The 72,089-nt window shown below is 37.2% G+C and overlaps 4 protein-coding genes across 4 annotated transcripts; 1 reads left to right on the forward strand and 3 right to left on the reverse strand.

The window, feature by feature from the left end:
• Positions 1-6,168: 6,168 nt before the first annotated feature.
• LOC139741245 (uncharacterized) lies at positions 6,169-7,248 on the reverse strand. Its single transcript, XM_071651842.1, has one exon. It carries the CDS (start codon positions 7,246-7,248, stop codon positions 6,169-6,171), a length of 1,080 nt encoding a protein of 359 aa, XP_071507943.1.
• Positions 7,249-24,769: 17,521 nt separating this feature from the next.
• On the reverse strand, positions 24,770-40,632 carry LOC139741246 (retinol dehydrogenase 8-like). Its single transcript, XM_071651843.1, has 4 exons — positions 40,368-40,632; positions 38,886-39,065; positions 37,929-38,022; positions 24,770-25,097 (listed from the first exon to the last, which is right to left on the reverse strand). The coding sequence occupies exons 1-4, from the start codon at positions 40,630-40,632 to the stop codon at positions 24,770-24,772; spliced, it is 867 nt and encodes a 288-aa protein (XP_071507944.1).
• Positions 40,633-57,665: 17,033 nt separating this feature from the next.
• On the reverse strand, positions 57,666-58,760 carry LOC139741247 (uncharacterized). Its single transcript, XM_071651844.1, has one exon. The coding sequence runs from the start codon at positions 58,758-58,760 to the stop codon at positions 57,666-57,668; it is 1,095 nt and encodes a 364-aa protein (XP_071507945.1).
• An 11,452-nt stretch (positions 58,761-70,212) lies between these two features.
• LOC139741248 (cholecystokinin receptor-like) lies at positions 70,213-71,310 on the forward strand. The gene has a single exon (XM_071651846.1). It carries the CDS (start codon positions 70,213-70,215, stop codon positions 71,308-71,310), a length of 1,098 nt encoding a protein of 365 aa, XP_071507947.1.
• Positions 71,311-72,089: the final 779 nt, after the last annotated feature.

Below are 72,089 nucleotides of genomic sequence, written 5' to 3' on the forward strand. Positions count from 1 at the left end.
ATAAGTTGCATGTTAAAGCTTATGGAAAAAATAAATGAAGTTCATTGCTTCAGGACTGATTACAACATTTGACAAAGGATCACTGTAAACAAACCAATTGCACAGTAAAAAAAAAACAACTTACAAAAACCTACCGTACTAAACTTACAAATTACCAAGCAGTATTTGGAACACCTAAGTGGTAAGTATGTGACCCGTGGACACACACACAAAAAAAAAACTTGTCAGATGAACAAGCACCATTGTCTGATTACGTTTCATTATCATCATCGTCATCATCATCATTTTCCTTTTTTTTTCAAATTCAATTTCTTTTCCTTGTTTTTATTTTCCACCAAACAAATCTGTATTTCTTTATAGTTGTTTAATGCGGTCAAGTATACTTCTGATGTGTCTAACATTCAATGGCGTAGCCAGGATTTGATCTTCGGGGGGGGGGGGGGGGGCGGTTAGTCTGCGAGGGAGCGAAGCGAGCGAGGGGGGGGGGGGGGGGGTGTGGTAGGGGGTGTCCCCCTCCCACGGTAAGAACTTTTTGCATTTTGATGTTGTAAATGGTGCAATTTGATGCATGTTTTTGCGCGTTTTATTGACGTGAAACAGTCCCACTTGTTTAAGATAGCAGTATACAGTATACTTTGATGTAGATTATTATTGAACAATTTGCCTTTAAAATGGTATCATTTAGATAATCTTCTTGGATTAATTCTTATTCTAAATATCATTGACGTGACTGAGCCAAGAGCGAGCGGAGCGAGCGAGGGGAAAGGGGAGGGGGGTGTCCCCCCTCCCACGGTGAGGACTTTTGTTTGTATTTTGATGTTGCAAATGGTACAATTTGATGCATGTTTTGGCGCGTTTTAATGAGTTGAGACAGTCCCACTTGTTTAAGGAGTATATTTTAGTGTAGATCATTAGTAACATTATACTGTACCTAGTCGCTAAAGTGAGGCGAAAAGTTGCAAAGTTTAAAAAAAAACCCAAGATAGCTAAAGCTGCTTAGATATATGCATTCATGTTAATATTTCTGTAATATAGGTTTTCCAATCCATTTTCGCACTTTTGTCATTCAATTTCAAAGATTTATTGTTCAATTTCGTCCCGAGAAGCAGGTGGAACGCAAATCCTAACTTCAATTTCGTCAATTGTCATTAGGCGTTTTCACATCAGCCCGATAAAAATCCAAGCTCGAGATATTTTTGCGATTGCGAATTAGCGCGCTATTTCATTTTTTATTCACATCAGCCCGAAGAGAATTAGCCCGGAATTTTTTCGAGCTAATTCGACAGCTGAGCATGTGCAAACAGCATCAGTAATGTGTGCCCTTTCAAAACTTTCTCATGCTTTGTGTGCAATTTGCCTCGATCGATCGGGTCACACACGCTAGGCATGATGGGATGCATCGCGCTAATTTCTTGAGGCGTTTTCACATTAGGCGTTTTCACATCAGCCCGATAAAAATCCAATCTCGAGATATTTTCCAATTTCCCAAGTCAGAAAATAGCGCGCTATTTCGAAACATCGGGCTGATGTGAAAACGCCTATTATCAAATAGCGCGCTAGTTCGCCAATTATCCCGCTATTTCAGAAATTTCCCTAGTTGGACTCGAAAAATGTTCTCGACCTAAGCGATACAATTAGCGCCCTAATTTGTGTTCACATTATCAAAAAGCGCGCTATTTCGTGATCGGGTTAATTTCCCAAGTCAGAAAATAGCGCGCTATTTCGAAACATCGTGCTGATGTGAAAACGCCTATTGCTAATCGTTTTTCGTCAAACATTTTCGAAGACATAGCATTCAGAATCGTGAATTGTCATTCATATTCGTCCCTCCCGCTGACGGATCGCAGACTGTGAAGATCAAATTCGTCTTTGTTCACACAATTTCATGAATTTTTCATTCAAATTAGTCAGATATTGTCGATTCTTTATTTTGATGGTGAACCAACTTTAAGCCGACATATTTTTAGTTTCTTTCGTAAACTGTATCGTTACACATTATTCCCTAAGCATTTGCTTTAACAATACACGAAAAACCAAGACTGCCAACTAAAATGATTGAAAGATAAACGACAGTCAAAAGTCATATTCCAGGACAGTATGTCAGGTCACATTTTGAACTTTAACTCGTAATGTTCAGGTTTTCACATCATAATGCATGTAGCAAAGTTTAAATTTTTGTACCCTGGAAAGCAGCAAACATAATTATGTTATCAATTTTTTGACATTAAACAGGCGACAATTCTACGCTTAAATTTTGTCATAAATCATGTTTGCCTAGAAATCGTTTGTCAGTGTTTTCGTTTACGAGACGGTATACGTCTGTTTGTATCAGTGTGTACTCGGATTGCTTGTGTGTGTGTATGTGTGTGGGAGGGGGGCACTTGTGTGTATGTTAACTCCTGAATGTAAAAATAATGTGAACGGTTACAGAAAAAAAAACAATACATGAATGACTGGAAAATCACACCGGGTAGAGATATGAGACGATATGAATGAAAATTTAACGAAAATGATTGACAAAAGACGAAATCGATCCTGCTGTTTTGAGTGCTGCGAGTGAGACTGACGAATTTGATCTGTAAATGACGAAAATGTATGCCAAATGACTAAATTGAATGGACTTTATTTAAAAATGAACGGCGAAAGACGAATTTGAAAGTAAGATTGGCCTACTCCCGACATTCCGAGACGAAATTGAAGTAAAAATTTGTGAAATTGAATGAAAAAAGTTTGAAAATGAATGGGAAAACCAATAATAATGATTATAAAATGAATACATTTATTAACTTTTACTTTCTTGTTAATCTGAGTTAACTTGTTGAAAAATGTCTGGATTGTTTTTGACGATACCGTCAGGACGCATTTTTTTTTTCAAAACTGAATGCATTATCTTGCATTCCAAGTTTAGGTCATATTTCTGAATTCGAAAGATGTTCATGTAGAAAAAAAAATGTATTCCAAAGCGCGCGATGAAATTCACACTGGAGCTGGTAAAAACGTCATTAATAAACAGACCTCAATATTCATTCAGATTATAATCAAAGTCATGTCATTTAGTATTTATCTGTTATAGATCTAGGTTTTTCCCAAGGGTACTTATTGTGAGCACTTACACGGTAATTAGATGTATTTCTATCATTCGTTCAATACCATACCTGCATGGAGAAAGCTAAAAAAAACTTCAGGTTTAGTGATAGGTTTTCGTGCGTGAGTATTCACCAACCTTACTGTCCAACTTTACTTTTTTACTATTACATGAATCTTCAATCTATAATCTATTAATCGCAATATATTTCAACATGTTGACTTCTGTGATTGTGGCGACAGCCAATTCAGCATTTTATTTGTTATTCATTGCTGCCATCTTCGTCCTAATTGAAGTCATGACCAAAATTAAACACCAGCAAGTATATTTCGTTTGGCCAGTTTGTTTCTATTTTTCCCCATATCAAGCAGAATGTAAATAATTATCAAGAACAAAATCAATTAACACCATCACTTCAGTCACCATGCCAAGCACTATGCAATCACTAGACAACAGGTAAGCCCTAGCATGAGCCTCATTTCAAATGCGTGAAAGGTTTAGTTAAAGGGGCCCTGAAATCCAAATGCATGTTGATTTGTGTTGATTTATGATACAGTCAACATCACTTTTGCGGTGAAACAAACATCTAGAAACATTCCATATATTTTTAACGATTCTTTTCTTCTATTTTCCTTCAGATTACTTGGGAACGCCCACAAAAAATCCTTCCAAACCAATATTCTTGAAATGTCTTTTGTTAGTCACATTGATATCACAGAAACATGTAAGTTATGCTGAGTCGAGAGGAAGGTGCATTCCAATGTCTTTTGTGAAACATTTTAGTACTTTAGCAATGATTGAAAGACGAGGTCATCTCAAGAATATTGGTTTGGAAGGATTTTTTTTTTGTGTGTGTGTGGGCGTTCCCAAGTAATCTGAAGAAAAATAGAAGAAAAAAAAACGTTTAAGATGTATGGAATGTTTCTAGATATTCGTTTCACCGCAAAAGTTATGTTGAGGGTATCATAAATCAATACAAATCAACATGTATTTGGATTTCAGGGCCCTTTTAAACCGTTTCATTTTCTTCCTGACTTAAAAGTTTAGTGGCCCGTTTTGACAAAGAAGTTAGTGTCGATCCCTGAACTAGGTATTCATTCCCATTTCCGATCCTATCAAAGCATATTAAAGGAAAATAACTATGCATGGCATAAGACTAAGTCCGCCTTCATACTATAGGTTTTCCCGGCCAATTTCGCACTTTTGTCAGTCCATTTGATAAAAGGTTCATTCAATTTAGCGAAAATCCTCGTCACTGCACATTCTGTCATTCAAAATTGCAACTTGTTCGTTCAATTTAGCATTTCGATCAATGAAATTCGCACATGTGCCTTTCGAATTCGTAAAACGGGCATTCAAATTGGCACGTGCTCTTCAGTCATTCAAATTCGCCAGCACTGGCGGAAAATGGTATTTCAGTCATTCAATTTCGCGTATGGGCAGTCAAATTCCAAACATGTTCATTCAAATTGGCGTGATGTTATTTCTATTTTGGAGAGGTGAGAACCGTGATTTATACGTACTTAAATGTGAATTTTAGTTTCATCCACACACTGATACAGTAAAGGTATCTTTGACGCTAAATAACTCAAGTTTGTTGTTCAGTAACGCCCCTCTTCTTTCATACATGTTATCAGAACTATACATGCACCAGTACCATAGATTCTCTTCACTATATCCCTGGAATCATGACAGCACGAGTTAGATACAGGCGTATCTCTCAAGAAGACAGGAAAAGAATCATAGAAGCATTTGAGGGTAATAACCTTGACAAATTGATAGCTAGAGCTGATCTAAGAACTTTAATCCTAAAAATGATTAACTCAATATAGCACCCACCAAATGAAAATAATGAAACATGCAGATGAAAGAAATAATCACGATGTAAATAATTGAAACCTCCTTCTCCCAACTAATGTCAAAACAAACTTAAGATTAATGTTTCTGTGAATGACATGATGCTATCGAACATTATAAACACATACACATATTTTGAAAGTACTGTTGCAAAGGTGATATAAGAATAAAGAATGAAGACGAAAATATGAAATGTTATGATGCTTGCAAACAATACCTATGATGAATGAAAATGAAAAAAAAGAAGAAATAAAAGCATAAACGTGTCTACTAAATTGACTGCAGTAAATGCGAAATTGGATGCCCAAGAATGAATTCGAATGAACGAACGCAGCGTATTCGTGATTACGTGACTATATCATGCTAAATTGAATGAACGATTTGCGAAATGGTGCTTGTCTTACGAATTTGAACTGAAAAAGTACTGATTCGAATGTTAAAGGTAATTTGAATGCTCCAAAATAGATTTGAATGAAAAGATCATAAAATTGAAATATCGAACATGCCATGTAGGCTAAATTGTGCTAAATTGAGTGCAGCAATTAGGAATTGGACTGAAAAAGGTGCGAAATTGGCCGGGAAAACCTATATTATGTTCGTGCCTGTACCTCACAAGATTGTGCACTCTATTTACCGGGCATTCCGGGACTTTACAACGCACATTTCAACTACGTCTAGATCTAATGGCGCAATGTGAAATATTGTATGTAATGAAACAGTAAAGATTCTTATTCAAAAATCCGAGTTATTTTCATCGAGAGTCATTGAGAATCACTATTTCAATTGACAATCGCCATTATTAACATTTACAAACAAAGCAAATTCAACTAGATAAAACGGTAGTAGTTTAATTGGAACGGAATCATATCACTTCAAAGTTATATATGTGAGTCATTTTACAATTTACTTTTAAAACTGGTCACGATCGCGTGTTACATAAACGATATCATTTTCTAATGCCATCGCTCTTGTGGCTTTCAGTGAAATGCACATACATGTTTGAAATGAATTAAAGAATAACTGGTGTTATTCTTTGCATATAAAGTTTTCCTAAATCTTTGAAGGAGAGAGTTTTTATTTTGCTACAAAGTTAACCAAATCTTGATTTTCTAAATAGATTTACGGATGAGCTGCATGAGAGGCGACATTAGCCTATCATCGTCTCACGCACTCATGCGTTTCGTTTTCGTCTGACGCTGATTAGGAGCAGTAAGAGGGAAAGTTAACTACTTTGGGCATATCAAGAGTTTCTTGCAATTATCTCTGAAACGTCTATTAACCGCTATGTAAACGAAAAGGTTAGTGATGTGGCTGACATATTTTGCTTGATAGAGAAAGTAGAGCAGCGCGCTTGGAACTATGGTAGCGATATGGCTGATTTGCGCGAAGGAGAGCTGATCGAGCACGACGCTGGGCAGCCAGAGGAGAAAGAATACGGCCGTGATGATTATCAGCATCTGTGTTGTCTTGTGATCCGATCTAGGAACGTTTCTTAGTCCACTCCGTGCTTTGTCGACGTTCTGCCGGCTTGGCAGTCCTCCTTTCCCCAGTCCTTTCCCCGACGGTTGAGTTGGAATCGGCTCGACGTTTGAGAAATCATCCGATGAAACTAGGCTTGATGAGGTAGCGACACTCTTGCTTATTGAGTAAACAGATCCCACCGCTTTCGATTTGCTTACAGGCTCAGAAACGGTTTTATCACCCAGAACTTCACGACGGATTTCTTGGTAATATCGGATGTGCTTTAAAATCAAGGCATAGAGCACAGTGACAGGTAAGGCGGAGGCGCAGAAGAGAACCGCCTGTGATCTGGAGTAGACATTTACCGCCCATGCAATGTTTCCGTACATATTACAGGCATACTCGCGGCCTGCTTTATGAGATGTCGTGATGAAAAAGAACGGTATATGTACAGCAAAGGCGAGAATCGTGCACGTGAGAGACACCCAGGCAGCAGCCCTTCGACCGACACGTCTTCCGAACGGATTACACACTGCCTGGTGGCGATATGCTGCGATAGACGTTGTTAGAAACAGACTTGCGAAAAGCGCAGATCTGGAGGCAATGACTTCGATGAAGCAAGCCCATGGATGCTCGTCGTGGAAAAACACGGCGGCGATTTGCACACCGCTGATCACACTCCCAACGAGGTCGACTACGGCAAGGGCGATGAAGGCGACATCAGTGGCATTGTTGACTGACTGCCGGGAAAATACGGCGATGATGATAATATTGCCAGGAATCCCGAAACTGACAGCTAAACTCCCGAGTGTCAACCGCATGATCGCAAACTCACTTAAAAACATGACAAGAAAATTTCGATAGACGTTGACACTTCCAGTGAGAAAAAGAAAACAAATTTACTGGATTAGGTGTTGTCAACCTTGTCGAGTGCAGTTAGTGAATGTTCGATGACGTTGATGGTTCGAGCCAAGAGAATTAGTTGTCAGCATGCAAGTGTTCAGAATAGGCCTAAATTGGTAAATTCGTCGGTATACGCTGGGTGTCCCGAAATCAACTGGAATCAATGAGTAAGATCAGTGTACCACAAGGGCCTGAAATTAAGGAATTATACAGTGTTGATATCACGCTCAGTCCAACATAACGGTGAGACGAGTCGATTATGATTGCCGATCAATGATGATATTATTGTAAACACTGCGATAGCCCAGATTCATCACGGTAATTGTCAAAAACAAATTTTCCCTAAATTTCCAAACCCTACCCTTATTGTATCTCCCACTTGTGAACAGAACAAGGGGTATCTCAAGCAATTATCGAAAAGCTATTTATAGTGCAATTCGACGTGATTAATAACTCATGTATCGCTGGAAACGATGCGTTGTACACTTTTCATTGATTTAAGCAGCTGGAAAATATACTATCAATCGTTCATATTATTAATCACGTGTCAAGAACAATTCTCAAAACGTCGACAACGCTGCTCTACAAGACTTTGACAGCTTTTATATACCTCAGCTTTTCAGAATCTGAAGTGTGTCGAATACGCGGGCTGTCAGGAATGACGAAAAAAGAAAGATAAAAATAGACACGGCACTTGAAATATTACCTTGCTTTATGCGAAGGTTTCACCTTTTTCCCCCACCAAAACCATCAATACCCTCCCTGTTTTTTTTTTCTTGGAGAGGGAAAACATGAAATACTGCAGCTGATGATATACCAGTACGATATCTTGCAGTAATGAGTTTAGTACGTCACGCGCACGCGCACGGGCATGCTCACGAGCACGTTGGTGGCGGCTGTTTAAAAAAAAAAAAGGAGGGGGGGGGGAAGGGTATGATAATACGTATAGTCAATAATGAGCTGGTTTCTAGTGGTGGCACCCTGACAGAAGACTTCCTTTTTTTCTTTCTCAATAGATTGCCAAAAGAAAAAAAAAATCATAAAGAGAGGAAAGAGAGAGAGAGAAAGAGAGAGAGCGATAGAGAGAGAGAGAGAGAGGGAGAGAGAGAGAAGGAGAGAGAGAGAGAGAGAGAGACAGACAGACAGAAAGCCGAGACAGAGAATGTACGAATCATAGATGAATACAAACTTAGGATTTTTTTTTCCGGTGCAACAATGTGGTTTAGGAGTGTTTTCGCATCTTTTCAGGGTGTGTCAACGCGTGCGTATTTGAACGGAAATACGTAAGTACTGGGAGAAAAAAAAAATCTGAATTGTGTTTGGTATGAACAATGGTAAACTGGACGTTTTTTTTATCAAGCGCGTTTTTACCTTCCATCACTGAAATATCAAAAATTGAACATTTCTTCGTAAGGTATTCTGATGATGAGTGTTCTTTATTTCCAGCGTTATGACAGACTTTTTAGGTTCTCTTTGTTAATTAAGATGCTTTGAAAACAAATCACACTGTTCCCAATGACCAAATAAATTCTCTCTGCGATATCATGATGACTTGTCAAACCTATGGTAAAGATGTTGCTCGTAAATTACATAAGCATTACAAAATAATGCACAGTATCTACTACCAGTGACTACTGCGAAGAGTTTTCTCTGCTTTGCAGGAGTCACAACATATATTCTGTTACCTATGTATAACTGAAAAAAAATGTTTCGAACAGAGAAAAGCCACTGTCATCTTTTTTTAATTGCGTAAGGAGAAGTCTGCCTTGATGTGTTACTTTCTCTCTTTTTAATGTTTATCTGCTTCGTCTACGTTAGAATTTTCCAGACAGATGAAAGACTATCTTCGGGATAAATGTCCACTTGAGTTTACCTTTACCAGTAGGGGCCTACTGAATGGAACGCACGCAGGGGCACGTGTCAAAAATGTCCGCCAAGAAAAACAACAACACTAACAAACAAACACAAAGACGCAGCCAAAGAGGTTCTATCCCTAATAGAGTGCGCGCTCTCATATACAAGATGGGCCAATTGAACGACCCGCCGCCATTAGCAAAGAGGTCGAGAAGTCGAGCATTCGCGAAGGTACCACACGTATACCTATCACTCTCACTTGTGCTGACATGATTGACTTTGTTTAGGAGCCCAAAATGCCTCAAAGATGTGCCGCATTTGGGTGTTGCAACACCAAAGGGAACAAGATTTCATTGCACAAGTAATAATAAATAAACCGGTGCCACAAACAGCAACATTTAAGACAGAATCGCACATAATTAGCTGTCCATATATCATGTGTACGATGCACTAATTATATAATATTTGATGCACTTGAGTGGTAAATATATTACAGATATATTGCATTCATCAACATGAATATATCTGATATACCACGAAAGAAATCCAATATCATTATTATCATACATACAAACCACTTTCCACGACAACACGACATTCAATGAAAAAAAAAAATGAAAAAGGTTTTCACTCACATTCGACATGAAAGTGATCAAAACGTCCACGGCAATTTCTTCTCTGTTAAAATATGCTCTTTAAACATCTAGAGCACTTTTTGTTGCCTTTCGTGTGTTCAACGCGTCTTTTTCTTGCAGAATGTTTTCGAATTCGTCAGAGTCTAGAGTCGCGAACCGTGTCGCCAGTCGCCATTACCGTGTCTAGAGTCGCCATTGTATTGTTGTTTACAAAATCTAACTTTCAACTTGTATATGGAGGTACAGTACAGTACAGTACAATACAGTACACCATATCAGCGAGCGACTGCCGCAGACCGGGCCGCACACAGACGAGTTACGTGTACTCCTATGGCATTTCTCAACCTCATCGCACATCTCAACCTCATGAGCTCATAGCGCAATGCCGCTGCACTTTGCTTTCTTTGCAAGCGATACTGCGCATGCGTATAAAGAAACATTTAAGTGCGTTACTGACAGCAGAGTACAATTATATTGGAAACAATATTGTACTCTTTTTCTCCATTGATACGGGTAATGTAAAATGCATAGGACAGGTATTATGCTGACAATATTGCATGTCATTAAGCAAACCCCTTGCAGGAATATTGATACATGGTTTTATTGTATCGAAAAAGTGGCTTGTATGTATAACAACAGTAAATATAGGTTTTCCCGGCCAATTTCGCACTTTTGTCAGTCCATTTGATAAAAGGTTCATTCAATTTAGCGAAAATCCTCGTCACTGCACATTCTGTCATTCAAAATTGCAAGTTGGTCGTTCAAATTAGCATTTCGATCAATGAAATTTGCACATGTGCCATTCGAATTCGTAAAACGAGCATTCAAATTGGCACGTGCTCTTCAGTCATTCAAATTCGCCAACACTGGCCGAAAGGGGTATTTCAGTCATTCAATTTCGCGTATGGGCAGTCAAATTCCTAACATGTTCATTCAAATTAACGTCATGTTATTTCTCTTTAGAAAAGGTGATAACATTTAAACGCGTATTTCTATGTGACTTTTTGTTTCATCCACGCACTGTTAAGCAGTAAAAGTATCATATTTTTTACCATACATAACTCGGGTTTGTTGTTCTGTAACGCCCCTTTTCTTTCATACATGTCATTTTAGGCCTACATGTACCAATACTAACTTCATCTTCTTACAGTCATGACAGCACAAATTAGATACAGACGTATTTCTCAAGAAGACAGAAAAAGAATTATAGAAACATTTGATGATCATAACCTTGACTTCCTAGAACTGGCCGACACACTCGGAATAAAGCACTCAACGGCCAGATAAGTTGTGGCCACATGATGCACTAAATCTTCGGACTGGAAGAATCACTAAGCACATTGAGAAAAAAAAAACCGTTGCCAAAATCTTTCAAATAAGTACGAAAATATGAAATGTAATGACGCTTGCAAAACAGTAACTGTGTTGACAAAAAAAAAATAAAGAAAGAACCAAAGCATAAACATGCGTGCTAAATTGACTGCAAAAGATGTTAAATTGGATGCCCAAAAATGAATTTGAATGAACGAGTGCGGCATGTCCGTGATCACGTGACTATATCATTCTAAATTGAATGAACGAATAACGAAATGGTGCTAGTTTTACGAATTTCAATTGAAAAAGTGTTAATTAGAATGACGCTAAAGGTAATTTGAATGCTCCAAAATGAATTTGAATGAAGAGATCATAAAATTGAACTACCGAACATGTCATCTACGCTAAATTTTGCTAAATTGAATGCAGCAATTAGGAATTGGACTGACACAAGTGCGAAATTGGCCGGGAAAACCTATATCATATGCAATAAACTTTAAGCCTTCAAGTAGTGTACTGTATCCAATAGTGTTTTTTGCAGTCCTTCAGGCTGCTGTCTGTGCCTTACGGTTAGGCATGGTCTGGACTCAAGACATGCATTGTGTGTGTGTGTGTGTGTGTGTGTGTGCGTGTTGAAATTGAAAAACACAAAAAAGTGTGTGTGTGTTTGTGTGTGTGTGTGTGAGTGTGTGTCTTGGAATTTGAAAAAAATAATGTGGTTTGGTGTGTACGTATGTGTGCGTATGTGTGTGTGTGTATGTGTGTGTGTGGGAGTGTGTGTTGTATGTGTGTCTGATGTTGCTAAGTGAAATATATATAATATGAAATCAGTACTCCATCATACCAAAGAGTATACACTGTACCTTTCTGCAATCTTTATTGAAGTATGAACGCATGTTTTGGCTTCATGTTTAGGCACAAATTTGACACATTAGAGCGATTCCTTTTTTTTCAGCAAGTGTTGAGAATGTATTTCTCTTATAGAATCCGGAGGCATATGGACAAATATTGATTTTCCTTAAAATTAGAAATGATTTTTCCAACCCAACCCCATCTTCGAAGCTGAACTTTACGTGTATTACTTACTATAGGCACTTCCGGGTTCACGCTTCTGGTAGTCGACCTCTTTCAGTTCTTTCCAGTTGCCCCGTTTTCATTTGTACGCACTGAATGGTGAGTGCTTACTCTATTACATATTATAAGAACCTCTTTGGATGCAGCTTTAATGAAGTGACAGGAAATAATTTATCTGACGGGTCTGTAACATTCCGTGCAGTGAAATACTGCATTGTGTGTGTGTGTGTGTGTGTGTGTGTGTGTGTGTTGTACAGTGGTATGCGTAAGAGATAAAAACCGTTACAGTCCACGGTCTCCATTAACAATAGTGACATTTTATTCAATTATTTGTTTTCATCTATTTATTCAGTATTCTTCACCCAGGGTAACCCAATCGCTGTTATTCTTGGGTGCCCTACAACAGAATAACACAAAACAACAGTTAATTCAACATACACAAAGTAACAAACAGAGGACATCCCTGTATACGTCACAATATCAAAGCAATATCAATGTTGTATATGTTTAAGATGCAAATTGATAAATCTTTGATTATATCAATATGAAAATTCACATTATATGAAATGGGATGATTATACTTACTTAATATTGGGATATAAAAATGACCTACTCCAAGTGAGATGTGTATGCCCTATACGAACGCTTGAAGGAAAGTGGCGTTTCAGACTTCAGCAAGGAGTTGATTTATGCAATCTTACTATGTGGTTGAAGTTTCTCCCTTAACTGCCCGATTTTTTGTATATTGTAACAAATTATGCGGTCGTAATCAAACGGATAATTGTCTTTTGATTATCTACATTTAGAGGTGCTCATGCCTGAAATGTTACACAGAGAATTTTCAACGACGGCAGAGGCCGCATAGGGGAACGTGGGGCAGGATGGGCCACATTTCACTAAATGTGCTTTATTTCAAATACTACGTCACAAACTTCCACTTGAAACAGGATTTACAAAGATTGTGTGAGGCAACACTATCACACGTAATATCATCTTAATTGCCTACTTTTATTTTACGTAATAGCCATCTCAAAATAGCCAAACTAATCTGTCCCATCCTGCCTCACATACGTGGGGCAGGATGGGACAAACAATGAAGACGCATATTTCCGTGTTCCACTTGAAACGGTCGCTCTTTCGTTTGTAATTCCGGACCATTCTGAAACTGCAAAAAGAATAAAACATATACATTAACCTTATCAAATATGATGGGGCAAGATGGGACACCTGTCCAATCTGCCCCGAGGTGGATGTCCCATCCTGCCCCATGCACACACACACTACACTTCTAAACTCTACGCAAGCATGCAATGACATACAGTCTGCCTACATTTTGTGAAATAAACTAGATGTATATACTATAAAAACCACACAATATCAACGTTCTACCTTTCTTCATATTATGCCAGGGATACTATACAGTTCTTAACTGCAGAAATTCTGCCGTCATCGATATCAATTTTTGCGTTTGTCCTCCAAAGCTCAAGAGAATCTCAGCTTCACAGAGCGTAAAGATGGCATCCTGACAGCGTGCTTTTTATCAGTGCAGATTATAGTGCCCTCTGATGCTTACTTAGATAGTTATCGCATTGTCCCATCCTGCCCCGTGTCCCATCTTGCCCCACCTTCCCCTACATTCTTCATGATTATTAACGAGGAAGCAATAAGTGTCTGGGAATAAAAACATTCATGCCCGTATGATCAAGGAGGTTTAAGAGATGGAGTTCCAACTGGCTGTAATTATTTAGACAGCTGTCAGTTTTCTATTGATGCACAAAAGAATTCCACGGATGCGTTAGTGCCTTTAATGATCGGGGTTCGATGCCGCCGTCCTTCTGAGCAATATGAAGATTCATTTTGAACGCAAACACAGCGTCGGCTATATTTCATTCGTTTGATTATTGAATGAAATGAAACTTAAACAAAAAACAAATCCCGTCCAGAAATATGTGCAAATGTGTAAATCTGAGCTGTATGAGGTAAAAATATTCAAAGCTGTCCCTCACTGGAAAGCCGATTTATCATCTTTCTGATCACTTCCGACAAATGAAAGTGATATGGTATGATCTTCAAATATAGTTCTTTATTCAGTTATATGTTAGATTAGTGTAAAGTTATGTAAAGTCGAGTAATTTCGATCTTTATTTCATCAATGTTTGCGCAATTTTTATTCGCACGTCCCGTGTCTGTGCCTGTACGTACCGCTCATGTTTTATAAGAAGGGACGGCGAAAAGTAATTACCAGATTATAAAGACATATCTTCCTCAGAGAGTGACTAATCATGATGCAGTGCCACATGAATCAATTGTCCTCCTATCTGTGGAGGATATTTGCTTGTCAGATGACTTTCGGCGGAAAATCAGACCTTAAAAGTATGAAGACATTTTTTGTTTTTGAAATATCTGTGGGAGGGTGTGTAGGTGGGGGGGGGGTATCCCTCTCCTATACACGAGGAAGATTTTGCATTTCAGACCTGAAATTCAGCGATCTGGTGCACATTTTTGGAAAAATTTTTGTTTGTTTTTCTTTAAAAAATAAGAAAATTAAATATTCACAATATATTATTGAATGACTAAATCGTGGTATTTTAGCTCTTGCTCCGCTGTTCACATCACTGTGAAGGCCTACTAAATAGTGGGGCCTGTCACCGGCGTAGACAGGATTTGATCTCAGGGGGAGCGGTTATGACCAGTGAGGGAGCGAAGCAAGCGGGGGGGGGGGGGGGAGGGTATGGTAGGGGGTTTCCCCCGCCCACGGTGAAATCTTTTTGCATTGAAAATTCTGACGTTTTACAGTCCAAAAACTGCCGTTTGTAGCTATATTCTTCGCTTTGGAAATTAAGGGGGGCACAGCAGGCGCAACTGCTGTCAATCACTGGCAGCAACATCAGGAGAATGTCATAGTGATTAAATGCGAGAGAGCGGAGCGAGCGAGCTTCAAAATTTTGACATTTTACAGTCCTAAAAACTGCCGTTTTGGGCTGTATTTTTTCGTTTTGGAAATTGAGGGGGGGGGGCTGCACCGGGCGCAACTGCTGTCAATCACTGGCAGCAACATAAGGAGAATGGCATAGTGATTATATGCGAGCGAGCGGAGCGAGCGAGCTTGAAAATTTTGATATTTTACAGTCCACAAACTGCCGTTTGTGGCTGTATTTTTTCGCTTTAGAAAATGAGGGGGCGCACCGGTTGCATCTGGAGAATGGCATAACAATTAAATGCGAGCGAGCGTAGCGAGCGAGCTTCACAATTTTGACATTTTACAGTCCCAAAAACTACCGTTTTTGGCTGTATTTTTTCGCCCTGGAAATCAAGGGGGGCGCACCGGGCGCAACTGCTGGCAGTTACTGGCAGCAACATCAGGAGAATTGGATAACGATTAAATGCGAGCGAGCTTCAAAATTTTGACATTTTAAAGTCCAAAAACTGCCGTTTTTAGCTATATTTTTCGCTTTGGAAATTAAGGGGAGCACACCGGGCGAAAACTGCTGGCATTTACTGGCTGCAACATCAGGAGAATGGCATAATGATTAAATGCGAGCGAGCGAGCTTCACAATTTTGACATCTTACAGTCCAAAATCTGCCGTTTGTAGCTATATTTTTTGCTTTGGAAATTAAGGGGGGCGCACCGGGAACAACTGCTGTCAGTCACTGGCAGCAACATCAGGAGAATGGCATAGCGATTAAGTGCGAGCGAGCTTTAAATTTCGACATTTTACACTACAAAAACTGCCGTTTGTAGCTATATTTTTCGCTTTTGTTTGTCCCACTTTTATGGGGAAACCACCCCCCCCCCCCCCATCGACGTCTTTGCATATGAGGGTGCTTTTGTTAAGTGAAAGATCTGCTGCACACTCTTTGATAAATTAAAATATACGTCAATCTCAAAAGTGTACAAAGTCTATCGAAAGGGATCCTGTATAGCAGAGCTTTTGCATGTTTATGATTGCAATACAACGATCTGGTGCATAGTTCTGATTTGTCTGCCTAAACACTTCCGTAGGGGCGGGGCAAATGCCCCTTTGCCCCCCCCCCCCCCCCCCCCCGAGATAGATTCGACGCCCCTGATCTTCCCTGGGTATCCCCATCACATGCCCATAGATGTATCCTGACTGAGTCATCAGTCACTGTCGTTTCTCAGGAATGATTCAGGAAATGGAGGGCGTTCAATTATGGCGATATAGTTTTTGTTATTGTTTATTTGTTTTCGTACACATTTTGCAGATGGTCCCCAGTTACTCGAGTCATAGCATGTTTATATGTAGGCCTATACTATTTGCCATACCTTACAGCGTATGTCGATGTTACTTTCTTCGCGAGCGAGCGAAGCGAGCGAGCGCGTGTGAAAATTAAGTATACATTTTCCTACAAGATAGAATACCCGGTACTGTTCAGCTCTGTTAACTGTCTGAAGGCCGGCGTACAAACGTCATGCAATATGCCAAAATTGATACAATCACATTTCTGCTTCCTCCATTTTTTTTTCAAAGTTCAGGGGAGGGGGAGGGGATGATTGTACAGGCCATCCCCCCCCCCCCCTCCTCCATTTCGGGGGGGGGGGGGGAGGGGATATATCCCCCATCCCCCGGGATTTACGCCCATGCAATCTACACAGCCCCAATTATCTTCCTGGGAGTGCGGCGATAGATTGTCCCCCGTCAGGTCGGCAACGGCTTCTCCCAGTGCCTCCTTGGTTTCATGGAGAGGTGTCTGAAAACTGGATAGTCGACCTCAACGCAATTCATCACCAAGACATCGACGACGTCGTCCACTGAAACAATGTTAAACTCAGCCGTTACCTCAAGAAGATAACATCGTCGATGTGGATCAATGTCGTGAATGGTTACATAATTGAACTGGTTGTACATGTCTGACGAAACTCCAGTCACCAGTCCTGTCTTATAGATAATTGAGTATACATTCCAGCATGCAAACCGTTTCGGGTTAAAAAAAAAATCACAGCTGCAGACAGTGACACCAAAATAACTGCCAAAAGTGTCTTTGGACAAATGCACATACACACACACACACACAAACGCACGCACAAAATTTATTTCAAGAAACAAGAAGAAAATTGAATGTCTTTCCTTTCAAGCTGGAAGTCTGATAAAGTCTAATAAAGTTTTGAAATTCGAAACTTCTAGGATTTAATGCATGAAACATTTATACGATGAAGCATCTCTATACGGTGGTTTTGACTGGCCTACACGGCATTTTATTCTTTCTCCCGTGCACGCGTGGCTGAAAGTGAAGGAATGTTTCCTGTATCAAAAATTAAAGTTGCACATAAACCTTAAGGGACTTGAAACCAAGGGGGAGGGGGGATTGCGCGATCCTCGCGAAAATTTCCACTAAGGTAGAGGCCAATGTAACCTACAAGACTGTATAGTTGGATTTTTTCAAATTTTGATTTATGTATCTTATATTAATTGATTTATCCTAATTTATGTACTTTTTTTGTTTATAAATAAAAAATAAAGCTCCAAGACTTCTCGTTTTTGGTGGACATATTCTTTTCAATATCATCAACAATTATTGAAGCAAAAATTCGGCTTCACAATTATTTCTTATGTATTTTATATTGTTTATTGAATTTCTTATGTATTTCTTTGTTTCTTACTTTTTGTTTTTTGTTTTTTTTTCGTCAAAATTTGTCTCAGAAACTTTTTAAAGCATAATCAGGCTAAGATAAATCATTATCAGCCATTGAAAGTATAAAGATTTATTTTTATTTATATGAATTAATTGCAAAAACAAAATTTACATTGGATTTGCACACAAAAGCATGTTTTTGAGCAATTTTTGGGTCAGTGATTTTTTTTTTCTCGAAGGGACTGGCTTCAAGACGGCATGCCCGTGAGCAACAAATTTGGTCCAAAAGTTGCGCGATACTTCAAAGAAAAAAAATCATAAAATGTCGCGGTGAGAGCATCACGCGTTGCGAAATAACCACACGAAACGTGGGGAGGGGGTGGGATATGACCAAAATGGCAAAAAAAAAAAAAAAGTGTGGGAATAGGGTTAAGAATCTCAGGAATTAGAGCATAATGAATACAAAAATATATCAGTTTTTTTGACAAATTTTCCTGTTGACGGGTACATTTTGATATTCTACAATCAGATCAACATTTACACTTAAAACTTTTTTGTTAAATTCCTTAAATTATGTTTATTTTTCAGGACGAATGTCGGCTGCACAAAAATTGGGAGTAATCACATTAATTCCGAAAGCAAATCAACCCTGACAGTTTTTAAAGAATTGGCGTCCAATTTTTTCACTGAATGTAATATATAAACTGGCATCTGGTTGTATAGCAAACAGATTTAAGAAATTTTTATCATATTTGATACATGGAAATCAAACCGGATTTTTGGAAGGTCGATACATTTGTGAAAATATTCGTTTACTGTATGATATTATACAAATGATGCACAGGATAGAGTGCGTTAGTGAAGGTGCGCCTCGTGCATGTTGCACCATTGTCAATACTCTCGAGTGCGCCGCACCTCCCGAAGTTCACTAACGCCACGAAATAATCCTGTGCATCATTTGTTTTATAAAATGGGTCGAAAACTAACTGCATTTTTCACGTACCTTTGTGGGTCAATACCAGTCAGCTACATGTAGCACTCGCTCAAAAGTCAAGATGTCCGAAGATGTTCGTCCCAAACATTTACGCACGTCGCACTCGGAAATCCTGCACATAAGTAATGTACGTATAAGGGTATACGTACGCCACATGTTAGGCTGCGTTCACATAGAAGTATACTAATCGGGTATTCGGGGCTCGTTTTCGAGGGCACGCGAATAGCTTGAATCGAACGATAGGATTTCCTCACACCGGTTCACATAAGAGGGCACTATTCAAAAGTACCGAATAGCTGCGAATAGTATAGCAAAGTGGGAATCGAGCTTGTTCGATTTTCTTGCAGCGTATACCGTCTCTCGTTTATGAAATAATGACAATTTTGGTCTGGATTTGCCCCTTAGCAAAAATAAAGCATGTAGACTGACATTCTGATGCAGTTTAGAAATTGTTAATAAGATTTGCTGGGATGTAGGAGGAAGAAATCCTCACTGCATGGGATGGTGAGTTGACGGTGCGGGTGATGGTGTACTCGGTGCCCGAATAGCGAATAGCGAATAGCGAATACTTCTATGTGAACGCAGAGTTATGCACAAGAAAGGCCGGCTGGCAGCCCGAACTAGAAGTTGTTTACAGGATTGACAGCGTATAGTAGCGCGTGACGCACTTGTAACAACTGATTGAGTGCGCACTGCTAGTGTAAACATTATGACGTCAGGCCGTGCATGTTAGTAAGAAAATAATGAACGCACACGTGACTCATTCCAGCGCTTCCAATTGGCTACATTCTTGAACCCATTTTATAAACTTTTATATACAAAGTTACATGATATACCAGGTTTGTTATTTTTGATCGACTTCGAAAAGGTTTTCGATTCTGTGTCTCATAAGTTTCTTTTTAAAGTTGTAGATTTTTTCAATTTCGGCCAATCTATGAAAAAATGGGTTCAATTGTTTTATAACAATGCTACTTCCAGTGTTTTAGTAAACGGTTATTTTACAGATAGATTCAAAATAGAACAGGGCTGTCGGCAAAGGGGATCCCTTATCACCCTATCTTTTTCTGTTGGTCAGTGAAATTCTTGGAATTATGATAAGGCACACGAATTCTGTAGTTGGGTTACAAATTAATGAAAAAAATTTAAAGTATTACAATATGCAGATGACACACTTTTGACACTCAACGGATCAGATCAAGATCTAAAAGATGCTCTTGAGATTTTTGATAATTTTGCTAATATATCGAATTTACGAATTAACCCCAGAAAGACTAAAACAATATGGATAGGAAAGAATCGGAATTGTAGAACTAGATCATTGGAAGATTGTAATTTTGACTGGATTTTTCAGGATAGGTACTTTAGGTACCTGGGAATAGAATTTTCAGTTAAATTACATGAAATGGTTGAAAAAAATTACCGTTTAAAAATGAAAGATATTACAAATACAATGGTCTAAACGATCACTTACTGTTTTAGGAAGAGTTACTGTTGTTAAATCATTATTGATGTCAAAATTAAATTATTTGCTGTTATCACTTCCTAAACCAAATTTTAAAACATTGACAGATATAAATCGTTATTTTTATTCGTTTATATGGGAAAATAAACCCGATAAAATGAATAGAAATCAAATGTGCCAGTTACATTGTAATGGTGGTATTAAAATGATTGATATTTTCATGCATGCTAAATCTCTTAGAATATCCTGGATCAGAAGGTTTGTTTGTGATCCGCAGACTGAAAATTACACGTTCCACATGTTCCGTTCTTTCTTGCCCCAACCAGTATCGTTTCATTTATTTATAGGGTCATTATACTACAAAAAAAAAAAAAACTTGCCAATGTAATGCTCAATGATTTTTGGAAAGAGGTACTTCTGGCTTTTTCAGAATTGTTACAAATTAATACACATGATAATTTGGCAAGCCAACCTCTTTGGAATAATCCTTCAATTAGAATGATTAACAACACTGTATACTTTAAGTCTTGGTGTGAAAAAGGTATACGTTTTATAAATGACTTGTCAGATAATGATGGAAAATTTCTTTCATATTTTGAATTTCAGAAGAAGTTTGGTATACAAACTATCTTTCTTCAGCACGGTGGATTGTGCACTTCTATTCAATCATTTACAAAAAAAAAAACTGAATGTCGAAGATGACAAAACCTTTTATTCATCATGGTTTAAATGTAATATTGAAACATAAGAAAGGCTGTTCTGATATTTATCAAACGTTGTTAAGACACATGTCAAAATGTTGTAACAGTTTTGTAAAGTGGAGTAGTATGTTGGATCTGGATGATGAAGCATGGTCTTTATACTGTTTAATCCCTCTTCAATCAACTATTGATATTAATATGAGGTGGTTTCAATTTAAGATTCTCAATAGAATATTCTATATGAAAGACGTTCTTTTAAAATTTGGTTTTGTAACAGATAAAAAGTGTACATTTTGTAATGATAGTGAGGAAACCATAATGCATATAATTCTGTTCATGTCCTTATTCAAATACAGTGTAATATATGGAATAAGTTTGAGCGATGGTTACTCCTGAAGATAGATAAACAAATTGTATTTACAAACCAATATAAGTTATTCGGATTTTATGGTCTTAATAACAGTGCATTAAACTGTATGATGATTGTTATAAGAAGAGACATTTCTTCAGCGAAATGGAAAAAAAAAACCGTTCCGTCATTCGAACACATAACATCTGAGATAAAATGTCATTTTGAGATGGAAAAGTGTATAAGTCAAATGAAGTGTAGAGAAAAGAATTTTGTGTAAAAATGGGCTTTATTCGTTAAGTGTTTTTGAATATTTAATGAAAATTATATTATATTCAAAGTGTTTTCAGAGTTGTTTCTGACAATAGAAAAAGAATAATATAAATCATATGTTGTAAAAAAGTTAAAGAAATTTTGCTATATGTACAAGTGCAGTAGGCCACTGTTTGTCGATAACTTAATTATTATTGTTTTGTATTCAAAAATCATTTGTAAATGTCACTTTCTGAATATGTGTATGAATAAAACACCCTGTGGAAGGGGAAAAAACATTTACACTTATCTTACATTCTTTTGAAAGACTTTTTTATGCAGCAGAAATGTTCGTATTGTGAGTCATAAAAATATTGTGCTGTTTGTAATTTTTGCGATCGAGTGTGCGGAAGAGTTTGCCAAATACAAACTGTATCATTGCTCATCAAAGTTAGGATAAAAGTTTTTTTTTTGTGCTAAATTTGTTTGTTTTCAGTCTATGGGATACTTCAGTGTTAATAATGATGTTAATGATTCGGAATAAAAAATAAAGTCTATTGATATGAAATGTGGTGTTTGAAAATGAATTGCATTTGGCAATGTTTGCATAATATTTTCAAGTTTGGGATCAAAAGTTTATTTCTGATTTATGCGAAGATAATCCTTCAGAAAAAAAATCTTATTCATAATCACGCTCAGACTTGAAATACATACTAAACAAACCAACCAATTAATAAATAGAATGTTATTCATGAGCAAAAATCCAGTGTTCATTCCCAGTCATCCAAATCAAATTTTTTATGTTTTTTTTTCTCAGATCTAGGTTTTGCGGAGGTTACATTGGAGGCGGTTGCACAGTTGCCCGTATTATTGTTCCTTTTTAGATACTTTATATCATCTATACGAAACACCAGTTCTAGTGATAAGTACTGTCACTTCACTTTTCGTTACATCATGAATCTATACAAGGTGTAGTATTCGGAATTTCTTTTTCGTGAAATGTGTAACAAAAATACAATTAGTTTAGAATGATATGAGACGCATCACATCAATATACAAATGATGCACAGGATAGAGTGCGTTAGTGTAGGCGTATAGTGCACTCGAGGGTATTTACAATTGTGAAACATGCACGAGGCGAAGCCGAGTGCATGTTGCACTATATTGTAAATACCTGAGAGTGAGCTACGCCTCCACTAACGCCACGAAATAATCCTGTGCATCATTTGTTTTATAAAATGGGTCGAAAATTCGAAAACTAACAGCATTTGTCAGCGTTTTTCACGTACCTTTGTGGGTCAAGACGTCCGAGAATGTTCGTCCCAAACATTTACGCACGTCGCACTCGGAAATCCCGCACATGTAAGTACTGTACGTATAAGCGTATACTTACGCCACGTCATGATTGTTGTGCACAAGAAAGGCCGGCTGGCAGCCCGAACGAGAAGTTGTTTACAGGATTGACAGCGCGTATGGTAGCGCGCGACGCACTTGTAACAACTGATTAAGTGCGCACTGCTAGTGTGAACATCGTGACGTCAGTGACTTTACGCTTTTTTGCAAGGCCGTGCATGATAGTAAAAATTAATGCACGCACACGTGACTCATTTCAGCGTTTCCAATTGTCTACATTCTTGAACCCATTTTATAAACTTGTTTACTGGTACATTACCTCACAGAGAATATTTCTGGATTTTTTTTTCTGGATTTGTTCATTCAAGAATGCCCTGGTCTGCGTGAGGTGAAGGCGGGCACAATACTGTTTAGTGGGTTCCAAAGAAGGATAATTTAGTTGAAATATGCTGTAAACCAATTAAACAATTGAAAATGGTATAAAAAGTACATTATATGGCAATATTGACGATCATGGTATTTCCAGAGAAAAAGAAAATCCTGCAGATTCCGTTGAGAAAGCAACCAATACAACCATAGAGGCCTACATTACATAATTTTACAATAATAATATGCTGGAGTTCACCGATTCGGTCAAAAAGAATTGTGGCTGCTTTACTGCATTTCATTAACATTGAAAGCAAAAATCCACGCTGATTACGATATTACAAGACTTCTGATATCGAAAACAATATTCTTCCGACTTTCTTTACTAATGTCCACCGTTCTTTACTTTTCTTATCATTGGTGACCGAAGTCTCGACTGGTAACGACAGGAACCCTTACAGTTCTCTTTGCAGGGCGAGACATTAGCGGTAGCCAAGGACCAGGGGCCAGGGGCCCCTGGTCCAAGATTGACGTCGGTCCACCAAATTTCCGAAAAGATTTTTTTTCCCTTTTTCGTCGGCCCAATCTGGCAGCGCAAATTCAAATTAAAGTCTTATGTTTCATTTTATTTTGGGCCATTACATTTCTTTCATCTTGATGACATATTTGCTTCCATTTCCTGATCATGTCAAAGCACAAGGAATGCATACATGGTATTACGCTATGTGTGCAGGCATGTGTGTGTGTGTGTACCTCACAAAATGCTGCCATGACCGTGACTAATGCAATTCGCATATTATCCTAAGAGATCTCATGATTCACTGTACAATACATACTTAAGTCCCAATACAAAAACCACTAACAACTAATGAACTCATACAGGTTCTTATTCTATAATCTTAGTATCTTAGTTGTCTTAGTTATCTTAGTACATAAACTAAGTACCTTACAAAACAGTAGTAAATTCATTGGAATTTAATTATAGTGCTTTAAAGACGTGGAATCGCGACGTTTTGTAATAAAAAAACTGTTGACGTAATATGTGAAAGTAGTTTGTACTGTCATTACTTACCAAACATTGGAATGTGCAAATTACTGACCACATCATTATTTTCAGAGTAAGTTTATGGAAGAGGTGTGGGAAGACATTTAAATCTCCTCACACATTGACGAGTCTTGTTCTCGGTCTGATCCATAGATTGTAAGTGGTAAACATGAGAGCAGATTAGCTGCTTTAGGCTGAGCAAGAATTTTTGGCAATTATCTCTGAAACATCTATTAACATCTGAAACATCTATTGCTTTGTGAACGAACGGCTTAGTAACGTGGCTAACATAAATTATTAAATTGACTTGATACAGAAAGCAGAGCATAAATGTCCCGAGTGGGATGATGACACTGATATGACTGATTTGCGTGAAGGAGAGCTGATCGTTTGGCTGTCAGAAGAGAAAGAATAGAAGCAAAATGTGTGATGGATTTGAAACACTCCTGCCCGTATGATCGAACACACAATCTACTCAGCCCCAAACATCTTCCGCAGCAGGGCAATAGTTTTTTCCCCTGTAAGGTCGGTACTGGGCCCTTCCAGCGACCCCTTGATCAAGGGGTGAGCAACCAGGTGTCTGAAAACCGGGTAATCGTCCTGAACGCATTTCGTCATAATGGCGTCGACCACGTCGTCTACTGGACTGACTGGAGCCCATTTCATTCCGTTAAGAACGCAGCGCAGTTGACGTCGATCGATGTCGTGAATGGTTTCGTCACTGATCTGGGTCTCGATGTCAGACCAAACTCCTGTCGCCATTCTTGTCTTTATTTGAGCAGGCTCTACCATGCAAACCCTAGGGTACAATCAATAATTTTTGAAATTGAACATAGTGCCACAGACCACATTAGAACTGACAATCCCCCAAAAAACAACAACAACAACAACAAACAAACAAAAACAAAACAAACAAAAACCCACTAGCAACAACAAAAACAACTACTACCACAAAAAGTACCCACACTGGTCAGATAGACGTACTGTAGTTACAATGTACTGAAAAAAAAAAACGACAGTTGCCCCAATTTTAAAACTTATCTCAGTAAAATTCGAAACAATAACTGAGCGTGATGACCTGAGGACCTGGCTGAAAATGTATGCGTTTGTGTCTGTGCAACGGTAAAACATATCTCCTGCTGACATAATTATATTAACAAAAACTAACGCGTTATTTTTTGATATAATCTGTCATCATAAGATGGACAATGTTTAGCGTTTAAATAAAGATATACAAAGACATTGATGTCATATTGTAGATCTTGATATTGCAGCATGTTATCTAAGGAAAAAATAATTTCATAGAGACTGGAATCCAGGAATAAGGTCGATACCTTCTTGATTTTTTTTTTCAAAAATGATACTCGATTTGAGTTTTCAAAACAACAGAAACAAATAAATATGACTCAAACGGTAGAGGGATCTATACACTGTACATTTGACATCCGGATTAAGAGATGTATCCAGCAGTGGCGTATCTAGGGAAAACGGCGCCCGGGGCAAGCGCGAAAATTGCGCCCCTAATTTCTGAAAAAGTGTTCAACCCCAACCCGATCCCGGTATATTAGGGACTTTAAAAAAAGGTCCGCATGATATGCTTTTTCAAGCACCTAAGAGGGGTCTTTTGAGGGTGATTTAAATGAAATAAATTTTGATACATTTTGGCGAGCGAGCCGAAAATTTTTGTATTTCAGCTTACAAAACATGGAATTCATGTAATTTTTTCTTATTAAATCTTAAAATTCTAATCTAGATATAGTGACGGCCTTATAGATAACGATTTATACCAACAAACTAAGGACTTGAAGAAATACTCTAAATTAGTATGCGCGAGTCAGCCGAAATTTGTATACTTCTGCGTCATCATTACGTTTTGTTCTTATCTTCTTCTTTTTTTTGATAAATTTAGGCGAGCGAGCACAGCGAGCGAGCCGAAATTCTTTTGTATTTCAGCTTACAAAACATGGAATTCATGTCATTTTTTTCTTATTAAATCTTACAATTCTAATCTAGATATAGTGACGGCCTTATAGATAACGATTTATACCAACAAACTAAGGACTTGAAAAAATACTCTAAATTAGTATATATCCGCGAGTCAGCCGAAATTTGTATATTTCCGCGTCATCATTACGTTTTGTTCTTATCTTTTTTTTTTTGATACATTTTGGCGAGCGAGCCGAAAACTTGTGTATTTCAGCTTACAAAACATGGAATTCTTGTTGTTTTTTTGCTTATTAAATCTTACAATTCTAATCAAGATATGGTGACGGCTTTAGAGATAACGATTTATACAACAAACTAAGGACTTGAAAAAAAATACTCTAAATTAGTATGCGCGAGTATTACAAAGTCGAAATTTGTTTATTTCCGCGTCATCATTACGTTTTGTTCTTATCGTCTTCTTTTTTTGATAAATTTAGGCGAGTGAGCACAGCGAGCGAGCCGAAAATTTTTGTATTTCAGCTTACAAAACATGGAATTCATGTCATTTTTTCTTATTAAATCTTAAAATTCTAATCTAGATATGGTGACGGCCTTATAGATAACGATTTATACCAACGAACTAAGGACTTGAAAAAATACTCTAAATTAGTATATATGCGCGAGTCAGCCGAAATTTGTATACTTCTGCGTCATCATTACGTTTTGTTCTTATCTTTTTTTTTTTTTAATTTTGGCGAGCGAGCGCAGCGAGCGAGCCGAAAACTTGTGTATTTCAGCTTACAAAACATGGAATTCTTGTTGTTTTTTGCTTATTAAATCTTACAATTCTAATCAAGATATAGTGACGGCTTTAGAGATAACGATTTATACAACAAACTAAGGACTTGAAAAATTACTCTAAATTAGTATGCGCGAGTAAGTCGAAATTTGTTTATTTCCGCGTCATCATCACGTTTTGTTCTTATCTTCTTCTTTTTTTGATAAATTTTGGCGAGCGAGCCGAAAATTTTTGTATTTCAGCTTACAAAACATGGAATTCTTGTCTTTTTTGCTTATTAAATCTTACAATTCTAATCAAGATACAGTGACGGCCTTATAGATAACGATTCATACCAACAGACTGAGGACTTGAAAAATACTCTTAATTTGTATGCGCGAGTAATGAGTCGACATTTGTATATTTCTGCGTCATCATCACGTTTTGTTCTTTTTTGTTGTTGTTGTTAATTTTTGGCGGGCGAGCGCAGCGAGCGAGCCGAAAACTTGTGCATTTCAGCTTACAAAACATGGAATTCATGTAATTTTTTCTTATTAAATCTTAAAATTCTAATCTAGATAATAGTGACGGCCTTATAGATAACGATTTATACCAACAAACTAAGGACTTGAAGAAATACTCTAAATTAGTATGCGCGAGTCAGCCGAAATTTGTATACTTCTGCGTCATCATTACGTTTTGTTCTTATCTTCTTCTTTTTTTTTGATAAATTTAGGCGAGCGAGCACAGCGAGCGAGCCGAAATTCTTTTGTATTTCAGCTTACAAAACATGGAATTCATGTCATTTTTTTCTTATTAAATCTTACAATTCTAATCTAGATATAGTGACGGCCTTATAGATAACGATTTATACCAACAAACTAAGGACTTGAAAAAATACTCTAAATTAGTATATATCCGCGAGTCAGCCGAAATTTGTATATTTCCGCGTCATCATTAGGTGATCCGAGTATCCTCTCGGATCACCTTCTGTTTTTGTACGGATTCTTTCTTCTTCTTCTTTTTCTTCTTATTTCTCCCCAAAAGTTGTGTATCGATTAGCTCAGAAAGTCCTCTTCCTATCAATTTCAAACTTAAACCATATATGTATCGTCTCCCAAAGACGGCAATCGAACTAAAATCAAAGTGATCAGTCGACCGTGACGTCACTATGACGTCATTATATGAAAACACATTCTCAATCATATCTCATTAATGGAATGGAATTTTTCAATGAAATTTACGTCACATATATTTCAAGTCAAGCGCATTCTACTCATATTATCAAAATTTAAATCTATTATTAAAAAGTGCGCGTACGCGCGCGTTGAAATATTTGTATGCTCAAATCGAGCTCAAATTTTTTTTGCACACGTTTCAGACCATTTGGAGCATTTTTTGAAAAATTGAAAAAATTGGACGGACGCGTACGCGCGCGCGCATATACGCACGCACAGCTCATATGCAATAGAAATTTCCCGTTTTTTCACTTTGATCCGATACCTGAAAGATCAAGGAATATTTCTACCAAGTTTCAAGTCAATCGGACTCAATATGACGTCATACGGGCCCGTCAAAGTTGAAATTCCGCGCGCGCGTCAATGGCGATATACAGTGCAACAATGCCAAAAAACTACCAATTTTAAATCCAATTTTACTCGTCAGGATGGACGGTGACCCCCCATTTTCTTTACATATTCTGAAAGCTGATGAGTTGTACATGTTATTTCATGGGGTGGCAATGCTGAAAAAATGATTAAAAGGTATCAAATTTCTTAATAAAGTAAAAAAAGTAAATTTTCAAAATGACGTCATCAAATTTCAAGTTCATTCAAGCATATCTCACTTATTCTTTAGTTGATTTTCGTTGAAATTTCAATATGTTGTAGCTTATTAAATGGTCTTTCAGATATATAATAACAACAATTTGATTAGATGACGGCATCACCTCGTAAAAAGGGATTAAATGTAACATTGTTAAATTTGACCAGTTTACGTGTTATCTCTATGGGAGTGCAGTTTTTCTGGAAATGAAAACTGACATGACTATCTTTATCGAGCACTAGCTCACTTATGCTTCGGTGAATTTCTCCCATATTTTAGTATGTTGTAGCTGAGACTTTGGGCTATCGTAAGTGTGCCCTTCGTTTTTTCATACGGAGTCGGCATCATGCCCAAAAACTTGGTTGAAATTAAAGCTTATCTTCCATGTATTTTCATATTCCTTTCTTTCTGCAACTTTCTTTGCAATAACTCAAGAAAAACAAGCTCTATCAGCCCAATATTTTGCACATGTTTAGTTTATGTCACGTACATTATTTCATAAAATAACAACTACTTGATCGGGCACCTTCTTGGGTATGTAAATTAGGGTCAAAGGTCAAAAATGTTTCATCCTGTATCTTGGTGAATACATGTCTCATCTTTCCCATATTTTGCACACGTAAAGACCATGTTACAAGGATCATTTCACAAAATAACTACTTTTTGCTCAGACGCCATCTTGTCTGTGCAAAGTAGGGTCAAAGGTCATATGTACTTCTTTCTTTATCTTCATTATGACGTGTTATCTCTATGGGAGGGAATTTTTCTAGATGTGAAAATTGACATGATTGTCTTTATCAACGACTAGCTCAATTACCCTTCGGTGAATTTCTTCCAGATTTTAGTATGTTGTAGCCAATGTAATACTCTTTAAGTTTGGTTCAATCAAAGTTTTAATCGGATGATGTCTTCACCTCGTGAAAATAGATATAATGTAACCTTGTCAAATTTAACCAGTTTACGTGTTATCTCTATGGGAGGGAATTTTTCTGGAAATGAAAATTGACATGACGGTCTTTATTGAGCACTAGTTCACTTACTCTTCGGTGAATTTCTCCCAGATTTTAATATGTTGTAGCTGAGACTTTGGGCTATCGTTAATATTTCTACAATTTTTCATAAGATGCCGAGATCACATCAAAAAACTTGGTTGAAATCAAACTTATCTTCGATGTATTGAGATATTTCTTTCTTTCTGCAACTTTCTTTGCAATAAGTCAAGAAAATCAGCCCCTATCACGCCCATATTTTGCACATGTTTAGTTCATGTCACGTACATTATTTCATAAAATAACAACTACTTGATCAGACACCATCTTGGGTATGTAAATTAGGGTCAAAGGTCATAAATGTTTCAACCTGTATCTTGGTGAATACATGTCCTATCTTTCCCATATTTTCCACACGCAAAGACCATGTTACAAGAATCATTTCACAAAATAACCACTTTTTGCTCAGATGCCATCTTGGCTGTGCAAAGTTGGGTCAATGGTCAAATATACTTCATTCTGTATCTTCGTTATAGTGTATACCGAATTTGGTACCAAAGATGGCAGACCTGACTCTCTTTTCTAATTGGGAATCCAAACATTACACGGCCAATGTCTCTAAACACAGATGAAACCTATATGGTCATGCCTATTGCGATCAGGACTCGAATCATCGATTAAAACAAATCGGATCACCTAATTTGTCAGTCTTGACAAATTCCAAGTCTAGTTAGGTGATCCGAGAATCCTCTCGGATCACCTTCTGTATCTGTACTGATTCTTTGTTCTTCTTCTTCTTCTTCTTTATTTCTCCGCAAAAGTTGTGTAGAGATAAGCTCAGAAAGTGCATTGCCTATGAATGTCAAACTTATACCATATGTGTATCATGTCCCAAAGACGACATGTCAAGTAAAATCGTAGTGATCAGTCGACCGTGACGTCACTATGACGTCATTATATGAAAACACATTTTCAATCATATCTCATTAATGGAGTGGAATTTCTCAATGAAATTTACGTCACATAAATTTCAATTCAAGGGAATTCTACCCATATTTTCAGAATTCCTCGCATCGTAAAGACGTGCGCGTACGCGCGCGTTGAAATATTTGTATGCTCCAATCAAGCTCAAATTTTTTTTGCATACGTTTCAGACCATTTGGAGCATTTTTTGAAAAATTGAAAAAATTGGACGGACGCGTACGCGCGCGCACATATACGCACGTACAGCTCATATGCAACAGAAATTTCCCGATTTTTTACATTTATCGGATGTCTGAAAAGTCAAGGAATATTTCTAGCAAGTTTCAAGTCAATCCGACTCAATATGACGTCATACGGGACTGTCAAAGTTGAAATTCCGCGCGCGCGTCAATGGCGATATACAGTACAACAATGCCCCAAAACCGCCAATTTTAAATCCGATTTTACTCGTCAGGATGGACGGTGACCCCCCATTTTCTTTACATATTCTGAAAGCTGATGAGTTGTACATGTCAGTTTATGGGTTGGCGATACTGAAAAAGTCATTCAAAGATATCAAATTTCTTAATAAAGTTAAAAAAGTAAATTTTCAAAATGACGTCATCAAATTTCAAGTTCATTCAAGCATATCTCACTTTTTCTTTAATTGATTTACGTCCAAATTTCAATATGTTGTAGCTTATTAAATGGTCTTTCAGATATATAATAACAACAATTTGATTGGATGACGGCATCACCTCGTAAAAATGGATTTAAAGTAATCTTGTCAAATTTGACCAGTTTACGTGTTATCTCTATGGGAGTGCAGTTTTTCTGGAAATGAAAACTGACATGACTATCTTTATCGAGCACTAGCTCACTTATGCTTCGGTGAATTTCTCCCATATTTTAGTATGTTGTAGCTGAGACTTTGGGCTATCGTTAATGTGCCCTTCGTTTTTTCATACGGAGTCGGCATCATGCCCAAAAACTTGGTTGAAATTAAAGCTTATCTTCCATGTATTTTCATATTCCTTTCTTTCTGCAACTTTCTTTGCAATAACTCAAGAAAAACAAGCTCTATCAGCCCAATATTTTGCACATGTTTAGTTTATGTCACGTACATTATTTCATAAAATAACAACTACTTGATCGGGCACCTTCTTGGGTATGTAAATTAGGGTCAAAGGTCAAAAATGTTTCATCCTGTATCTTGGTTAATACATGTCTTATCTTTCCCATATTTTGCATACGTAAAGACCATGTTACAAGAATCATTTCACAAAATAACCACTTTTTGCTCAGACGCCATCTTGTCTGTGCAAAGTAGGGTCAAAGGTCATATGTACTTCTTTCTTTATCTTTATTATGACGTGTTATCTCTATGGGAGGGAATTTTTCTAGATGTGAAAATTGACATGATTGTCTTTATCGACGACTAGCTCAATTACCCTTCGGTGAATTTCTTCCAGATGTTAGTATGTTGTAGCCAATGTAATACTCTTTAAGTTTTGTTAATCAAAGTTTTAATCGGATGATGTCTTCACCACGTGAAAATGGATATAATGTAACCTTGTCAAATTTAACCAGTTTACGTGTTATCTCTATGGGAGGGAATTTTTCTGGAAATGAAAATTGACATGACTTTCTTTATCGAGCACTACCTCACTTACTCTTCTGTAAATTTCTCCCAGATTTTAATATGATGTAGCTGAGACTTTGGGCTATCATCAGTGATTCTTCATTTTTTCATACGATGCCGAGATCACGTAAAAACTTGGTTGACATCAAACTTATATTCGATGTATTGAGATATTTCTTTCTCTCTGCAACTTTCTTTGCAATAACTCAAGAAAAACAGCCCCTATCATCCCCATATTTGGCACATGTTTAGTTTATGTCACGTACATTATTTCATAAAATAACAACTACTTGATCAGACACCATCTTGGGTATGTAAATTAGGGTCAAAGGTCATAAATGTTTTAACCTGTATCTTGGTGAATACATGTCCTATCTTTCCCATATTTTACACACGCAAAGGCCATGTTACAAGAATCATTTCACAAAATAACCACTTTTTGGTCAGATGCCATCTTGGCTGTGCAAAGTTGGGTCAATGGTCAAATATACTTCATTCTGTATCTTCTTTATAGTGTATACCGAATTTGGTAACAGAGATAGCAGACCTAACTCTCTTTTCTAAATGAGAATCCAAATATCACACGTCCAATGTCTCTAAACACAGATGAAACCTATATGGTCATGCCTATTGCGATCAGGACTCGAATCATTGATTAAAAAAAATCGGATCACCTAATTTGTCAGTCTTGACAAATTCCAAGTCTAGTGTTAAACTTCCCGTTGTCACAAAAAATTCTTTTTGCTCAAATGTTGTGTAGAGGTTAGCTCAGAAAGTCCTGATCCTATCAATGTCAAAATTATACCATATATGTATCATGTCCAAAAGACGACAGATCTAATAAAATCATAGTGATCAGTCGACCGTGACGTCACTATGACGTCATTATATGAAAACACATTCTCATTCATATCTCATTAATGGAATGGAATTTTTCCATGAAATTTACCTCACATATAGTTCGAATCAAGGTGATTCTACTCATGTTCTCAAAATTCATTTGTACTCTTAAAACGTGCGCGTACGCGCGCGTTGAAATATTTGTATGCTCCAATCTAGCTCAAAAGTTTTTTGCACACGTTTCAGACCATTTGGAGCATTTTTTGAAAAATTGAAAAAATCGGACGGACGCGTACGCGCGCGCACATATACGCACGCACAGCTTATATGCAATAGAAATTTCCCGTTTTCTCACCCCGATCGGATGCCTGAAATGTCAAGGAATATTTCGACCAAGTTTCAAATCAATCCAACTCAATATGACGTCATGCGGGCCCGTCAAAGTTGAAATTCCGCGCGCGCGTCAATGGCGATATACAGTGCAACTATGCCAAAAAACCGCCAATTTTAAACCCGATTTTACTCGTCAGGATGGACGGTGACCCCCCATTTTCTTTACATATTTTGAAAGCTGATGAAATGTACATGTCATTTCATGGGGTGGCAATGCTGAAAAAATGATTAAAAGATATAAAATTTCTTAATGAAATAAAAAGAGTAAATTTTCAAAATGACGTCATCAAATTTCAAGGTCACTCGAGCGTATCTCACTTATCCTTTGCTGATTTTGGCCCAGATTTCGGTATGTTGTAGCTTATTAAATAGTCTTTCATAAATAAAATAACACAGTTTTGCTTGGATGACGGCATCACCTCGTAAAAATGGATTGAACGTAACCTTTCAAATTTGGCCAGTTTACGTGTTATCTCTATGGGAGTGCAGTTTTTCTGGAAATGAAAATTGACATGACTATCTTTATCAAGCACTAGCTCACTTATGCTTCGGTGAATATCTCCTAGATTTTAGTATGTTGTAGCTGAGACTTTGGGCTATCGTAAGTGTACCTTCGTTTTTTTCTTACGATGTTGGGATTACGTCAGAAAACTTGGTTGAAATTAAAGCTAATCTTCGATGTATTAAAATATTTCTTTGTTTCTGCAACTTTCTTTGCAAGAACTCAAGAAAAACATACCCTATCACCACCATATTTTGTACATATTTAGTTCATGTCACGTACATTATTTCATGAAATAACAACTACTTGATCAAACGCCATCTTGGGTATGTAAATCAGGGTCAAAGGTCATAAATGTTTCATCCTGTATCTTGGTGAATACATGTCCTTTTTTTCCCATATTTTGTACACGTAAAGACCATGTTACAAGAATCATTTCACAAGATAACCACTTTTTGCTCAGATGCCATCTTGTCTGTGCAAAGTGAGGTCAAAGGTCATATGTACTTTTTTCTCTGTCTTCGTTATGACGTGTTAACTCTATGGGAGGGAATTTGTCTAGATGTGAAAATTGACATGATTTTAGATCTCACTTACCTTTCGGTGAATTTCTCCCAGATTTTAATATGTTGTAGCTGAGACTTTGCGCTATCGTTACTTTGCCCATTCCTTTTCATATGACATCGAAATCACGTCGAAAAACTTCGCTAAAATTCAAGCTTAGCTTCGATGTATTTTCATATTTCTTTCTTTCTGCAACTTTCTTTGCAATAACTCAAGAAAGACATTCCCTATCACCCCCGTATTTTGCACATGTTTAGTTCATGTCACGTACATTATATTGTTATGAACACCATCTTGGGTATGTAAAGTAGGGTCAAAGGTCATAAATGTTTTATTCTGTATCTTCGTTATAGTGTATACCGAATTTGGTACCTAAGATGGCAGACCTGACTCTCTTTTCTAAATGAGAATCCAAACATCACACGGCCAATGTCATTAAACACAGATGAAACCTGTATGGTCATGCCTATTGCGATCAGGACTCGAATCATCGATTAAAAAAAAAAATCGGATCACCTAATTTGTCAGTGTTGACAAATTCCGAGTCTAGTTACGTTTTGTTCTTATCTTTTTTTTTTGATACATTTTGGCGAGCGAGCCGAAAACTTGTGTATTTCAGCTTACAAAACATGGAATTCTTGTTGTTTTTTTGCTTATTAAATCTTACAATTCTAATCAAGATATGGTGACGGCTTTAGAGATAACGATTTATACAACAAACTAAGGACTTGAAAAAAAATACTCTAAATTAGTATGCGCGAGTATTACAAAGTCGAAATTTGTTTATTTCCGCGTCATCATTACGTTTTGTTCTTATCGTCTTCTTTTTTTGATAAATTTAGGCGAGTGAGCACAGCGAGCGAGCCGAAAATTTTTGTATTTCAGCTTACAAAACATGGAATTCATGTCATTTTTTCTTATTAAATCTTAAAATTCTAATCTAGATATGGTGACGGCCTTATAGATAACGATTTATACCAACAAACTAAGGACTTGAAAAAATACTCTAAATTAGTATATATGCGCGAGTCAGCCGAAATTTGTATACTTCTGCGTCATCATTACGTTTTGTTCTTATCTTTTTTTTTTATAAATTTTGGCGAGCGAGCGCAGCGAGCGAGCCGAAAACTTGTGTATTTCAGCTTACAAAACATGGAATTCTTGTTGTTTTTTGCTTATTAAATCTTACAATTCTAATCAAGATATAGTGACGGCTTTAGAGATAACGATTTATACAACAAACTAAGGACTTGAAAAATTACTCTAAATTAGTATGCGCGAGTAAGTCGAAATTTGTTTATTTCCGCGTCATCATCACGTTTTGTTCTTATCTTCTTCTTTTTTTGATAAATTTTGGCGAGCGAGCCGAAAATTTTTGTATTTCAGCTTACAAAACATGGAATTCTTGTCTTTTTTGCTTATTAAATCTTACAATTCTAATCAAGATACAGTGACGGCCTTATAGATAACGATTCATACCAACAGACTGAGGACTTGAAAAATACTCTTAATTTGTATGCGCGAGTAATGAGTCGACATTTGTATATTTCTGCGTCATCATCACGTTTTGTTCTTTTTTGTTGTTGTTGTTAATTTTTGGCGGGCGAGCGCAGCGAGCGAGCCGAAAACTTGTGCATTTCAGCTTACAAAATATGGAATTCTTGTTGTATTTTGTTTACTAAATCTTACAATTCTAATCAAGATATAGTGACGGCTTTAGAGATAACGATTTATACAACAAACTAAGGACTTGAAAAAATACTCTAAATTAGTATGCGCGAGTAAGTCGAAATTTATTTATTTCCGCGTCATCATCACGTTTTGTTCTTATCTTCTTTTTTTGATAAATTTTGGCGAGCGAGCGCAGCGAGCGAGACGAAAATTTTTGTATTTCAGCTTACAAAACATGGAATTCTTGTCTTTTTTGCTTATTAAATCTTACAATTCTAATCAAGATACAGTGACGGCCTTATAGATAACGATTCATACCAACAGACTGAGGACTTGAAAAATACTATAAATTTGTATGCGCGAGTAATGAGTCGACATTTGTATATTTCTGCGTCATCATCACGTTTTGTTCTTTCTTTTTGTTGTTGTTGTTAATTTTTGGCGGGCGAGCGCAGCGAGCGAGCCGAAAATTTTTGTATTTCAGCTTACAAAACATGGAATTCGGAATTCTTGTGTGAACACAATAACACAATAAACATTGTTATTTGTCCGTGTCATCATCATGTTTTGTTTTTATCTTGTTTGATTTGGTTTTCTGCCCCCTTCTCCCTCCCCCCCCCCCCCCTCCTCCTCCCCCGTCCGGGCAAGTTTTTTTTTTCCCTTCTTCTTCTTCTTCTTCTTTCTTTTTTTTTCTTCTTTTTTTTTTCGTTTTCTCGTTTTTTTGCGCCCCCAAGGAGTGGCGCCCGGGGCACGTGCCCCCCTTGCCCCCCCTAGATACGCCACTGGTATCCGGTACATTTTGATATCATATCTTGGTCATTTCCAAACAGCTATAGAGTTAGATAAAAATACTCCAGTCTTCTCTTAAAACCATACGTTTCGAACTTGAGATCTGGGTTTAAATCACAAACACATATAAACAACGACAACAACAACAGCTTACAAATCTACGTGAAGTTATCACCATGTATATTGTTGTGTTTCGCACATTGTTTACAAGGTGAAAGAACTTGTTTGATTTTTGTTATAATGTCCACAAATGAGAAGTATGGAAATAAAATGAATTGAATTGAATTGAATTGAAGCAAGTGTTATCTAAGTGAAATTCAATGAAATGTCATTTTGAGTGCTATTCTGACATTCACAAGACGATGCGCTAACATACTAAGCAATGGGAATGATAATGCACTTGTCGTTATAATAATACTAATTTATTAATAATAGTGAGACTCTTATAAAGCGCTCATTTCTACCTAAAAAGATACTCAAGGCGCAATAGAACAGAGTACATATTGTGTCACGTTACAACAGTATCACAGAATAGTAAGACAATAAACCAACGAACACTATATACGTACACATACTGTACATACAGGTATAATACAATATTGTCAATTTAAATTGAAAATATTGGTCTTGAGATTCTTTTTGAAACCATCAATGGAAGATGCTTCTCTAAGAGATTTTGGTAGGAAATAATTAGTCTCTTTTCGTCTTTACAAACTTGAGTTGTACCAGAAATTCCGTTTTGCTGTCACCTGATATTGAATGACTTGACAGCGGGGAGCAGCGATTCAAAGAACCCTTCCACGGCAAACTTGGAGGCGCTGTACACCTCACCGTAAGGCACGCCTGCACATCAATATTAGAAGATACATGTATAGGTGTATTTATACATCTGGCGACGAGTTGCTGGTTTTCCTGGGCAGGGTCACACAAACACACGCACACACACACACACACACACACACTCAAACACACACACACACACACACGCACACACACACACACACAAACAAACACACAATACCATCAATGACAGAACAGAACTCAAGAAATGTCGTTGAAGAACACGCAAATTTTGGGCACCCTGACATTTTGTCAAGTGATTTTTTTTTCCATTTTACAGAGGTACTTGTGGGTGCTTTGCAATATATATGAAGATAATTCAAGAGATCGGAATCAAGAAACCAAAAGGCGCTAAATCCATTGAAAAATGACGGATTTAGCGCCTTTTGGTAACAAGCTAGAGGAATGTATGTATGAATGTAATGTACGCATCACATACCTCCAAAATGCCACCAGACTTTAATTTGTAATAATAAAGGACAGATGCAAGTAGAAGAGGCTCTAAGCAGTGCTTTAAAATGACATCAACTCAATAAAAAATACTTTCTTAACCCATCTACACTGTAGGTAATGAAAAGGGAGTAAACCATTGTGACTTTCTGTAATTTACAGTCTACTCATGCGGTTATTGGTTTGGGTTGCTTTTATTTCTGTTTTTTTTTTGCAAATCACATAACAAAAGTATACATATATTTAGAAATTAACATTACACTTACACATTAAATGGCAAGAATAACTGATAGAATGGAGTTGTAAATCTATTGCACAATGACATGTTCATTGCATTTGTGTAGAGACGACATGTTCGGAATGACGTACTTTGGCAATAAATATTTACGCAGGAGACTTTTATATTTTTACCTTACCTCTCACTCCCCCAACGCTGGTGACACTGATGATTTTTCCCGCCTTTTTATGTTTCATGTTAGGGAGTACGGCCAGGGTGAGTCGGATCGTGCCGATAGTGTTTACGTTGAATATACTCTCTATCCTGGCACGTGACATGCGCTCTGGAAGCCCCATAGTAGCAACTCCGGCTACGTTGACTTAAAAAAAAAAGAATGGGAAAAAAAATCACGAGCAGTTTGTTAATGACAAAATAGATTTACCTGAACTACCTGAACTACTATCTATGATGACCCCCAGCCTCTTTGCGGACGATTAATATAATTATGAGCTTCGGGCTACCTCGACAGCGCTCCTGCTGGACCCTCCACGTCGCCTTCTCCTACTTTGGGGTAGGAGCGCCATATATTTTGAGCAAACAATTCGCGCGGTAAACTTGGTATCAATACTGCGCTTCGCGCTTTTCTTTTCGTAACCTAGAGATATTATCTCATGAATATTATCATTACACAGGCTAGGAAAGCCACTGATTCGCTCTTGAATGTGCATAATTCGGTTGCCATCAAGGAGAAATCTCTTTGGTTGCCATGCACTTAGAATGCGCTCGAGAAACAATACTCTGAAATAACCTTAAACAAATTACACTGAACAATGTTGATGACACAGGAGCCTCACATATTTTAGAAATGTGGCAGTGCAATTCCATTACAATACCGCTTGCTTGCAAGTTCACCCGTGTATAATCTATGCATGCCTTCTTCTTTTGTTCTGCTTCCTTGAGCCACAACTCATGAATTCTTAGTATGAGGCAGCCATGTCCTCATCCTTGTTCATTTGTTTTAAATTTCAAAAACATTCTTATTTATCATCCCAATCATCACAAATTCTGAAACTCTGCGATTCAGTTTAACTTCTTTAAAGTTATTCATAATGTAAAAATCAGAAAAAAAATCATTCGGAAGTCTCCTTTAACATGTTAGCGAAGATGTAAAAATTACAGTACGCAGTGTAATTCGGTTTAATTGATGTAATTGATTTTAGATGGTGTCTCTAGTGGTCTTATACAACACGAAAACAAGCAAAATCAACAAAGTCAAACACAAATTTATTAACTTTTTTTTTTACTTCTCTGCACTCTCTTTTTGGGAGAGACGTACCAGGGATTGGTCGAATGCCTTAATCTGTCCAAAATCAATAAAAATGTAGGCCTAAAAGTTTTTAGAAAATCTCGTGAACTCACCTGGTCTCTAGAATTTGCTGTTAAGAATTAGTGAAGAAACGATTAAAGGTTTGTGAAAATTGAAAAAATACCATTTGAAACTATACATTAGCAAACTGTTTATCGTCTGTTTATTGTACATTTCATAAGGACGGTGAGACACTGCAAAGCAGTAATAGCAATAAAGAAATGGCGGAGCAATGACGATGCAAAATGTCAACTACAAAATTATTGCGCACATCGTTTCAAGAGTAATCTGGTCATGCCGTTATAATATACTCACTGAGAATATCAATGCGTTCGTATGTTTTAATGGCATCATCAACTACTCGTGTGATGTCTTCATCCTTGGTGATGTCCATCTCCTTGATGAAGATTGTCTTATCAATAGTGTCCCCAACGGCGGCAACCAACTCGGCCTTTCCTGCCATGTCTTTGTCGGTTGCAATGACAAGGTAGCGTTGATCGGGGTCTTGTGCGAGACGTCGAGCCATAGAGAATCCGAGACCCGACGAACATCCAGTCAGAAGTACTACTTGAGGAGCCATGGTAACCTCACGAAATTCACTCCGCGCTTTTGAGCAAAACAGAATAAGATAAGAGGTTTGGTTTTAGGAAAGTCATTTGCTATCGTATAATAAGTAACAATAAGATAAGTAATAACACAGTTCTCAGAAGAATAGCATGTTACTTTGACAGTTATGAATAAAATCTTTGATACTCTCGATCATAAAACTCTATAGACAATTCTGGTAGGAGGCTCAGATTATTCATGACGTACTATTACATGTAAAGTTAGTATGATGAGTAAACATGATCAGAAAAACACTTATTCCTACTATTCACATTAAATAATTCTACTAATTTTATGCCATCACAGTAATAATTACCTGAATTATTTTGCCTACATAACCGAAGCCTACAGCTCAGGCTTTGCTTCAGAACTGTGATCAACTAGTCAGCTATTGTTACCATGTATTCTATCTTTCCCCAGAGTGACCCGATGAGTGGAAAAAGATACCTTCCTTTCAGTTCTTGTGAGACAGGCGTTCCTAAACCCCCCCCCTTTTTTTTTGTAATGCAGGCACTTTCCTAAGCTCTACTTCGAAAGAATGTATTCTAAGAACTTCTAGAAAACACCCCTTTTTGCAGCTAGGTCGGTTCTGCTTTTTTATTATATTCCTTCATTCAGTGATAGTGTATTTCACATGGTAGAATAAGAAAAGGAATGTATTTGGTCATACAATGTTATGCCTTCATTTATTTTTATCACAAAAATCATTCTAAAACCTTTGTTATAGTCTGAGGTACAATACTATCAAAATCTAAAACATATTTGACATTATTACACACACTATTTTTATCTATTAAAATTGCCCCTTCAACCGCATTTTTTCTGGCTTTATGCATAATACACGCATTCAGTGGATTCCATCTAATCATTTCCTAATGTGAGATAGACAATGAAATAAAAAGGTTCCAATTAAATGATGATTTTTGCTGCCACATTTTTGTAAGACTTGGTGAGTGAAAGGAGATTTAGATTCATTCTTCACGGATTAAAAGGATAGACTATTCTAAAGCCACAAAATCAGTTGGCCCGATCTGATAATTTCAGGGGGGGGGGGGATATGATATTCCAGTGAGTGGCCAATGCCTGTGAAAGGGCTGATTTCACGGCGCACATACGCATGTCGACAGTTGCAGAGTCCAACATTCGTATTTTAGTTAAGTGTACAAAAGATCGCTATACTGTTTGAAGGTGCCGTTACAGGCGGTAACTGTAAAAGACTGAGAAAGAAAGAAAAATTTCTCGCGAGCATTTTCCCCAAATGTCTTGGAAGCCTCATCATACGCGCAGACCTTCGCAACACGATGATGCACGATGGTGGCTTGCAAAATCTTCTCAACATTCTGTAAAAAAAAGATCCTGAAATTCTGGAGACGGTCTCGCATAACCATGCTTTGACGAAATACGCCAAGTTTTTCCAATTATTTTACGACATTATTCGCAAAGGAACATTTGGTGCATGTTCGGGGGCAAATAAGAACAAAGACAAGTGCAAGGTATTGACAATTTCCAGGAAAGGGAAAAAAGAATCAAAACGTGTATCTGAACAATGACCCTCCTGAATTTGATGAATGCGTGAAATACTTAGGTGTGGACCCAACACCATACTCTCAACAAAGCCAATAAGGTCCTTGCATTTCTAAGACGAAATCTTTGCATGGAATCCCCTAATGTCAGCGCTGCAGCTTACAAAACCAGTTTTGTTCGACCAGCTGTAGAGTAGGGCCTATGCCTCCTATATGTTTGGGACCCAGCTACTTGAGCTACCACAAGAACGTCATCCACAAAGTAAAACAAAAAATTATAGATACTCACTCTAAATCGATACCATAATACCTCATATTATGTCATCAAAGTCCTGCGAAAACTTGATTGGACTACTATGTACATTGTACACTGTAAAAACATCGGTGTTAGATTGAACACCAAGGGTGTTAAATTTAACACCGATCAAGTGTTAGAGGACCACACCCACAGGTGTAGAATATGCACTGTGATGGTGTTGAAAAGTGTTCACCTGACACTTCGTGGTGTTAATTTGACACTGTACCTGGTGATATTTTGACACTGTACTGGTGTTAATTCAAAAATGACACCACATGGTGTTGATTTGATATTTGTTGGTGTTAATATCAATGGTTCAACACGCGTCCAGCTTCAATAAGAGACCACACCAGCTGGTGTTACTGTGGTGTGAATTTATTTTCACATTTTTTCAAAAATCTAGTATTTTAATGTAAAATTCTTGATCGTCTTGTTTAAAGTAAAAATCAACAAGAAGTGCAGTTACTAAGAAACTCTTCAAAAACCAGTTTTATATTTGGAAATGACACCTGGAGGTGTTAATTTAACACCATAAATGAGCACCGAAAATTTAACACCAGCTCGGTGTTCACTATTTAACACAGGACTTTTTGCAGTGTACCTTGCAGGGAAGTTGAAAGGGTAACCATGATGTACAAAATGGATCTAGGGCAATTACCCCATGGGCAATTAACCCGGACCCCTTTCCCTTCTCCTACTCCTACTCCTGAACCTAATCCTAACCTTAACCGAGACTCTAACCCTAAACCTAACCCTAATCTTTACTCTAACTTTACCACTAATCAGTATTAATAATATTTTAGCCGGGGGATAATTGCCCTCTGGTGGTTATTCCCCGGATGCATTCAGGGGTAATTGCCATGATACGGTATAAAATACGTAGTAATCTTGCTCATCTTTTGACACATCAGTAATCACTTTTTAACAGGCTACCCAGCCGACGACAGCCGCCCAACCACATTCATATCGGATACCAAATTGTTACAGCGCCATCTGTGGGGGGCTTCCATTCGAATATACGACTGACGGTTGACAACAGTGGCAAGTCTTTATTTATCGTATTGTAAATACTTGTAAATAGACTGTATGGATGTAAATAGGCTAATATGGCGTAAATTATTGTGAACACACAGGCCCATATTCTGCTATAAACATAATAAACCTATAGGCATTATTTACCATTTGCGTATGAACCAAAAACCCAGCTTCAGTGCGTCAAATAGTTCTTGAATGTGAGTTAGGAATAGAAAGAGCCAATGTAAAAATAACAATCATTATAATCAATGGTAAGTATTATTAAATATACAGAATGTAAACAATAGTTATAATGAAATTGTTTCTAGAATAAACCGTCTGCAGTTATGGTTTATTGAGGGAAAATAGATGAAATTATTATTATCTCCTTTGTTTTAAGCTTAATCACAATATGTTTATTGAGTTGATTTGATTTGCTCCTGTAGTATCATAGTACATGTCATGTCCATGACTGTGTAATGAATGCATTGTTGGTGCCACACATATACATAAAACATCAGACGTACACAACATATTTTTTTCTTCATTGCCTTTACACAAAGTACAGCAGAAACCTAACCTTGCTAACAGCACTACAATGGACATAGTAGGGCTCTACAGCTTAAGCGTGGCTTGATTTGCGTGCAGCTCTCGTATGGGAGGGATGACTTGCGTATACAGTAGTAGAAAGGAGAAAGGGATAGGAGAGGTCAGTCTGCTTTCACTAAAGGCTTTCACAAATTTAGTAGACATGGATCACTGATCAGTAAGGCAAGAAAAAATGTTTTCTCATCGAGGTACCGGTGAACAGTTACAGTTCATGGTTGGTTGCATGATTGCGTAATAGATGAAATGCGGCGATATTTTCTACGAAGAATTTCATAGCACTGCAGTTTACGTATAAGGATAGTGTGGTCAAGAATGTCGAGTGCCTTGCTAACATCCATGAAAACACCAATGACATGTATTTGTTCAGCTAAGGCAGTCGACACTCTATCGTACAATTGGGCTAGTGCCAAATCTGTAGGACGAAATTTCCTGAAACCATACTGGACTTTCTTAACTTTATCATAATTATTGTGTCAAAAAAAATCATACAGTCTGTTATAAACAAGCCTTTCTATTACCTTAAAGAGGCTAGGAAGAATAGAGAGAGGACGGACGGAAATTGGATACAAGAAAGAAGTCATCTTGTGTGTGTGTGTGTGTGTGTGTATGTTGGAAAACTTTTGCAATTGTATATTCATTTGGAAATACACTAGCTGAGAGTGGCAAGGTACAGCATTACGTATAGTAAAGGTGTCATTTCACTACCTACAATTTGCTGTAAAAAGACGTGCTCATTTCATCATGATCAATTGTATAACTTGATTTTAATGAATGTACAAATGTCAAGGACCTCACTCTAATCTGTTGGTTTGAAAAATAATGAATTATTATTTGACGTACCTAAGTACTGCGATAAATCTATTTGCATGGGTTTCTATTTTTGAAGTTTGACTAGGACCTATGTTAACAAAGTACTCATTAAAATCTCATTAATAATTTTAAAAGTGGTTGACATATTTCCAGTAGTATATTTATAGGCTTCCGAATAACACATTGTGCGGGGAAGTCTTATAAATTGTTTCAGTTTATTTCTATATAATCTATTTCGATTAACATTCTCATTATTAGCATACCGTATAACACATGCGCACACACATGCACATATAGATACAAATATGCTCGCACATATACAATTGCATATCTCCACACACATGTGAAGACAGGCAACCATATAAACCATAACGGCAATTAATAAAAATCATAATAGTAATTGAACATGTGTATAATGGTGTGTTTGACAACAATCACAAATACAGGAAAAGCGAAAGGAAAAACAAATATATACATAATCTATAGATACGTACGATGTGATGTACAATTCACATTTGGGCTGGTTGAAAGCCGGCAATCAGTTGGCAGTCGATTGCGGGAAACATTCCGGTTGTGTTGAAAAAAACAAAAACAGGGGTGGGCTATCGGACATCTAAACACAGTGGCAGCAATGATTGAATCGGAACATTAATAATTGGTAAAAATATAAAAAAGTACTAGTTGTTACTTACTAGTGATGATGGGTGGAGGTAGGCGTGCTGAAGTTAGGTGTGTATGTGCTTAGACAGCAGCTCAGTAAGGTTGTGAGGCTGACGGTGGAGTTATTGGAGCATGAGGCGGGGTACGGTAAGGCTATTGAGTGTGTCTGCATGTGCGTGTGCGCGTGTGTATGTGTGTGTACGCGCTTGTGTGACCCTGCACCACAGACATAAGTCGCCAGGCATGCAAATTCTGAAAGAGCAGACTCTAAGCTTTAAAATGATGTACAACTCAATTCAAATGGATTCTCCTAACCTATATAAATGTTGGAAAGAAAGCACACTCTGGAAAGTGTAAACTGAGAAAAGAGGCTCTGAAGTATAGGGTCTATTCAAGCGCTTAATCTTTACTAAGCCGTGCTACCTGTGCCATGAATGGGACAAAAACATGATGTGAACCACTGTAGCACCAACAATCGAGGGATTATCAGATTACGCTGAAATTGACCATTGTCTATTACCACTTTCTAACCATGATAAATATCATTTTTCAGAGAAGTAGCATCATCCTTTCAAAAGTTATTAGAGTTCAAAGTGAACAGGGTGCAAAGGATTTTCAAGAAATAAAAGGGGCCTCTAAGAAAAAACTGATCACAATACTCTACCAGAAAAGGAGTTGTAGAAAAACTGGTGAAAATCCAATTTCCCATTCAATCTATGATCCCAAACTCAAGAATAATCTAGAAGAAGAATAGCTCTTTCAGAAAAATGGAAATACAATACAATTGCAATGACATTATAAGATCACTGATATCCAGAGAGCAGCATTGTCTTTACAGTTTTCTTGAAAGAATACATAGACTTTAAAGTTCGAATTTCTGAAGGAAGAGAGTTCCAAATATCAGGTCCTGTGTGTCTGATAGATTTCAGAGCCATCACCGTTTTAGGATTTTGTATGAAATAGATGAAATTTATCAGACTGTCTTGTGGGATAAGAATGTATATCCTTGTTTAAATGAAATAATGAGAAAAAAAAGAAGATGGCAACTGGCCGTTATACAAACGAAACATAAAAAGTGAATTTTGCAAAAAATTAATATCATTTACCTCTAGTGTTTTTAATTCTACGAAAAAAGGATCTGAATGGTCCCGATGACCTGAATTGGTACATATGCGTATAGCTTTCTTTTGTAGAAGCAATATACTGTCAATGTGACTTTTTGCAGTTGCCCAGACAATGTTACAATATGAGATGTTCGATAATATGAACGAATTATAAAGCGTAAATAGAATATTCTTTGGGACATAATACTTAAGCTTACAGAGTATACCAACGTTACGAGACACTTTATCTGAGATGAATTGCACACGAGCATTCCATTTCATATTTTCATTGATATATATTCCAAGGAATTTGACACTTTCTTTTTGTTCCAGTAATATACCATCCACCATGATATTCAGATGGTGCATTTCATTTTTATGCTTCTTATTATGAAAATTAATAAGCTTTGTCTTTTTTAAGTTGAGTGACAATCTATTGCTCTTAAACCATGTAGATAATTTCGGCAATTCAGTACGAGTTCTTAAAAGAGACTGAAAATCAGTATTGGAACAAAATACATTGGTATAATCGGCGAACAGAATATGTTGGAATTTGTAATATCATTTATATACACTAGAAATAGTAGTGGTCCCAATATGGATCCTTGTGGGACGCCACAATGTATGGGTAAAACTTCAGAGTTTACCGATTCATAGTATACGTATTGCTGTCTATTTGATAAATAATCTTCAAACCATTCCAGTGGAATGCCACGAACTCCATAACAATGTAATTTACGTAAAACGATAGTGTGGTCAAGAGTGTCGAATGCCTTGCTTAGGTCCATGAACACACCAATGACATGTTTTTGTTCAGCTAAAGCAGTCGACACTCTGTCATAGAACAGGGCTAGTGCCATATCAGTAGAATGAAATTTCTTGAAACCATATTGGTCTTGGTTCAGTATATCATTTTGTAACAAAAAAATCGTACAGTCTGTTATAAACAAGTCTTTCTATGACTTTAGAAAGACAAGGAAGAATAGAGATAGGTCGGTAATTCGAAACAAAAGAAGAGTCATCTTTTTTTGTATATTGGAATAACTTTTGCAATTTTACATGCGTTCGGAAATACACCAGTTGATAAACGACAAATCACAAATATGTACTAAAAGGTGTCAACATACTCCCAAAAATTTGTTTTAAAAGAGACGTGCTCATTTCATCATGACCACATGTATGACTTGATTTTAGAGCATGCACAATACCAAGGATCTCACTAAAATCTGTTGGTTCGAAAAATAATGAATTATCATTTGACGTGCCCAAGTACTGCGAGTACTGTATGATCAAACAACAGCATGGTACAGAATTATTAGGGAATTTTGAGGTGCAAAGTTTCGATGTCGGTGTGAAATTGTAGTTATAAATTATTAAGAATATATTCATTATAAAGCTGAATTGGAGACAAATAAAATTCCAGGAATTTGATGGATCACAGTTCAGCAAGAGGCATTTCACCAAAACATACTATGTCAAAAGCCATATGTTATTATTGGCTTGCGTACAAAAAAAAATCTACGACGTACAAAATTTATTTAACAAACGTGAACTATTGCACTTAACCGTAGACAAACCTGTCTATTTTCATATTTTAAGAATTAATAAGTGTGTTTCAAGGTTTCCGTGGGAGTAAGATAACTTTCTGTATGACTTTGTTTACATTTTGTTTGCTTAATATAATACAGTTTACGAGTTGATGTAAATATCTGGAAATACTTTGTGTTCATACAAGTACTTTCTGTTCGTAATTGTGTAAATTTATCCTTATCTTTATTCGTGTCATTGTTGTTAATGTCATTTATTCGACAAAATGCAGTTAATCAGTACAAATGCATGCAGTGAAATGGGAAGATAATGACTGATTTTTAATGGGATCGTCTTAAAAAAACAAAACAAAACAAAAAACAACAACAGCATGGGATTGTCTTTAGCTATTCATAGATCTGGTAAAACACCTTGTGATAACGAATGATGTTTTGAGTGATGTCGTGCCTACCAGAGCATGTCATGTATAGCCTTCCATTAACCATTTACATGATTTTTATAGTTGACAAATTTTTTTGAGTGATGTCGTGCCTACCAGAGCATGTCATGTATAACCTTCCATAAACCATTTATATGATTTTTATTGTTGACAAATTTATTTGAATGATAAGATTTACGTCATATATAAGTTAAGACAGTTAAGGCATTTTTGAATTTCTTGTGTTGAAGTTTCGAAACTAAACAACACACGTTACTTCTTTAATGGAACACACACGTTTCACCTTTGTTGTTAGGAAAAGATAATACAACAGTTTACATATGCAACTGTTTTCAACAAGATTTACACAGTGGTATTGCAAAATATACAACCATACACAATAAACAACATTCACTTAACAAGTTACAAAACAAATTGCAAAACAGTTGAAAGAGTCAAGACAAATATATATATATATATATATATATATATATATGTATTATACATATACATATATATATATATATATATATATATATTCATACAAATATTTTCAAACACAGAAATAAAAAACAAAACGAAAATAGGTTGATGTATTTGTAAACCCGCTGTAAGTGATTTATGCTAACGTCACAATCTATTTTGTAAAAATGTGAACATTATTGATGATTCTTACTAGACCAAGAATAAAACTGAAAGTTCTGCTCGCAAGGAAAGATTTTGATGTTTCGTATTAGAATTAAAATGTGGTTTGGGCATCACAGACTATTTGAGTTCGTAGATGGCAATTATCAGATGACCTGAATTGAACACTAGAGGGCAGAGTTGCTCGGGCAAGGTTTGCAACAGTTTGAATGTTAATAGGCTTGTTTTCCTCCTCTTCCAACCTTTCCTGTTTATAATATGTTTCCTTTGTACGATTGTATTCCATGAAGTATACTGTTGCGTTGGAACAATCTATCTTGTGCAGGTCTGTTTCTGTGACAATCGGTACAGCCAAATTAGGGACCCAGGTATGGAATTTTTCTAAATCCCCCTGGGCCAAGAAATACAGCATCATCAACAACAAAAGTGTTCCGTCGATTTTTTGAAAACGTTTAGGACGGAGTAAAATGTGATTGCTGGGAGACTGGGTTATGTGTAATAGAGTGAAAGTGTTTTTATCAGTGTTCCTGACAGGAATAGTCCACTTCGCTGCATTTTGCCAAAGACGGTTATTTCCCTGTTGTGACAGATCTTTTGTCATCGGATAATGTTTCTATAATTAAGTTTGTTGGTTTTAATACAAACATTTATTTCAATTAACACAGGGTGATATTCCATCGTTGTCTGTGATCTAAGATATAATTTGTATGATATTTGCCTCAAAAGAATAGTTCTAATATAGGTCTAAATTGTGAGTTAGGTATAGAAACAACCAATGTAAAAATGTTATGATCAGTTTAATCAATGTTGAGTATTGTGGAATATACAGAATGTGAACAATAGTTATAATAAAATTGTTTCAAAAATAAACAGTCTATAATGTTATGATTTATTGAGACAAATAGTGAAATATAATATATTTGAGGCCTTATTACAAAATATTTATATGTAGAATGTTTTGTGATACAACTGACCTACACATAGGCCATATGCATCAAAATCAAAATCAAAATAACTCGAACATTTGTGAAATTCTGCTCCTTTATAGAAAACAGTATTATTAAATTGTCTTCATACGATAGAATAAAGTAAAATGTGGGTCCCACCTTTTATTGCAAACACTTTTATGTTACTTTGTTTTTTGATATCTCAGCCATTTCACCACGGGTCCGATTTTCATCAAATAAACTTTCTGCTCTAAAAATGTATGCTCTGTAATGTTCAATATAAGCAGTTTTTAATTATCTATCAAATTAAAAAAAGTTTAAATGTGTTTCTCCATCTCAACCAAAACTATATAGCACACCATGCTTTCAAAATAATAGGTACAAATGCAATGATTAATCTGGTACCTTTCCTAAAAGTTACTAGGGTGAGGTGGAAATTACATCTATTTGATAACGATAACGGACATTTATGTCATGCAGTTAAGATATACAAACATAAACAAACTAAACAGTATGAAATGGGGTAATCGAAGAAACAGAGGTGTGAAAGTTGTTTATGGAGCAATGAATAGTTCGCGTAGATCAGGGGAAGAAGTATTCGATTTGATTGTATTGCCACTCTTTGCTTACTTTGACAGCGGATTGTGTATTAAGTGGCTGTTCCCTATCTATTATTGTTTGATCTAGATAACAATCTTTTTATAGGTATGAATTATACACACACTTTTTCGAAGGCTTCTTCTTGCTCTGTTGACAATAAAAAAGGACGTTTTCTTGCGTATTGATTCAGCGAATGTAGGTAAGAACAGGGAGGTGAGTCTTACCTCCCTGGTAGAGAGCACTAATCGATGAGAGTCGGGGAAAATTGCCGAACGATATCTAATACTTAAAATTGTCTTATTCATTTTTGTGGTTACGAAAGGATCGCTGGAAAGTTTTGCAAATAAAGATGTCCCTATTGAATGCAAGAATGCATTAAGCTATATGAAATCTTGCTTTTGAAAGAAAATAAGACTTCACGTTCAATGCATTTTTTTTACTGAAATATCACTTATGTGTTCAGTTGCTGCTCGTTTTTAGTCTTCTTTTCCCAAACAAGTGGGCTGAAAAAAAAATTCCAGCGGTAGCTCTGTAGAAGCTTTTGTCTGTTTCCTCGCAAAAATCAATACACACCCCAGTATTTTGTGCTTTTAATAACCTCCATGATCTGTAGAGGAGGTCTTGTTTTGATCTCGACTTGAAATCGATATCTTCTTTAATGCAACCCTAATGAATATACTTCGATTTTATCTTCACAATTACATTTTGAAATTTCTTTGACAGTCCTCTTCAGAGTTGGTTCTTTTTCATCCTTTAGACTTCAAGTGGATGGCATGCAGCTGTAAGACTACTAAGATGTTCTTATTCAGATGACATTTTTTATATTTGCTGGTCTTCTCCGACATATTCTTTATCAGTTTGATCAGACAAACATAAGCTAGTAAATTTTTAAAAGATATTACTAAAAATTAATGTTTGGAATAAAGGCTTTTCAGTAATTCATTCCTTTTGCGTTCGCACTCACATCATTTCGCGTATCAAAAAAAAAAAAAAACTTCATTACTTTTTTTTTTAACGAACAAAAATGCAACGTCTGTCATCTCAGAGTTGTTGAATTTTTATATATATATATATATTTTTTTTTTCTGGGAGGGACGGAGAATAAGACTATGCATGAAAATATGATATTACGTGACTTGCAGACGCATCATTATCACCCTGCGGATCGCACTGCCCAGTGTTTGTTTGTTTGTTTGTTTGTTGTTGTTGGAGGAGCTTTGTAATCCATCATTGACAGCTCAAAAGTGAAATTAGCCTTTGCCATTTATGTTGATTTCCAACGATAGTAGTAGGACTACTTATGATAAACCGCAAAGAAGAAATCCACCCCAAATAAATAAATTCTGAAAGAAATGAAAAATCAAAATCTTTCCAGAACGTTTAAACGATGACAAAAAAATATAGGATGAGAAATAAGGAAGATATGATATTTTAAAGTTTCACAATTTCCTCATTGACAAGAACATTGCTTGACTAGTCCTTATAAATATTCAAATGACAGTGTTGATGATGTCATGCCCTCACAATATTTTCATGTATGTTATGTAATACAGGTAAAGCATATTTCCAAAGCAACATAAAAATTGTATCTGTTAATATTTGCTCCTTTTCATTTTGGGTGATTTAAGGCAAGTTGTATACGTATGCAGCAGAAATATGTGATTTTTTTGGTCATTTCTGTTTATGAAACTAATAAGAAATTGTCAGGGCGTGACATCATAAATTTGCTGATTTGAATATTCATAACGGTTGGTAAAAACCATTTTCCGAAAAAAAATTGAAAATTTCAAAATATTTTAACTTCTTCATTTCTTATTCTATTTTGATTATTATTTTTTCTTTCTCGAATGAAATTGATGAAGTCCTGGAGTGGATTTCTTCTTTAAAAGGATCTTAAGAAAAGAATGTAAGCTTCCTGTCCTAGATTACCTGGAGCATAGCGTCTGCATAATAGATGTTGCATTATTGCCATTTGCACTTTTTGTTCAACACCTTGGTCATGGCGGCTAAAGCAACTCGCCAAGAATGACAGACACTGATTTTACTCACGGCCAGTCAAGAACCTCACCTACTACACTAAGTGCTAACAACCAACCCAAACTATTACATTCCGATGTATATAGGTTTCAATTCAATTTGAATTGGATTTGTATTTAAAAAAAAATGTTCATTCAAACGTAAAAAAAAATAGTCACCGTCAAAGAGGCGAACTATCTAACTTTTTTTTGTGTGTCATTTTCCTTACTTTGATTACAGCGGCAACACATGTACTCATGCACACATACCCACGCATACACATAAACACAATAACTTATCATTAAAACAACAAGAAAAATGCATAAATGTCAAAAGGTCACATTCAACGCGTTTATTCGTTAGCTTGTGATGGACAGCGAAACGTGGATATAAAGTAAGAATTTCTTATATCAAGATTGACTTGATTATATTTTGAAAATCTTATTCCAGAAGTATCAACGTAATTTATAATTAACTAATGACGCATTCAGTGTAACTTTGTTACAAAGAGAAACAAAATTTTTAACAAGACAACAACAATAACAAAAACGGTGTACGTGTAGAAGCGAACTCTTTTCCATGAACACAGTCGGTTTCCATTGACAATAACTCGCCAGAATGAAGCTGATTCATTGTCAACTTGTCTACTGAAGTGTCTCCAACCTCCACGTCATATCATGATATGAAAAATAATGATGATAACAATAACAATAGTCATGATATTGCATCACATAAAAAAGGATAAGCTGTTGTACGTGATATGTGGATACTTGTCATAGATATTACATGTTAGAGCTCACATGACTCTATGTACGAAAATGTCGAGAATCATAGTCGACAAGACAAAAGTAATAACTAAGCCTCACGGAGAACCTGAGACACGAAAACCTAGTCACGTCGACAATCCTCCATTTCTGATGATGTTTTATCGTCTGCTTCTTTAACACGATTATGCCTTCTTGTTTCTTCCTTGTTTTTTTTTTCAGCGTATGACCTGTTTTTTGTGTTGTTGTTGGTTTTGTGTGTGTGTGTGTGTGTGTGTGTGTGAGTGTGTGTGTGTTAAACGGCGATTAAGTGTGCAATCGATTTTGCTAACTACTTACTGTACCCTGGGTCATTATATGCAGGATAAAAGTTGCATTTATTTCGTTTTCTTTCATTTTTTCTTGCTAGAATTGTTTGTTTTTAATTGTTAAGATACTTTAGTCCTAACAATTTGAAAATACGAATGATTATGAAGAAATCAATTATTGACCTCTACGTTCATGTTGATTGAAACGAAACCTGATGTTGAGAACTGGGTTGCATTTCACATTGCCCGCAGGATTTCGCAAAGTCATTTATCTTTCATTCCATGTTTGGGTAATATTTGTGATTACTGCGAAAAAGGATCCTTAAGAATATAAAAAAAAAATTATCCTATTCAAAAGCACGCTAAGAGTTGAAATTCCTACAAAACATACGGATAAATATGAATATCATTCATGAAGAAACCGCAATGTTCATTTCCATTCAAAGTTATGTATTTTAATATCTTTCTTAGATCTACGTTTTGCGGCGATTACATGGTGAGCGGTTCTACAGTTGCCTGTATTTTTGTCACTCTTTGAGGACTATGATCATTTATATAAGAAGAAACGTCAGTTTTAGTGATAAGAACTGTTAGTTTTAAGCTGCTTTATAAGCATCGAGCACAACTATTTACCAATCATCCAAGTTTACTTTCCGGGTTTTGTTTTAATGAATTCAGAACACGCGTTATATTCGGCATTTGTTTCAACATTGATTTTAGTGATTGTGGAGACCTCCACCTCGTCATTTACCAAATTGAGTTTTATTCATTACTATCATGCCACCTTCGTCCATGACTAAAACAGAGATTAAAACAATCACCAGCAAAGATAGTTGGTTTCGGAGAGTTCGTTCGTTTTTTCCTGTTACAGAACCGTTTCATATCAAGCAGAAAGCAACAATATTGAATAAAAAGCAAAGTCAGCACATACAAAAATTATTTCAGCAACCATGCTTTACCAAAAGGCAAGGACTAGCAAATTAATTAAAAAGATATCAACTTCATTTCAAATGCATAAGGGGGAGTCCTGTTGTAGTGCACTGTGATATTTTCCCTGAATTATGTGTAACAAAAATACATTTAGTTTAGAATAATATGAGACACATCACATAATTATGTAATTTACTTTATGGTTCATTTACCTCACAAAGAATAACTCTAGTAGTCTGGGTGCCAGAAGCCGAACCTCATTTTACCATCCATCGAATGTTTTTCAGATTGTTTAACCCTATTTCGAGGGTGCTGAATCCGAATCTGGATGATGTAACTCTTGCATCCTTGAAAGTTTTGAGATTCAAGATGGCCGCCAAAATGGCCGCCCAAAACGGACATTACCATGTTCTTCATATTAAACAGTGAACAACTGAAAACAATTGGTGGTTCCACAATTATATCGATGGTGTTGAATCCAAATCTGGATGATGCAACTCTTCCATCCTTGAAGGTTTTGAGATATTCAAGATGGCCGCCAAAATGGCCGCCAAAAACGGTTATTCCCATGTACTTCATTCTAAATGGTGAACAATTGAAAACAATTTGTGGTTTTGTCCTATTTCCAGGGTGTTAAATCCAAATCTGGATAATGCAACTCTTGCATCCTTGAGGGTTTTGAGATATTAAAGATGGCTGCCAAAATGACCGCCAAAAATGGTTATTCCCATGTACTTTCTAAACGGTGAACAATTGAAAACAATTTGTGGTTTTGCCCTATTTTGAGGGTGTTGAATCAAAATCTGGATGATGCATCTCTTCCATTTCTTGAGGGCTTTGAGATATTAAAGATGACCGCCAAAATGGTCGCCAGAAACGGAAATTCCCATGTAGGCCCCTATTTTCTTCTAAATGTTGAAAAGAATTGAAAACACTTGGTGGTTTTACCGTATTTAGAGGGTGCTGAATCTCAATCTGGTTAATGCAACTCTTGCATTCTTTTGGGTTTTGAGATGTTCAAGATGACTGAAAAAAGGCTTTCAGATATTGAATTTCCATTATGAATATTTCTTTCTAAATGATGAAAAACTGAATGAACTGCTGCTCTTACCCCATTTGGAGGGTTTTTCGGAATTTCTGGTCTGCGTGAGGTAAAGGCGGGCACAATACTGTTCAGTGAATTCCATAGAAGAATAATTTATATACGAATTAAGAAATTCACAATGCGAAAGGTACATTACATTACATAGAAATTTGACTTACTCGCAGAGAATAAGAACACCTTGCATATGCCGTTGGGGAAACAAGCAATGAAGCCTTACAAGCTTACAGTACATAATTTCACTATGATATTATGCTTGTGTTCACCGATTTGGTCAAGAAGAATTGTGGCTGCTTCACTGCATTTCACAAACATTGAGAGCATGAATCTACACTGATAACTATCTTACGAGACCTCCGATATCGAAGACAATGTTCTGCCGACGTTCTTTCCTAATCTTTTCTAATCATTGTAGCTTTACTTATTGGTGAGTGAAGTCTTGTTTGGTAACGACGGGAAACCTAACTACTCTCAAAGCAGGGCTCGGCAGGTCAAATTCAAGCTAGATTTTTATGTTTCCTTTCATTTCCGGTAATTACATTTCTTTTTCGGGCTTTCAAAATTATTTTAGATTCGAGGATTGTAGTGGCCCGACCATCACAGAAATCTGTTGGTATCGAGAACTGGTTATAGTCTGATGATAGTTTGTTGTTAAAGTTTTTCGAGCTGTATTATAAATTTCTACCAATATCGGCATAGTCACACGACGACTTCGCCAATATCGTTCTACGGATGTTCGTCATTCTCATTAATGCCCTTCTCCGTTTGCATTTCGACGCGAAAAATATTGCGGTGGCATTAATTATACTTTCATTTTGATTAGGCAGGGCTAAACATTCAGCGATGTAGCCCGGGGCCACTAGAATTGACAATTGGCAACCAAATTACCGAAAAGGTTTGCTTTCGTGGCCCGATCGGGCATATAAGAATAAAAGTTCATTGTTGTAACTCTTTTTCCCTCGGTCAATACATCTCTTTTTCGGGCCACCGAAATTTCAAGTTTAAAAAAACTTTTAATGGTCCAAACTGGCCACCAGGAGAAAGAAGCTACTGTTGAGCCCTGGATCATGTATAAACTCCCATTTCCTGATACTGTCAAAGTACAAAGAAATACAATTATGTATGGTGTAACATCGAATGTGCAGGCAGTTTTTTTTTTACGTGCACCTCACAAAATGCTAACATTACCGTGACTAATGCAATCCTCAAACACGTCTAGATCTGATGGTTTCGTGAGGGCCTACAATACATTCTACAGAATAAACAAGAATTTAAAAAAAAAAACATTCTTAGGTTCGTGTTTCAAAATCTGAGTTAATTTCATTAATTATTATTACCAGCCACTATACTTGCTATATATTCAAATTGACATCAATTTACAAAGTAAAATTACGTTATAAAACCGGTGACGATCCCATACTTAAAATATTCTACATGTAGTTGGTACTACCATTACAAACAAGTCTTAATACAATGAAATGCACAAAAAAAATCGAAATAAAATAATAAATAATTGATCCTATCGCTTCCATGGAGAGCTTTCCCCAAATAATTAACAAAAAACTTTGAAGGGGTGTGTTCTTACTTGGCTAAATTATTTACCGAATCATGATTTTAGTAGTTTTATGGAAGAGGTGTGAGGATACATTATCGTCTCACATATTGTTATTTCCGGTATGAGCCTGCTTGCGAGCCGTGAATTTAAGACCTGATTAACTACTTTTAACACGGCCAAGAAGGAGTTTCTTGCAATTATCTCTGAAACGTCTATTAACCGCTATGTAAACAAAAAGATTAGTGATGTGGCTGATATATTTGACCTGATACAGAAAGTAGAGCATAAATGTCCCGTTTGGGATGGTGGCACTAATGTGGCGGATTTGCGCGAAGGAGAGCTGATCGAGCACTACGCTGGGCAGCCAGAGGAGAAAGAATACGGCTGTGATGATTATCAGCATCTGTGTAGTCTTGTGATCCGATCTAGGAATGTTTCTTGGTCCACTCCGTGCTTTGTCGACAATCTGCCGGCTTGGCGGTTCTTTCTCACCTGACGGGTGAGGTGGAATCGGCTCGACATTATCAGCGAAATCATCCGTTGGAGCTTGGTCTGGTGAGGTGGGGGTCATTTTGACGCTCTTGCTTATAGAGTAAACAGCTCCGGCCGATTTCATTTTGGGTATAGGTTCAGGAACGGCTGTATCAGACAGTATTTCACGACGGATTACTTGGTGATGGCGGATGTGTTTTAAAATCAAGGTATAGAGAACCGTGACAGGTAAAGCAGACGCGCAGAAGAGAACCGCCTGTGACCGGGCGTAGACATTCTGCACCCATACGATGTTTCCATACACATTACAGCCATACTCACGGCCTAATTTTTGCGACGTCGTGATGAAAAAGAACGGTACATGTACAGCAAACGCGAAGATGGTGCACGTGAGAGATAGCCAGGCAGCAGCCCGCCGTCCGACACGCTTTCCGAACGGATTACACACGGCTCTGTAGCGATATGCCGCGATAGACGTCGTGAGTAATAGACTTGCGAAAAGAGGAGATCTTGAGCCAACGACTTCGAAGAAACAAGCCCATGGATGCTCGTCGTGGAAAAAGACGGCGGCGATTTTCACACCGCTGATCACACTCCCAACGAGGTCGACTACGGCAAGGGCGATGAAGGCGACGTCAGTGGCATTGCTGATTGACTGCTGGGTAAAGACAGCGATGATGATCATATTGCCAGGAATCCCGAAACCGATAGCTAAACTTCCGATTGTCAACCGCAAGATTGCGAACTCGCTTAAAAACATGGCAACAAATTTGAGATAGACGATGGCGCTTCTATAAATTGAGGGAAAAAAGAGAACTTGCTAGAATCTTCACGACTATTTGATAACGAAGATATTTGCTGGATTAGGTTATGCGAGCCCTGCTGTGTCAAGTTAGCGAATGATATTTGACGTGGTAAATGGTTCCTGTTCGGTGAAGATTTCGTATAATTGCTAGGAGTAGTAATAAATTTGTCAGCATGCGCTCGGTGCCCTTACATCAACTGGAATGTAAGTGTAAGATTAGTCTAGAGTAATGGCATACAAGTTTGCAGTGCCGATATCACCCTCAATCCAATATGACGGTGAGAGAAGTTAGTTGATTGACACAATGAACTATGATGTAAACACGGCGGTGGTGATTGTATCTACTCGTGTAGCCAAGGCCCATTACGGTAATTGTCATTAAAAATTTCTCTGATATTCCAAACCGTGCTCTGACATATCGATTGTATCTACCAAACAATAAAAGCAGTATCTAAATATCCAATAGCCCAAGTGCAGCTCAATGGCAGAAATAATGCGTGTAAATAGAGACGATGCGTTGTGCACTGCGTCATTAAATCCTAACGAGAAATACTAACGAGCGTTCCTAAGCCGTAATTCACGTATCAAGGATAATTCAAAAAACGTCGACTAGGCTGGTGGACAAAATTTTGACAGGATTTTAATCAATATATACCTCTCAGATTCGGAATCTGAAGTGTGTCGAAAACGATTGGCTGTCAAGAGTGACGTAACAAAAAAGAAAATAGATGGCCACGGTGCCTGGAATGTTACCTTACGCTATGCGAAGGCTTCACCTCTATTTCACCAATATCATAAATATCCCATTTTTCCCTTGGAGAGGAGAGAAGTCGAAAGACTTGCAGATATCACTCGATCGTTTAACAGTGATTCTCAGATGAATCACGTGCGCGCATGCGCATATGCGGTTAAATGTTTGATGATGGCTCTCAATAAATGCGAGGATTCGCGATCAATAATTAGGTGGACTTTAATGGTGGTACTCTAACAGAAAATTTTCCCTTTTCCTTGGTATATGGCAAAAGGAAAAAAAGAACGAAACTGAGAGAGAGAGGAAGAGAGGGAGAGAGAGAGAGAGCGACAGAAAGAGAGGGAAGATAGGGTTAATGAATTATGGATGTAATCACACAGCTAGGAGTACTGCTTGTTGGAGGCAGTGGTGTGATAGGAGTGTATAGGATAGGGGCCTCATACATCTTTCCTGCCAATTCCCGAGGAATAAAAAAGTGTTTTGGAAGCCAGCACTCCTCCCGTAACACCAAACACATAATCCACAGAGTCCCAATCATCTTTTGCAGATCGGCGACAGATTTTTCCCCCGTAAGGTCGGCAGCGATTTCTGCCAGCGACTCCTGGTCTCACGGTGAAGAACCAGGTGTCTGAAAACCGGGTCGTCGACCTCAACGCATTTCGTCATCAAGACATCGACCACGTCGTTTACTGAATAGCATGGAAACTTCTTCAATCCGTCAAGAAGGCAGCGCAGTTGACGTCGATCGATGTCGTGAATGGTTTAGTATGATGACGTGATGACCAATCTGAAAATGCATGTGTTAGTGTCTGAACACCGTTGAAATATATCTCCTGCTGACATCTCACGGTAAATATAATTATATGACTTAGTTTTCTTATACAATCTTCTAGGAAATTACTGGCTAGAATTTCAATCATAAGGTGGACAAAGTTTTGCAGACGAATAAAGATATACAAAAATAATGAAGTCATATTGGAGACCTGAATACCGCAACATCCTATTTGAGAAAATATTCGAGCAAAACTTGAATCCAGGAGTAAGCTTCATATCTTTTTGAATTTATAGATATAACACTAGACGTGAATTTTCAAAACCTGAGATAAGCAGTAAGCCATGCCGATTAAATGACAAATAAATATGACTCAAACAGTATAGAGGGAGATATGTCACTGTTCGTTTAACATCCAAATTAAAAGACGGAACCTATAAAACTTTATATATTTTGATCAAAATACTCCAATTTGCTTTTAAAACTATACGTTTTAGCCTTAATTGCAGGGAGTGAACCCCTCAAACACATAGAAACAATAACAACAACAAACAAACAAACATTCATGAAGCAAGCGTGACCAATGTGAATATCAGACGAATCACCACTCAACAAAATGCCATCGGGAGTTTCATTCTGTAACTCATTTCAACAGATCATTGGTGATCGGTTACTAAGCATTTTGGATATGATCATGAATCTGTTATCAAAGTAATAATAAGCCTCATTCCGTCTTTACAAAATAAGTTGTATCAGTGAACTGTAAAAAAGAAATCGCTTGGCTGTCACCTGATGTTGAATGACTTGAGACGATTCAAAGAACCCTTCCACGGCAAACCTGGAGGCGGTGTAAAACTCGGCGTAAGGCACGCCTGCATATCAATTTACAACATTGTACGAGGTAAGTATACATGTATTTACAGTACATGTGTGACGACTGTTTGCTGGTTTTGCAATGGATCACACACACACACACACACACACACACACACACACAAATACATAATTATGATATATGTATACACATTACATATGTGGGTATAATTTATGTGTTTGTGACCCTACATCACAAAACCACCAAAATGTTGCCAGACTTTTATTTTTTTTTTGGTAATTATTTTAAAGGCCAAACTCTAACAGAGCAGATTCTAAGTAATGAAATGACATGTAATTCAACAGCAATGGACTTTCAGCTCTTATAAGACATGGAAATATTGTAAACTCTCTGGAAAAGCTTTCTTTGAGAAAAGAGGTCTTTACCAAAGCAGTTAATCACACTCAGCAACTGGGGACCCCCCCCCCCCAAAAAAAAAAGGCATGGAAAGGGATTTTTGTAAGAAATAAGAGGGTACTAATTAAACAGTCGTACTCACAGAGACCGAAAAAAAATTATTTTACACACATAGCAAAAAAAGAAATAAATTAAAAAACAAAACAAAACAAAACAAAACAATGCAAACCAATAGGCAAACAAGCAAATATCTTTTTTAAGAACCCAAACTCTAGTATTGCATAGAAATATCAATGCCCATCAGTATTAAGGAATTCCTCACGTAAAATTCATTCATATAACTTTTTTCAAAACATTTTTATGCCACACACAGACCTATTAATTTCGAAAAACTCTGTAAATGTGGGATATCAATCGTTTTAATTTTCGCTAATTTTGATTTCGCCCTCTACTTAACTGGTACAAAAACAAAGCAAACATAAAAAGTCTGCAGAGCAGAAGAAATAGCAAAACTCAGTTAAACTGGACCATTACGGAAAGTTATTCGCAAGAAAGTTTGCATGTACAGTATACCGAACTAATCTTTTATTCACGTTTTCATTTAACGTATATTGCTATCTCATCTAATGTTTTGTCGGCGTTACGCTAAGTCCAATCGTTTGGTCAAAGAAGATCTTCGGGATAGTGAAAATGACTTGAGTTAAATGTTATTGTCAGCAAGTGACACTCTTTGATGAAGGTAATTAATGTATGGAATTGATGCAGGACTTTGTTGGGATTAGGAGTATTCAGACCAGATGAACGAGGGAAAGTAGGGAGTACCTTAAATACTAAAATAGACTCAAAGAATGGAGATGTGTAAATCTATCACAAAATGAGAATGTCATATCTGTTTAGGGACGGCATGTGTGGAATGGCGTACTGTGATTGGCAATTATGTTATATTTATATTTATATAAATATTATATTTTTACCGTACCTCTCACTCCCCCAACGCTGGTGACACTGATGATTTTTCCCGCCTTTTTCTTCTTCATGTAAGGGAGTACGATAGTGTTCACTTTGAAGATCCTGTCGATCCTGGCACGTGACATGCGCTCTGGGATGTCAGCGGTAACAATTTCCGCTATGTTGACTGAAGAATGGAAGGAAATAACTAGCAGTTTGTCATGGCAAAAAAGATTTATTTTCATTTTTTGATGGAAAAATGAAAATGACCAACTTCATACTATAATTGGTGTCTCTATTGATATGTACATCACGAAAACAAACAAAATGAAAAAATAAAATACAAATTTTTAAGCACCTTCTCCTTCTGTGAACTTCTTATTAGTGGAGAGAGGTTATTTTGGTGAATGCCTTAAAAATACCTTACAAAATTAGAAATAAGTTGAACATTTTTAGAAAATCTCTTGAACTCAAATATTTTCTGGAATTGGTTGCTTGTTCAAGAATTAGTAAAGGTGACAGTAACAGATTTGTGAAAATTGAATATATCATTACAACAACTATTGGCAAACTGTTTATTGTGCAATTCATAAGGATGGTGAGTCGGGGTCATCCCACGAGACCGACACCCACGAGACATACGGTCCACGAGACCGACATCAAAAATAGGTCCATGAGTCATATAGACCACGAGTTATACGGCTCACGAATCATACAGCCCATGAGTTCGACACTACGTATAAAAGTCTCACTATAGACCGATACTACCCAAAGAAAGCCCACGAGACCGACACTTGACAAAGAAAGACCACAAGAACGACACTAAGTAAAAGAATGCTCACGAGACCGACAGGATGAACAGCGCCGTCTACATGTCAATCACAAGTATGTACCTGTATAGGGTGTTCGATCGAGGGGAAATAAAACATACTGGCGGATGCAATTTCGTCACGCTATTGAGAGAAAGATTGTAATTAAATGAACAGCAGCATCTACAACTGTACATATCAACGACACCAAGTACTAGTATGAATTTCTACACGTGTGGCTTTCAGGTGGCAGTCCTGTCGCGACGGAGAGCTAAATTTTTACCTATTACTATTCTTTTTTTGGATAAAGTTGTACCCTTCATGGGACCCCAAAAAATGAATAAATAAAAGAGGACAAAAATGATATATGGTTTAATTTTAGAGCTTTGATAATGCCGCCGTGCTTTTTTTTAAGGCTTTCCCAATTTCTAGCTAGAAGATTGACAAAATGCAATTTTCCCCTTTTCTTTCTCACTTCACTTGTTAAGTGGGCCTTATTAAATTCATGTATCCTACCCGTCTGCTCAGACGTTTTAGAGTTAAATTTGTAAAATTATCTCTGTAACTATTATGTATGACATTCGATGGATTAAAACGTTTTGGTATCGCAGTAATTCACCACGATTTGAGGCTTGTGTATGTAAAATTGTATTGCTCAAAACGGTACATTGTTTTTATGAAATAGAATTCGTAGCTGTTTTCATGGATATATCTTCATTTTCCGAATCCTTATCGCTACCTAATAGACGATTACGTTATTTTCTGTGAATTTATACTGAATCAACACCTTCGCAGATGACTATACGCCCCCTCCAGATCATAGAAAGCAGGTGTGCACTGCAACATTGACAATTTGTGAAATATTTCCTTGTAAGCTTCATTTTACAGGTCTCCTTTTCCATCTCTCATATCTTCCCTATGCCATTATCTGGACACCCTATACAATTAATTAGTCTATAGGTGGCGCTGTTCATCCTGTCGGTCTCGTGAGTTTTGTTTGCGTAGTGTCGGTCTTGTGAACCTTTTGTGCCTTGTGCCGAACTCATGGGATGTATAACTCGTGGGCTGATTTACCAGTGGGATGTTTGACTTATGAGCTGTATGACTCGTGGGCTGTATGACTAGTGGGCAGTATAACTTGCGGGCTGTATGACTCGTGGATGTCGGTCTCGTGACGTTCACCCCGTGAGACACTATAGTAGTTAATAGAAATAACGGAATGGCGAAGTATTTTAACCTGTCAAATACAGACCTATTGCGGACACCGTTTCGAGGGTAAACTGGTCATGCCGATGTAACATCAATGAGTCCGCGTGTTTCAATGACGTCATCAACTACTCGTGTGATGTCTTCATCCTTGGTGACGTCCAAGATTGTCTTGTCAATAGCGTCCCCAACGGCGGCAACTAACTCGGTCTTTTCTGACATGGCAATGACGGTAGCGATGACAAGGTAGCGTTGATCGGGGTCTTGTGCGAAACGTCGAGCCGTAGAGAGCCCGATACCTGACGAACATCCGGTCACGAGAACTACTTGAGGAGCCATGGTAACCACACGAAGTTAATCCAGTTCTTGAGTGAAACAGGAAGCATGAGTGAAACAGAATGCATTTGACAACTTCTTTTCTAAATAAGGAAGTTTGGTTTGAGAAATGTTCCATTGATTTTGTTATCGTATGGTCAAAAGATAAAGCTGAAACAACTCTCAAAGAACAGCACCTTACTTTGACATTGATAATGGATTTAATCAAGCCTTCGATACTATAGATCATAAAACTCTTATCTACAAATTAGACAATTCTGAGATATGAGGCCCAGTTTTATGCGTGAATTGCTAAAGTAAAAGATACTTAATGATCAGTGTAATCATTATCATACAATCACGTATTATTTACGCAGTAGATAATTTTGTTACTATGCTGCTATCAACATCAATGATTGCCTTGTAACGTGAAGCAGCCTGTGACTCAGGCTATGCATCAAATCTCTAATCAACCAGTCAGTTATTGTTACGAGTTATTGCTCATTGACTTGTACATGTTGTAAGAGACGCATTCCCATGAGCTCCTGTGAGAGAAGTGTTCCTAAATCTTAAAGCTTAAAACTTTGGTACTTTTCTGTTTAATGCAGTCACTTGCCCGCAGTTGTAATTCGAAGGCATGTAACCTTTGAACTTCTATAGCAAACACTTTTTTTTGGGGGGGGGGGAGTTCGGTGCTACATTATTATTGTTATTATTTTATTACAGTTCCTTTATTCGATGATGGTAGCCCTATTTCGCAAGGTAGAATGAAAATAAACTTTTCCTTTGTTTTGACCCTATTATTTTTTTTTTGGTCATACAATGTTATGCTATTATCTATTTCCCCCCAAACTTTTTAGCCCTCCATGGACTATTTGTCTCAATGACAGCATAATGGTTACAAAATTCATTCTGAAAGCTTGCTAATGGTTATAGTTGTAAGACGATTATAGACACTATGTCGTATCAAATTGGCCTTTGCTCGTGCATATTTCTTGCTTTGTACAGAATACATGGATTCAGCCGGTCCCATTTAACCATCCCCCAATATAAGACACTGCACTAGAAGGCAGAGGTGTCAATTTGAATAGTGATTTCTGCTGCCACATTTTCTGCTGTACTTGGTGAGTGAAAGTAGATTTTGAATCCATTCTTTATGGACTTAGGCATAGTCGAATTCTCAAGCCTCACATTCAATTGGCCCGATGTTATAATTTCAGAGAAAACCTTCAGGGGGATATTTCACTGGGGGCCAATGCTTGCGAAAGGGCTGATTTCACGGTGCAAGCGAACGTTTTGTGAAGGATGCCACTGTCGAAAATGCCAAAGTCTAACATTCGTATATTATTTTAGTCTACAAAACGATCGTAAAACCAGCGCGGGGTATTCGCAAGCGTCAACTGTTTGAGGGCGTCGTTTTTAGTAAGGTGGTAATTTTCAAAATATTTGAAACCTCTTGTGAACGTTTTCCCCACACTGTATGGGTGGATTGTTCTTGAAAATGAAAGCCTCATAATACGCGCAGACCGTCGCAAGGCGTGCGCGAGATGTTCGTAAAATCTCCGTGATGTTCGTAAAATCTCCGTGAAGCCCCAAACAGATCACACAGCTCGGAGAATGTCTCGCGTATGTTTCGCGACAATCGCTAAGTTCTTCCAATTATTTTACGACATATCCGCAAACTGTACTTTTTGAGACATTCTCACAATCGTTTGGTGCATGTTTGGGGGCAAATAGGCACCATATGACGTCTTATCTCCATTACGTAAATTGCCGAGGTGTCTGAATTCTAACTGCATTTCATTTCATGTATTTGGTGTGTTTTTTTATAATTTAAATCGTAGCATACTTCAACACATAAAACTACTATAATAGTAACAATAGCCAGCTCATTAAAGAAACTCAACGCAGTACTTCTTTGGAAGGTTTTTACTGCAAATTAATGCACGAGCCTATAAATTCTGATGTGAGATGTGAGCAGAAGATTATGGAGAGTTTTATCGCAAACTCTACTCTTAATAAGTTGAAATATTTGCGATAAACACTAAGAAAATAATAACAAAACCCTTGATACTTTTAATTATGACCTCAAGAACATTCCTTGTTATGTTACAGATGAGGTTTCATTGGAAAGGTGATGCAGAACACTAAAAAATACAATGGAAGTAGAATTTGCAGTCTCATATTCAGCATTTGCCACCGAAGTTTCATATTAGATAAAGGACGCCATAGTCTCTTAAACGAAAGATCATGCCTTATAGGACGATTCTTGGCGAGAATTATGATGGCTTACTCTATAAATAGGCAAACACTTTACAAAATTATGGAAGTATATCAAAATCAGGACTAGGATTTGAGGCTTTGGAATAGGCCTAATTACTTTTAAAGAGAAACATAAGTTTCGAAGAGTTAAAGTGCCTACTATAAGGCAAATATTGTGCGGTGATGACATCAAATCGTGCATTCGAATATTTATAGGGACTGTTCAAGAACTGTTCAGTGAAAACTCGTCAATTCACTTCACTATCAGTATCTGCCGTATTTTTTTTTATTTGATTCTGATCATGATTCAGTGATCATGATTCAGTAGTCCTACAGAATGTTACTATTTTTCTTTTCAATTAATTTTCAACTGTTCAGGAATTGTCCTTTAAATGTTCAGTTCTGTAGTAACGTTTTAATCAAAGGGGGGTAACTTGATAACAAACACACAAAGCAGTGTTCTAATGCACACAGTACTGCTACTCGTGAAGCCCTGTTTTTTCTGTCATATGAGTCAATTTGTTCAAACTGGTCCGTGCGTCGCATAATGTAATAAAAAAAAATCAAATGAGACATCAACCACGATTATATTACGCTGTCTGAGAAATTGTAAAAGGCAATAAACGAACTAAACACCCAAGAAAGGAAAGTAAGGGCCACAGTAGGATTAAAAAGTCTAACATTATATCATTTACACATCAATGGAGCCTGTTTTTTCCATCAGTCAAAATAAATTGCTAAAGTAGCTTTTCTTCCTCTTTCTTCTGTTCATTTCAGTTTCTCAATTATTCATTAAAAGACGAATTAAGATTTGTGGTTCCACCAAAACAGAGGAGATTATGCAGATTCAGTTGTTGTCCAATATTAAATATAGAAGGTTTAGAAGGACACATACGTGGAGTGGAGACAATGCAATCATGAAAAATAAAATAAAGATTAATAGATTACATTTAATTACATTTGAATTTGGAGTAGCTGACTGAAGTGTTAATGTTATACTCTTTTTTAGGATAGCATAAAGAAGGTGTATATCGCTGACTCCTACAGAACTTACAAATACAATACTCGTTTCGTATATACGGCAGTATAGGAAGACCCTTAAAAATGCAAAGAAAAATACAGGAAATTAAAGGTAACAATTTTGTGTTTACCCTGATAAGGAATAGATCTTTATATCTACTACTTTAATATAAGACACAAACACACTGGTTTAAAATGGGTAGCAAGGAGTCTCTCTCCCATCTCCCTGTCCATCTTCACTTTCATGTTTCTTTACGAATACACACGCACTGACACATACTAGTATTCCAAAATAAATACACTGCCATCACATCGCAGCAAATATTGCTCCTAGTTGCATCAAGGAATCGTCATCACACACACACACACACACACACACACACACACACACACACAATCATTTCTTCCTTTTTTCTTCGGGTGAAGGGGGCATATCATCATAAAAAAGAGGAAAATTTGTCAGGACTCCACGACCTCCGATTATGAGAGCCCAGCTTATCATTGATCGCCATATTCATCTGCGAGCCATCATGAAAGCACTAGTGCGCATGCGCGTGCATTAGTCTTGAAGGATCATAGTAATGTCAAGTAAAGTCAAATAGAATCTGTACAAATTATAGAATGTTTAAGGATAACTTGATGTTAGAGAAGTATTTACAGGTCTTGTGTAAGAAAGATTATATTACGTTAAGTAAATTCAGATGTAGATCTAATGGATTACCCGTTAATAAGGGCAGGTTTGATGCAAGCTTGACAGATGAATTGCATTGTACTATCTGTTCATCCGACGATATAGGGGATGAATTTCATTATATTCTTGTTTGTCCCTTTTTCAACAACGAGAGATTATTGTATTTACCAAGTAGCTTGACGGCCAGTAGACCAAGTGCATTACATATGGCCAAATTATTCAATTCAACTAATGCTTGCCATTTGAAAAGACTAGCCAAATTTGTCAGAATTATTATGTTTCAGTTCTCTTCAATACCAAAGAAGAAAGACAGTATTTTTGTAGAAAGTAAAGTAGATGTGAATGTTTGTACACGTAGTGGTAGAGTAGTTAAACGTCCTTTACGACCTGTTTTGTAAACATATTTATTCATATATCTGTTATTTTCACATGTACATGTACATGATCACTTATATTTTTGTATTCATATATTGTAAATATGTTTGTACTCTCATACCCCGAGAGGGGGTCGATAGAGTCAATAAAATCTTACAAATCTATACAAAGTAATAAGACTGAGTGACATCCGCTCGTACCTCGAGCAATTCACCCTCGAGGAAAGAAGAAAAACGAAGAAAACCCAGGATATTAATGGTTATTGGTCAAATAGAGATGAACCCTCGACATTTGATACAAAGTAAAGATTTCAGGTGTGGCGGCCATTTTTTTTTTCTAATGTTACTCCACTGGTAGTCGTCTTCGACACGCACTCCAAAGCAAAATCTTGTCTGGCAGTCGTAGTCGGAGTTGTGGCAATTATCCTCGGTACATGTACATGTCAACGTCTATTGGCATTTCTGATCTTGAATAAATGATCTACGACGCAGTTTACAACGCATCGTCTACATGTATATGCATTATTTCATGCTATCGAGCTGGGTTTCAGCTTCGCGCAAGCGCATTGCTTTGATTGCCTGCAAAATGAGAGGTAGAAAATGAGTTAGCCTTGCTTTTGAGATTCAAACTTGTACCATGACAGTTACGGCTGTGAAGCTGCTCTACCAAGGGTCAGGACTTCAAGTTTATACTGTCAATCATGATTAACGACTTTCACCGGCAAATTGCATCGAGTGAGATGTCGACGCTGAATGTTTTGTAAGCCGCTGTCTTAATTGATCTTACGCTTTCATTCGATTTGATGTAGGAGCGCCGAGCGCGTACAGACAAATTTATCGACATTCTCAGGAGTGTATGGCAACTGCTCTCCCAGGAACCACCTACCCCAAACGTCATTTCCTTACTTGATACAGTAAGGTTGGTAACACCTAGCCTGACAACTAGTTTCATTATCGAGTAATCGTGTATATTCTGGCAAGTTTCTTTTCTCTACAGAAGTGTCAGTGTCCATCGATAATTTGCTGCCATGTTTTTAAGCGGTTTCGCGATCTTACGATTGACAGTTGGAGCTCTTTCTATCGGTTTGGGAATTCCTGGTAATATGATCATCATCGCTGTCTTTACCCGGCAGTCAATCAGCAATGCCACTGACGTCGCCTTCATCGCCCTTGCCGTAGTCGACCTCGTCGGGAGTGTGATCAACGGTGTGAAAATCGCCTCCGTCTTTTTCCATGACGAGCATCCATGGGCTTGCTTCCTCGAAATCATCGGTTCCAGATCGGCTCTATTCGCGGGTCTTCTTTTAACGACGTCTATTGCAGCATATCGCTACCAGGCCGTGTGTAATCCGTTCGGAAAACGTGTCGGACGGTGGGCTGCTGCCTGGCTGTCTCTCACGTGCACCATTCTCGCCTTTGCTATACATGTACCGTTCTTTTTCATCACAACATCGCAGAAAGCAGGGAGCGGGTATGTTTGCAACACCTACGGAAACATTGCATGGGCGCAGAATGTCTACTCGAGGTCACAGGCGGTTCTCTTCTGCGCCTCCGCCTTACCTGTCACGGTTCTCTATGTCTTGATTTTGAAAAACATCCGCCATCACCAAGAAATCCGTCGTAAAGTCTTGTCTGATAAACCAGTTTCTGGGCCTAAAAGCAAACCGGAAGCGATGGGAGGTGTTCACACAGTAAGCAAGAATCTCAAAATGGCTTCTTTCTCCTCAAACCCGCCATCGGATGATTTCTCATCAGTTACCCTGACTATTCAACCCAGCGTCGACCCGATTATATCACAGCCGTCTGGTAGAGGACCACCGCCAAGCCGGCAGATCGTTGACCAGGCACAGACTGGGGCCAGGAAGGGTCGTAAATCGGATCACAAGACTACACAGATGCTGATAATCATCACGGCCGTATTCTTTCTTCTCTGGCTGCCTAGCATAATTCTCGATCAGCTGTCCCTCGTGCAAATCAGCCATATCGCCAGTATTATTTCAGGCACGCTGCTCTACTTTCTCTATCAAGTAAAATATGTCAGCCACATCACTAATCTTTTCGTTTACATAGCTGTTAATAGACGTTTCAGAGATAATTGCAAAAAACTGTTACTCGGCCCGAAATAGCTAGTCTCCTCTTTAAATTTCGACTCGCGTTCAGAATGCCAGGCGCATGTCACCTATTCCACAGATGGTTGCAGTTCTTTATTTCGAAGATTCATTAGTCCGAGGTTCGCAATGAAATGAAATGAAATGAAAATGAAAGAAGGTTCGTTATTCCGAACGTTCGCTGTTCTGAAGCTTTTTAGTCCAAAAATGAGATAAGGTTCGTAATTCCGAAGGTTTTGTGCGCACCTTCTTTTCATTTTCATATTAACGAACCTTATTGCATTTTGGATTAACAAACGTTGGGAACAACCAACCTAATTTCATTTTCGGAACAAAGAACCTTCGGAATAATGCCACAAAGGTATGGATAAACGAACATTAAGCTATAGGGATATTGAGTGTTTGGGTTTAACGAACCTTCAGAACAACGAACCTGAATTCATTTTCCGACTTACGAACCTTCGCAACAACGAACATCACCCCCATAGATCTATGCCGATATCGTGATAAAAAACGCCTTTCCGTCAAAGATTTTCATCGCTGGGTCAGGACAACTCTACGTTCCTCTTTCGAAAACTTATGTGCATTTCGGTGGAAGATCTGTTGTATTGCCACCTTTTACGTTTACCTATGCGATCGTAGTTTTGTAATGTATAAAATGGCGCAATTCCACATTCTTATGTTAAATTCAATTCAAACGAAATTTCTATCGTTTTGTAAGGTTGATTCTATTTTGTTTGGTGCCATTCTTTTTGGTGCATGCATTGTGTACTATATTATGCAATTATCTTTGTTTA

The sequence above is a fragment of the Diadema antillarum genome, unplaced genomic scaffold (genome assembly GCF_040938485.1).
Source record: "Diadema antillarum isolate AM-2024a unplaced genomic scaffold, OU_Dant_1.0 seq00000912_RagTag, whole genome shotgun sequence".
NCBI lineage: Eukaryota > Metazoa > Echinodermata > Echinoidea > Diadematoida > Diadematidae > Diadema > Diadema antillarum.

Excerpts from the sequence above, each read along its gene's own strand:
- LOC139741245 (XM_071651842.1), bottom strand. The coding sequence starts at position 7,248 with ATGTTTTTAAGTGAGTTTGCGATCATGCGGTTGACACTCGGGAGTTTA.
- LOC139741246 (XM_071651843.1), bottom strand. The coding sequence starts at position 40,632 with ATGGCTCCTCAAGTAGTACTTCTGACTGGATGTTCGTCGGGTCTCGGA. Across the intron at positions 38,023-38,885 it reads CAGCGTTGGGGGAGTGAGAG|GCGTGCCTTACGGTGAGGTG; the intron begins GTAAGGTAAAAA and ends ATTGATGTGCAG. Across the intron at positions 25,098-37,928 it reads GTCAAGTCATTCAATATCAG|GGTTTGCATGGTAGAGCCTG; the intron begins GTGACAGCAAAA and ends ATTGTACCCTAG.
- LOC139741247 (XM_071651844.1), bottom strand. The coding sequence starts at position 58,760 with ATGTTTTTAAGCGAGTTCGCAATCTTGCGGTTGACAATCGGAAGTTTA.
- LOC139741248 (XM_071651846.1), top strand. The coding sequence starts at position 70,213 with ATGTTTTTAAGCGGTTTCGCGATCTTACGATTGACAGTTGGAGCTCTT.